Source organism: Sphaeramia orbicularis, chromosome 12, assembly GCF_902148855.1.
Source record: "Sphaeramia orbicularis chromosome 12, fSphaOr1.1, whole genome shotgun sequence".
Classification (NCBI taxonomy): Eukaryota; Metazoa; Chordata; class Actinopteri; order Kurtiformes; family Apogonidae; genus Sphaeramia; species Sphaeramia orbicularis.
The window spans coordinates 8,600,159-8,672,247 of NC_043968.1; the positions used below are offsets into that span (position 1 = coordinate 8,600,159).

Consider the following 72,089-nt stretch of genomic DNA (forward strand, 5'->3'; position numbering starts at 1 on the left):
TGGATGGATGGATGGATAGATAGATAGATAGATAGATAGATAGATAGATAGATAGATAGATAGATAGATAGATAGATAGATAGATAAGCTTTATTTCAGACTCATGATCCACATTAAAAAGCAGACAGATGAATACAAACACAATAAAAAACAAATAAAAAAAAAACACACTAAAAACCTCTATACTTTCAAGAGGCAGTCTTAAAGTAACACACAAAAAGTAAAACAATAATTACTTTCCCTGGTAACTAATTACATTTATGAAGGAGTAATTCCATTACTAATTCAATTACTTTTTAGGGAAAGTAGCTAATAACTATAAGTCTAAATTTTGAAAGACTGACTTTATTGGACTTATTTTTTGTGGATTATAAAATTTCCGATGGTTCATGGAAGCGTCATGAGCTACATAGATAGATAGATAGATAGATAGATAGATAGATTTTATTTTGAACATAAGTAGGCAAACTAAATTAAAAATTTAAACAGGACATTCTGATATATGGAAATAAATCAACCTAAAAAGAAAAACAAATGTCACACAATGTATAACTAATTCATTTTTTGCTCTTTAACAACACTTTATGTCTGAAATGGAGTAGGAAGAAGCTGAGCTTATATTGTCCTACCTCAGTTTTACATGATTGGCTACTCAGCTAATGCAAACAGTCCATAAAAAAGAATAGGTCTGTCATTAAATTACAGAAAAAGAGAACAAATGATTACATCCCATCAGTAATTATTACTGTTGTACTCCTGTTCCCTGTTACTATAATAAGGTTAAAATAAGGTTTTGTTGTTCGTTTGTTTTTTCACAACAATCTTAAATTTTGTGATGTTTTCACACTGATATTTAGTTCCATTCTATTCTACAAAACCACTCACATAAAATGTGCACGAAATGTTTTAAGATTCACTCTAGAGAAATGTTGCATGTTTAGTTTCTGTCTGTAGTCTTAACTCCTCTCTATCTGTGAATAAATTCTGTATGTTAGAATTAATTTATTTCTTGCTTTGTATAATATTTGTGCTGTTTTGTAATTTCCACCATATCCTTTAATTTGAGTGTATGTCAGAGTGAAAATAGTTCTTATGCTCCAGATATCCTGTATCGTTTATTACCTGTATCGCTCTTTTTTTGAAGTGTGCATAATGGTTGCACTGTAGTATCTCATCAGTGCATAGAATTACGTTTCAGCACAGGGGTGTCACACTCATTTTCTTCCGGGGGCCACATTCAGCCCAATTTAATGTGAAGTGGGCCGGACCAGTCAAGTAATAGGCAATAAATAATGACAACTCCAAACTGTTTTAGTGCAAAAAATAATATTCAATTATGACAATATTTACATTTACAAACTATCCAAACAAAAAGGATGTGACTAACCTGAAAAATGAAAGTACAATTTTAGTGACATTATGCCTCCATTTATCATTTATACATGTGCATTACAGATCAGATCTACAAAGGCACAAAACATTTAGTAACAGGCAAAATACTGTTAAAATTGCACTTAATTTTCTATAGACATTTCAGGTTGTTCATATTTGTTGAAGTTATTCACATTTTATTGTTAAAGGATAATTTCTTAATGTAAACATTTTCATAATTGAATGTTTTTTGCACTACATCAAAGAGAAAAAAGTTGGTGTTGTCATTATTTATAGGTTATTATGATATTATTTTTGAGTTCAATGCCCTAACTTGCACTTTGCAAATTCATCCCATGGGCCGGATTTGAAACTTTGGTGGGCCAGTTTCGGCCCCTGGGCCACATGTTTGACACCTGTGTTTTAGCATTTATAATTTGTGTCAACTATATTTTAGGCAACCATCGCAGCTGCCATCACAGAAAAGTCTCCTTTCTCCACACCGATGAACAGAAAGGAGGAAGCCAACCTGGCCAAGTCTGCGATGGCACTGGCCAACTCTGACCATCTGACCATATACAACGCATATCTGGGGTAAAGACTGTTTTGAAAGCATGTTTAATCTATAGAAAAAAGATTCTATATTTGGTAAATTACTGTTAGGGCTGTGTTTTGGCAAGAATCTGGCGATACGATACAAATCACAATACTAGGATCACGATACGATATATCATGATATATCATGATACTGTTAAAAAAGGCAATTTTTTGTTTGTTTCATTTTTTAAAAATGACTAGCGGCATTGTACCCATCGTGCCATTGTACAATAGCATGAGAGGCTAAAATCACCCAGCATACCTCACAACATTTGAATACAGACATAAAATTGTACGTAGTAGATACTCAGGTAATGTTTCTATTCATTTGGTGAGTTTGGTGGCGATCGGGCCTGTGAAGGCTGAGGAAAATATGTACAAACGCCCTCCTGTGCTGCAACATCGATCAGACAGATGGACACAGAACGTGCATTATAGTAGGATTATTTCCTGGAAGAATTGAATTATACCACAGATATGCACAAATACTAAACACATTTTTATTTGATCAGAACAGGATCTAATGTTATATCACAAAATTTTCCTGTGTTAAAACTTCACTTATATTTTACAGACATTACAGTTTAAGATCCTGCTCAAATGTTCATATTCTATTAGTTCAGAACTAACATCAGAACATTATTTTAGTTCAATTCCAACAAAGGAACTATCATCTTCCTCTCAGACAGTAAAAAGTGCTTTTAGGATACTTCAAATAACCATTATTCAATAAAACAGTGTGAAATGAAAATAAATAAGATATAAACAATAAAGAAAACCAAAAACCAAAAATGAACCTCCGCCATATCTGCACTAAAAATATCGATACAGTACTTTTTAATATCGATACAGTATTGTGAAATGAAATATTGTGATATATTGCAGAACCGATATTTTCTAACACCCTTAATTACTGTGTGAAAATAATCACCATCATAATTTTAACCTAACTACTCGGTGCTGTATCACATTTCCAGTGTCTTTTACTTATTTTAACATGTCATCTGTGCTTTCATGTGTATCAGGTGGAAAAACTCCCAGGCTGACGGGCAGAGGTCAGAAATGTCCTACTGTAGAAAACACTTCCTCAATCGTACGGCTCTGATTACAATAGAGGTAACACACAATCACACGCACATTTCACTCGTTATCCTGTTTAATTATCTTTCTTCCTCATTTTAACTCATGCGACTTCTCCAGGACGTCAAACACGAGCTGATGAAAATGATGGAGCAGGCGGGGTTCTGGTCGTTTCGCTCCTCTCCTCGCTTCAAGCTTCACGCGGGCACGCTGTCCAAGCAGCAGATCTCCGTCCTGAACGCGGTTCTGACGGCCGGGCTTTACGACAGCGTGGCCCGGGTCCTGTGCACCCCCTCTGTGGATGTGCTGGAACGGGTGGCCTGCACAGTGGAGACCCCCCAAGGCAAGGCCCAGGTTCATCCCTCATCCGTTAACCGCAACCTGCAAACACACGGCTGGATGCTTTACCAGGAAAAGGTATGGATGAGACACGCATGTGTGTGTGAAGCAGCGTAACTGTTCAACTGAACCCAGAAAGGCCCAGTGCTACTTTTGTGGCACTTAACAGCACAAGGAACAAATGATGGGGGGACTGATCTGCCCTTTTTTCATTTTTTTGGTGAAAATCTGGTATTTTCCTATATTTAATTTGCTGATTATGTAGATCAGGGCTCTCAAACTCATGTTCTTTCAGGTTCCACATTCAGCCTGATTTGATCTCCAGTGGGCCGGACCAGTAAAATAATAGCATAATAACCTATAAATAATGACAACTGCAAATTTTTGTCTTTGTTTTAGTGCAAAAAAACCCCAAACCTTTAATTATGAAAATACGTACTTTTATAAACTATCCAAACAGATTCAGATTCAAGTTTATTTATTTGTCATTTCAGCATATAAAAGTACACAGAAAAGAAATATTGTACTCAGGTCCCCGACTGTCAGCAGAATTTAGTAAAAATAGTATAAGTTACTGATAAAATAATAAAAATAATAAAATACTGATATAAAAAAAAAATAGCAATAACAATAACACCCCCTCCTAAAAATTACTTATAAATAACTAAAAAAAAAGTTTTATTTATAAAGTGCACAGCAGTAAAGTGCCAATTTAAAAGTGCATTCTGGGCTCAAAGTTCAGCAGGAGTTCATCATTTTGTGAACAAAAAAGATGTGAATAACCTAAAAAAAAACTGAAATTTCTTAAGAAAAATAAGTACAGTCTTAACAGTATTCTGCCTCAACTTATCATTTCTCCATGTGCATTACGGATCAGATCTACAAAGACACTAAACACTGAGGAGCAGGCAGAAAAGAGTTCAAATTGTGCTTAATTTTCTGTAGACATTTCAGGTTATTCATATTTGTTCAGGTTATTCACATTTTATTGTTACAGGATAGTTTGTAAATGTAGATATTTTCATAATTTAATGTTATTTTTTGCACTAAAACAAAGACAAAAATTTGAAGTTGTCATTATTTATAGGCAGAATGTAGTATTATTTTTTTCAAATCAAACCGAGAAGAAAATCTGCAGTCATTCTTTTTTGTCGGTTCTTCTGCTGTTATTATTTGACTGTAGATCATATTGGTCTGTATGTGGAAGCTTTAGTAAAATGAATTGACTGTGGAAATTTTGCACTTTGTAAACTCATCCCACAGGCTGCACTGGAACCTTTGGCGGGACACATTTGGCCCCCGGGACGCATGTTTGAGACCCCTGATGGTGATGTTCATAAAGGCTCAGATTGAAGTTGATGGTTATTAAATCAGAAACAGAGAAAACTGAAAAAAGCGACTCTCTGCAAAATATCATGAACTGAACATAAACCCAGTGTGTCCATTCACTGTCACTGATCCAACTCCATGGGTTTTACTGGGGAATCAATGCTGTAGATCAGGGCTGTCAAACTCATTTCAGTTCAGTTCCACATACAGCCTAATATGATCTAAAGTGGGCCGGACCAGTAAAATAATATAAATAATAGGGTAAGAACTGATAAATAATGTCAAGTCCAAACTTTTCTCTATGTTTTTGAGTGGAAAAAAAGTAAAATTTCATGATGAAAATGTTTACACCTACAAACCGTATTTGAACATAACATGAACAAATATGAACAACTTGAAAATTCTTAAGAAAAAAAGTGCATTGTTAACAATATTATGCCTAAGCTGATCCTTTATACATGTGCATCACAACTTAAAGATTTAGTAACAGGCAGAATATTGTAAAAATACCACATAATTCTCTTAAGACATTTCAGATTGTTCATATTTGTTCAGGTTATTCATATTTTTTTGTAAAAGGATAGTCTGTAAATGTAACTTTTTTTTTCTAATTTTCCTTTTTTATACTAAAACAAAGAGGAAAAGTTGCAGTTTCCATTATTTATAGGTTATTATGATAATATTTTACTAGTCTGATCCACTTCAGACGGAATTGACCTAAAATGATCTTAACATTCTTGATTATTGATATCTTCAGTGTAATTTTTTGTATTTCACAAATTCATCCTAGGGGCCAGATTGGACCCTTTGGCGGGCCGCATGTTTAACACCTGTGTTGTAGAAGATGACAGTGTTTCCATGTTCACTACAAAACTTCTAAACATCCAAATGGGTCATATCTGATGACCATGAAAAGATGACAAACTGTATTTTACACCAATTATTTCCATGTATTGATAGGGTTAGTGGATCAACAGGTATTAAACAGTTTAGATCAGTAGATGGTTTTGGTCGTCGGTGGATGTTTGGGTCTTTATGGGTTATTGTTTATTGTTTATTGTTCATTCACATGTATACAAGACAATAAAAACACAATAATAATAACAGTAAAAGACATGCCGGGGAAGCTAAAAACCAAAGTGGTTTATCGTGGGCCTCCCCAAAGACTTGAACTAAAAAAAGTACTTACAGTGTCTAATATGATGTACAATCATAAATAAACAAAATTAATTAAAAGAAGGAAGGAAATAAGTCAAAAACAAAACAAAACTAGAAGCACTCGGAGAGCGCAGACCTCCGCCAAGGCTGATCAGTGCCCCCCCCCCCCGATCACCACCAAAATTTAATCATTTCCTCCTTATCCCATCTCCAACAAACCCTGAAAATTTCATCCAAATCTGTCCATAACTTTTTGAGTTATGTTGCACACTAACGGACAGACAAACAAACAAACCCTGGCAAAAACATAACCTCCTTGGCGGAGGTAACAAACAAAAAAAAACATCGTAAACAGTGCATGTAGAAATAAATAAGAATCGACAAAACTATGTAACGAAATTCAGAATGAAACTAATAAGTTATCTAACTAAGAAAAATGATAAATGAATCAAGAAGAGCAAACAGAGCAAACATGGCAGACGAAAAACCCAAGGAGGGGGTGAAGACAGAAAACAATGAGCACATCAACCTGAAGGTGGCAGGACAGGATGGATCAGTGGTGCAGTTCAAGATCAAAAGGCACACTCCTCTCACCAAACTCATGAAAGCTTATTGTGAACGGCAGGGCCTGTCGATGAGGCAAATAAGATTTCGATTTGATGGTCAGCCCATCAATGAAACAGATACCCCATCGCAGCTAGAAATGGAGGACAAGGACACGATTGACGTATTCCAACAGCAAACTGGAGGCTCTTCTCTTTAAAGACTGTTTCCTACAAACATCCCTACCTCCCCTCTTCACCCCTGAACATCTTTATGCTCAAGTTCAGTGTTGATACCATCCAGTGGAATACTTTACAAAATGGTTAAAAGCAGCAGCACAGTTGGTATAGATAGATTTCATTACTGTCATTTGTACATCATCATGTCAGAACTGTGCAGTGTAGACAACTTGTAAGCTGCAGTGAGTCTGATGTGCCCAAGAACCTAAACTTGTTCTTTTTTTTTTTTTTTTTTTTTTGTCCGGAAAGTTGTGGAGGGAACATTTTTTCATCCTTTTTTTTTTTTTTTTTTTTTTTTTTTAAACTTGTTTCAACAAGATTTTGTTTTATTTTGGAATTTTGTTATTGTCAAGGAAGCCTGTGTTTTAAATTCACTGACATTTGTTGTTCTGAAAATGTATTATTGGAATAAAATGAGTTTGAAAAAAAAAAAAAAAAAGAAGAGCAAACAGATCAGGTGAAAGGTTAAAGTCACACTTGTGGTAACGCTTGTTTGTCATCAGGTGAAGTATACGAAGATCTACCTGCGAGACACAACTCTGATATCTCCGTTCCCCATGCTGCTGTTTGGAGGCGACATTGACATCCAGCACAGAGAACGGCTCATCACACTGGACGGATGGATCCACTTCCAGGTCAGAGGTCACAGCTGGTCACAGCAGTCGGAGAAGTTAACTCTGACTTCTTTTCAACGTGACTCTTCTACACTCCCAGTAGCAGTAGTTGTGTCTTCACAAACACGATCCCATAATTAAACAGATTTTCCTTATTGTGAGTAGAATTTAACCTGCTTTCACTTTTAAAGGCTCCTGTGCGGATTGGTGTGATCTTCAAACACCTGAGGAAGCTGATGGACTCTTTGCTGGAAAAGAAACTGGAGAACCCCAGGATGAATCTGGAAGGTAAAACCACACAGCAACGTGGAATTCAAATGAAAAGTGTTGCCTGATATCTACTTTATTATACAGCTCAGAGCTAGGGAGTCAAACTCATGTTAATTTAGGGGCTGCATACAGTCCAACAGGATCTAAAAGGGGCCGGACCAGTAAAATAATTACTATAATGAATATGTGATAATATATGAATAATGTCAACTCCAAACTTTTCTCTATGGTTTAGAGGACAGGTGTCAAACATGCGGTCCGGGGACCAAATCCAGCCCCCCAAAGGGTCCAGTCCGGCCCTGGGGATGAATTTGTGAAATGCAAAAATTACACTCAGATGTTAACAATCCTTTTAGTTCAGGTTCCACATTCAGAACAATTCAATCTCAAGTGGGTCAGACCAGTGAAATACTATCAGAATAACATATAAATAATGACAACTGCAAATGTTTCTGTTTGTAAATGTAAATATTTTCATGTTTTTACACTAAAACAAAGTATAATTTCGCGAAAAAATGTGAATAACCTGAACAAATATGAACAATCTGAAATGTCTTAAGAGAAGTAAAGTACAATTTTAACAACATTCTGCCTGTTACTTAATGTTTTGTATGTTTGTAGATCCACTGTGATCTGTAAGTTATAATGAACATGTGTAAATGATAAACTGAGGCAGAATATTGTTAAAATTACACTTATTTTTTTCAGTTTGTTCGTGTTATTCACATCTTTTGAAAGGATAGTTTGTAGATGTGAACCTGTTCATAATGTAAATTTACTTTTTTTTGCTCTAAAACATAGAGAAAAGTTTGGAGTTGACATTATTTATATATTATTCTGTTATTATTTTACTGGTTCGGCCCACTGCAGATCAAATTTAGCTGAATGTGGAACTGAACTAAAATGAGTTTGACAGCTCTGGTTTAGAGGGACAAACATACAACTACCGTACTTTCCGGGCTATAAGGCGCACTGGAATATAAGCCACACTTGACTACAAGCCGCGGCTGACTTTAAGTCGCACATGACTATAAGCCACAGGTGTCCACAATGTGACATGAGATATTTACACAGAAAGATGGTAAACAGGAAGATGATTTAAATATTTATTTCCATACCTTCACTGCTTTTTTCCAAACAGTGCCTGTAACACGGTAGTAAAACGTCAGGAACAGGCTGGTTCAAAAACCCAGAAGAGTCATTGATCTGTGTCTTCATCTTCCTTTTGTCACTGAAACCACTGCAGTCATCTTCAGTGTTGGAGTTGAACATCCTCAGAAAGGCTCCGTCACACACCTTGTACATCTCTCCTCCATTGTTGCTCAATGGCACTTCCATGCTGCAGCTCTATTTCCTTCTTAGACAGACGCATCGATTGCTTTTAACTTAAAAGCTGCAAAATATGCATTTCTTCGTGTGTTTTCCATGATGAGGGTTTGTGCATGACATGCAAAATGACTGTTAAAAGTTAAGATTTAAACTTCTCCTCTTCATCACCTCTTCCACCTTTCTGTCTCACTTTTGCGCTTCCTGCTACAGCGCCCCCTGGTGGCCGTTAGCCTGTATAAATCTATACTCCAGCTGCATCGCTGTATAAGCCACAGGGTTCAAAACGAGAAAAAAGTAGCGGCTTATAGCCCGGAAAGTACGGTACATTATGAAAATATTTACATCTACAAATTATCCTTTAAAAAATGTGAATAACTTGAGCAACTCTGAACAAACTGAAATGTATTAAGAAAAATAAGTGCAATTTTAACAATTTTATGCATCAGTTGATCATTTCCACATGTTCATTACAACTTACAGATCCCAGTGGATCTACAATGGCACAAAACATTTGCTAACAGACAGAATATTGTTAAAATTGCACTCCTCTTAAGATATTTCAGGTTATTCACATTTTTTTGTGAAAGGATAGTTCGTAATTGTAAACATTTTGATGTAATGTTAGTTTTTTTTACACTAAAATAAAGAGAGAGAGATGTAGAGTTGTCAGTATTTATAAGTTATTATCATAGTATTTTAATGGTCTGACCCATTTGAGATCAAGTTGGGTTGACTGTGGAATCTGAACTAAAATGATTATTAATATTTTTAGTGTAATTTTTGCATTTCACAAATTTATCCCAGGGGCCAGATTGGACCCTTTGGCGGGCCAGATTTGGCCCCCAGGCCGCATGTTTGACACCTGTGTTGTAAAGCATCTTTGAGTACTTAGAAAAGCGCTATATAAAACCAATGTATTATTATTATTATTATTATTATTATTATTATTATTATTATTATTAAATCTAGTGTTAAAATGATACCTTTGCTTATTTTACCGTGAACAGACAGAAGTCATGTGAGTTCGAGGCCGGTTAATAAATTCTCATCTCTCTGCTCCAGATGAGAAGACCATCCAAGTGCTTCTGGACCTGATCAAATCTGAGCATGCTCAGTGACAGTGGACCTCCAAAGATCCCATTTGCCACTGAAGAACCTGGACATCCATTTCCTTTTTTTTTTTTTTTTTTTTTTCCCACTATCAACACCTTACTGCCTTTGAGGTCTTGTTGACAAAGTGCTTCCCATTTCATGTCTGGTATTCCAGATGAACGTCTGCAGAAATAAAGTGAACAGCACCACAGTGGACAGATGCATCCTAAAGGTGTAAAGACACAAGGAACTATTACTCACATTGAGAAGGATTGTATAATATGAAATAACAGAAGGACATCCTGACATTAAAAAAAAAAACAAAACAAAATGCAAAATAATGATGTTACCAAATGTGGTGATAATAAAGCTGGACTGTTTTATTTGGGTTGTGTATTCATCTTTAAAACACTCAAAGTCAGTTCATAATAATCAGAGGTGGGTAGTAGCACATTACATTTACTCCATTACATTTACTTAAGTAACTTTTTACATAAATTGTACTTTTAAGAGTACTTTTAATACGACATACTTTTTACTTTTACTCAAGTATATTTATTAAGAAGAAACACTACTTCTCCTCCTTTACAACAGTGCACATTCTGCTCGTTACTTTTGTTTTTGGTCATTTGTTAATGTACGAACTATTTGTTTTGCTTTGTTAAAAAGATTTCCGCCAAAAACTCACATGACTCACATGAGTTAAAGAAATTCGACAGAAAGAGGAGATATGTTTAAAGATATCTAGACTAAGGCTAATGACGTTCATTTTGTCTTCTGTTTCTGTAATTATACTATGTAATTATTAAAAAAAGAAAAGTATAATTACATCTAGGCTAACTGGTAAAAGTAAATAGAAAACCATGCACAGACTCTGCCTCCATAAGAACAGACTAGATATGAACCCTTTCATGCATGAATTATGAGAGCCTTAATCTAGATTTTTTCCCCAATTGTTTTTATTCCTCTTTGGGCATGAAAAAAAAAATACGTTTGAATTTTTTTTTTTTTTATGAACCTATTTTTCACGGAGTTGCAAAAGTGTCCACTTGGCTGGACACCATGCATTTCATTTTTGAAGCAAAGAAACATGCATTTACTGATGCACTGTGTAAAATCTATGAAATAAAAAAGATTTTAATGCAGCTAATCTAATGTTTTCTCACATTTTAATATACTCTAATACTAGTCATTACTCACTTCATGGAGATAATATGCAAAAAAACCAAACTTTTTGGTTTAAAAAAAAAACAAAAAAAACAAACTGTTAATTACAGTCTAATAACAATAACAAGGTCAAGGTTTATTTCTATAGCACACTTAAAAACAGACTCTACTGTCCCAAAGGGCTGTATATAATGTATATAATAATGAAACAGAATAGGAGTAAAAGACAATAAATAGAATAAAACAATACTGACACATAGTTCATGCATTAAAAACAAGCAACTGATTTCCACTCAAACATGTTCGTTCAGATCAGGTTCATCAAAAATAGCAAAGTTACAGTAACAGTATGAATGTCAGTGTGTGGGATGGTGCATGAGCGTCCAGTGTGTTGGCTGATATGGAACTGAAACAACAAAACACATGAATGTGTAAGAGAACAGCTGGAGAAGAACTGTCCACTGGAGTGACCACTGTGCATGAAAGGGTTAAAGTGATGGAACCAACAACGATCATTACCACGTATATTTGTAACTAGCTGTAATGTTCCCATATATATTTTCAATATTTTATTTTAACATTTCATTTATTAATTGTTGAATTTAAAAGAACAATAAATATGATGTTACTCATGAAGTACTCTGTACTTGAGTAATTTTTTTCATTAAGTACTTTTTTACTTTTACTTGAGTAATTATTTGGATGACTACTTTTTAATTTGTACTTGAGTAATATTTTTCTAAAATAACAGTACTTTTACTTAAGTCTAATTTTTGGCTACTCTGCCCACCTCTGATAATAATAGGGATGATCTTAAAGTATACATTATGTATCCAGATTACATCCACTTTCACATACTAAGAAAAATCAGGTCATGTGTTAAAATAATTTTATCTTGTCAAGCAAAAAAAAAGGAGTGGAAGAGGAAGAGAAACGTTTGTAATGAGGGAGGTCTTATAATAGAAGTGCTTTAAAGAGACACCCAAACAATGAGCTGTTTACTCTGTTACTCCTGCAGGATCAAACCAACCACAGCATTACCTACAGATCTGTTCATACCAGAAACAATGGAAATAGTTCTAGGGTCAAATATATAACTGAGGGTAACAGAGTTGACAGGTTTATTTAGACAATTTGTTAGATTTCTATATATATTTTCCTCTTTAAAATCACTTGTTAAAATGTATTTCTGTTCACTTACCTTTATGTGATTTTAGCATTCATATTAATTTTCCTTTTCAGTTTATTTTTTAAATTTTTGCTTTAGCATTTCTTATTTTATAACGGTTGTTACCTTCTATAGATTTCATTAGTTCTATTCATTTTATTTTATTTATTTTTGTCCCATTTTCCTTTTATTGTTGTAATGTGTTACCACTTTCTTCATTTTTATGTGTTGTCTGCTCATTTTCTCTAATTGCACTTTCACCAGAATTGGGAATTGATTTTTCTATTTTATTTATTTTTAAGTAAGGATGTGTATGTTTCTATTGTGTTTTCTGTGACTTTTTTTTTTTTTTTTTTTTTTTTTACAGTTTTATCTAAGGCACTTTTGCTGTTTTCAGGCCTAAAATTAACATAACCATAACACCGCATGGTATTTTTACAGAAAGATTCTTCTAAATATCATATATCCAATTGAGTAAAATTTAAACTGAAAGTTATTTATACAGATATTATATGGAAGTGTATTGCATTCACACAAACAATAAAATTTGACTCTGTTTTTCTGAATTAATGAGATAATTATCTCGAAAAAACAGAGCCAATTTTTTTTTTTTTTTTTCAGAAAACAGTATCTCATTAATTCCGAAAAAGAGCCGTTTTTTTTTTTTTTTTTTTTTTCTTGGTTGTTTTTAAATTTGGATGGTTATTTAGTTAATATTTTAGTATATCTATTCATTTATTAATAATTTATTACAAATTTATTAATAAGTGATTGTTTCTGTAATTAAAGACATGATCATAATGAACACAAAAAACATATTTTTATTTTTACGTTTGATGAAGATGTTTGCAAAATATATCCCATAGATTTCAAAAGTCCCTCAGTTATATACTGACCCCTGTAATCCTCCTTGTGTACTGAAGTAATGCATTATCACAGATGTGGAATTAAACAGAGTATAGTGAATTTTATTTTTCATGTGAAGGCAATACACTTCTGTAGATAGTGTAGTAACACTGTCAGCATAAGTGTGATAAAGAAAGGAAGTAAGTTTTATTTATAGAGCACTTTTCAGACAGGAAGTCAGAAAGTGCTTTACAGTGGAAAAGAAATCCACACTTGACTCACACACTACTTTATATTAAATAACTAAGAAAGAGGAGAAGGAACATATCTGGGAGTCTTGTCAGTGTTTTGTTCAGAAGGAAATGAGATCATGTGGAGCAGGTCATGTGATTTAGAATTAACACACTTCCTTGAGAGGTGTTTTTGTAAATGGGTAACACAGATGGAAGGGATTTCTGGAACACAGATACACTTTATGTTCCATATAAAATTTGATATTTGCCAAAAACAGAAATACCGCTCATGATGATAGATAGATAGATAGATAGATAGATAGATAGATAGATAGATAGATAGATAGATAGATAGATAGATAGATAGATAGATAGATAGATAGATAGATAGATAGATAGATAGATAGATAGATAGATAGATAGATAGATAGATAGATAGATAGATAGATAGATAGATAGATAGATAGATAGATAGATAGATAGATAGATAGATAGATAGATAGATAGATAGATAGATAGATAGATAGATAGATAGATAGATAGATAGATAGATAGATAGATAGATAGATAGATAGATAGATAGATAGATAGATAGATAGATAGATAGATAGATAGATAGATAGATAGATAGATAGATAGATAGATAGATAGATAGATAGATAGATAGATAGATAGATAGATAGATAGATAGATAGATAGATAGATAGATAGATAGATAGATAGATAGATAGATAGATAGATAGATAGATAGATAGATAGATAGATAGATAGATAGATAGATAGATAGATAGATAGATAGATAGATAGATAGATAGATAGATAGATAGATAGATAGATAGATAGATAGATAGATAGATAGATAGATAGATAGATAGATAGATAGATAGATAGATAGATAGATAGATAGATAGATAGATAGATAGATAGATAGATAGATAGATAGATAGATAGATAGATAGATAGATAGATAGATAGATAGATAGATAGATAGATAATGGATATTTCTGTTTTTGGTCATTTGTTTGTTTTTTGTCAGTTTTGCCATCTGTAAATAAAATTATGTCTGGTCATTAAAAAAATGTGTTTCAATTAAATTTACACCCAAAAGTAAAAAGTGCTGTGCAAGAATCCCAACTGAAAAAAATAGCCCAAAAATTAAAAATATCCTTAATTTTGTGTTTGTAGTGTAGCTAGCTAGCTAGTGAGATAGATTGATTGATTTACTTTATTAATCCCCAAGGGGAAATTCAAATACTTAATAAAAAGAACACAATCAAAAAAGTTTTAGAATGAGCTCATTTTATTATCATTTAGCTAATTAGAAGGTGGTTGTTATTAAATTCGGATGGTTATTTAGTTGACATTTTAGTATATCTAGTCATTTATTAATGATTTATTAATTTATTAATAAGTGATTGTGTCTGTAATTAAATAATTATGGAATTTTTAAAGACATTATCGTAATGAACATAAAAAAACATTTTTATTTTTACCCCTATAATCCTCCTTGAGTACTGAAGAAATAAGGCATAATTAAACTCTTAAAAGTGCTTGAAACATACTTGAATTAGACCTTGAAAAATGTGTACGAACCCTGAATTAAAGGAATGTAAAATCAACATTTTGACGAGAAAAAACAGTAAATTAAAGGGTTAAGTAACACAAACACTGTAAAGGAGTGTTCCTGTATCGCAGTCATGAGTCCAAGGAGGAAATGATATCAGACAGCAGACACATACACTCCTATTTATTTGATCTGTGTTTGACAAGAGCAGACACAAATAAATACAAACCTGTGGAAGTGATGCAGAATACAGAAAGAACGGATAATAAATAGACTACTCCTGAAGGTAACATCGGATTTTTAAGTTATCACAACGACTATCCTCATTTTTCACCTGATCTGAACCATATTTGCACTGTACTGTTTATAACACAGTGATGTAAAAGCACACAGCTCCATCTAAATATGTATATTTATGACGCATTGTTGCTTATTATGTAAAAGAGAACACATCTGTAAAGCAAATCACAAAGGAGGAAGTTAAACAAACGGGTCTAACGTCCATGTCGGTCTCAGAGCTGTGACATGTGTTAGTAGTGGATGACGCTGTAGCCTGCATCCTGAACTGTTGAGTAGATTGTATTATCTGTAACACAAGCAAACGTCACAAATGATACGTTTAGAATGAAGAGACACAACGATGACGATTACTGGCCTTTTTTGAAACAGTCTGTACCTCCAGTGTTTTGTGTTGGATCTGGTAAAGGTCCTCTTCTGTAAATGAACAACGAAAAAAAGAGTGAGAATTTATAAGAACAATTACACTGGGTTACAAAAAAATGTTTTTGCAAGTTGTCTAGGTTTTTTCAACTGAATTAGGACCATTTTGCACCGCTAAATCCAAAAATGACATCTGTTTTTCTCAATCAGGTCAGGTTTTTTTTGCTAATTTGATTTTGAAAAATTTGATTGTCTCACAATCTGTGTCCAAACTTTATCTTGGTCATCAAGTTTAATACCAAAATAAGACTGGTAAGCACACTTCATGAAACTTGTGACTTGATTCCTGTTAGGTACGATGGTGTATTCACCGCAGATGTAGCAGAATACGTCAGACTTACTTTTGCAAGATCTTACTTGCACCTGTAATATTAAAAAAAACATTAATCATAAATTGGCAAAAGTCAAATCTTCAGAACTCGTTTATTGCAAGAAATATGAAAGAATTTTGTATCATATGATGTGAAAATGCCCATAAATGTAAGCAAAAATGTTAAAAAGCCAATTTGTAGCATAGTTCAGAAAGTTGACCTGATTGAGCAAAACTGATGTGATTTTTGGATTCAGTACACCAAAATGATCCTAAATCAGCTCAAAAAACTTCAACAATAAATTTGTTGTTGACCAGTGTAATGGACAAAACTGGAGTAACTCATGAATAAAAAGACGTTTTCCTCGCAAATTTAAAAAAAAAAAAAAAAAAATTGTCTTTATGAATAAGAGCTCAGATTTAATACATTTTCTTTAACCCCTTCAGCCCTATCAGCCCGCCTGTGGGCCGAAAAAATTATATTAATGTTCATCTACTATAAAAATATAATAAATCAGGACAATGGATGTTTTTTTTCAACTTTTGCTCAAAGTTTAGACCCTAACGTTAATAAAAGTACATCAAAAGTGTATTTTAGTGCAAAATTTAATGTTCAAACATGATTTTTAATCTTTGTGGGGTGAAATATACACTATTAAAAATCTCCGACACGAACAATTAATTTATGCAAATCATCATCAATCCAGCCGAAAAAAAACAGGCGAGGATAAAAAATTTGAAATTCTCTTTTAGTTTGTTCCAGTTTACTCAGGCATAGTAATAGATACAATATTTTAGACAATGGGAATAGATTCTGTGAGGTCTGTAAATGTCCACAGACACCAAGAACATCCATATGAACCTTATTATTGTGAAGGAATTCTTCATTTACTTTGGGTATGTCTGTTTAGGCGTTTTTCCCCTGAAAATATGGTCAGGGTTTAACAGGTTAAACTAAAGAACATGGATAAAATTAGCACTACCTCACAAACGTTACCACATAGTACAGTTTGAAATCTGTGTGAAAACTCATTCTCTTCATTAACAGAATATTTTAACCGATCATAGTTGTGTTTGATTTCAGTTATTTTCTGTTTATAGTTCAATCCTATTGTATTTTTTAAATATTTTTTAACTATGTTCATTATTGCACTGTGGGGCCTTAGAGTTTTTGTAATTGCAGTTTTCTGTGTGTGATGTACATGTGGCATAAGAAACAAAACAATAAACCTGACTTGGACTTTAGGGCGGGACATAATTTAACCTATCACTGACTGACAGATTGAGAGACAATTGGGCCATTGGGCAATTTTTTTTTTTTTTTTTGTAACTTTACTAACTCATGTATTTATTTATTTTAGTGCAGTTTTTAATATTTTATCATATATATGGGTTGTTTTTAGTTGGTGTTTTTTTTTTTAATTCTTTGTTTTATTTCATACTTTGCAAATTGCAATTTCGTTCTGTAACAGCATCTGGGATGTTTTTATTGAATGACAATGACAATTCAAGTTGTTGATGTTATTCAGATTTTTAAGGAAACTTTGTAGATGTAAACCTGATCATAATATAATATTTTTTTCCCTGTTGTTATTTTACAGGTCCGGCCCACTGGAGATCAAACTGGGCTGAATGTGGAACTGAACTAAAATGAGTTTGACAGTCCTGGGTTACAGCTTCCTTAGGGCATCACATTTTTGGGACTTCTTTTCCGATCAAGCTCTTAATTTGACCAGTTAATCTCTTATATATTAGTAACTCCCCCCAGAAAATTTTGGCAATAAAGAAATCAGCAAAAATATGTGATTTTACCCATTTTTGAGTGTCAAATGACCTTGACCTTGTCTAAAATCATGTGACTTTGACCTGTACATGATTTGAGACCTTCATAAACAACAGTAGCATCCCCCAAAAACTCTAAAACCTCTAATATGACATCTGCATGAGCAAATGTGGCAGAACTAACTGACAAATGCAGGATTTTCCACTGAAAAATAGGACCAATGGCCCTGTATCTTACCGGCCAAATGAAAAGCTTTGGGAAATGTATCCAGATGCCATTTATTCTCCCCCAGTTCTGTGTATTTATTCTATTACAGAACTAGCCCATGTTTTGCTCATATTCCAATCAGATCTGTAAAAAATTCAAATTCCAACTAGATATCATCGATACTGATTTATTGGATCAATCCACGTCCTATCTATTATAATGGGAACATTTTTCAAAGTCGTACCAAATCCAGAATCAGATCCAGATCGGAATAATTTCAATCCCTTGTGTTGACATCATACAGAAGCTGTATACCAAGTTTGAAGTCAATCAGAACTGGAGTTTGGGAGAAAAAAGACGATTGAAATGTTTTCCCCATAAGAGCCCATGTTAAATTTTGCATCAGTTCCAGATCCAGAAGAAGACCCTGACCAGCATGTGGACATTATGTTTGGGTCATCTCCCCATCAGGGCTGGACTGGAGACATTTACACTGGATATCATTTATATTTACTGAGTTATTGCATCCATCCACTTCCTATCTCTTATAATGGGGAAATTTTTCAAAGTCGCACCAAATCCAGAATCAGATCTGGATCCAAATAATTTCTCTAACTTTTGTTGACGTCATCATAAAGAAGCTGTATACCAAGTTTGAAGTCAATCGGAATTGTAGTTTCAGAGAAGAAGACGATTGAAATTTTTGTAACGGGCGGCGGATGCCTGTTGGCCCGTAAGCTAAAAATGGGTTTTCTGCACTCGGCTGACGAGCACCCTAAAGATGGCAGGGTGTGTGTGTGTGTGTGTGTGTGTGTGTGTGTGGGGGGGGGGTCTAAAACTTTACGGATTGGGCCGAAATTTTTTTTTGGGAGTTACTAATATATAAGAGATTAACTGGTCAAATTAAGAGCTTGATCGGAAAAGAAGTCCCAAAAACGGGACACCCTCGGCCTCCTGCCGCCCCTCCCTGTGTTACCTGACGATCGGTGGAAACAGTCGAGAAGGCGCAGCTGCAGTTGGAGACCTTTGGCTGCTGTAGAAGTTCTCGTACAAAACTGGAGCTGACAGATTATAAACAGACAAGTGAAAAGGCCTTCAGATCAAAGTGCACACATGTGTATTCTGATTACTTCCTTCTAAGCATTGATTCATTTTCAACGCCTCAGTAGTTTCAGACACTATCGCTGCATTCTTTTTTTTCTTTTTCACTAGTGTTTCTTCAAGAGTGTTTTTGTTTGCAACTGAGTTATTACAACCAAGTAATTTCCCTTGTGGATCAATTAAGTTTGTCATTCATACCCAGAGGTATCAAGTAAGAAAGTACAAATACTTTGTTACCTTACTTAAGTAGAAATTTTGGTTATCTGTACTTTAGCGGAGTATTTATTTTTCAGCCGACTTTTTTCTTGTACCTACTCCTCAAGATTATCATCATTAACGAAAACGAACAAACTGACGAAAACTAGAATTGTAAAAAACATTTTCGTTAACTGAAATAAATAAAAACTATAATTAAAAGAAAAAAACGATAACTAACTGAAACTGTATTGTGTGCTTATAAAACTAACTAAAACATATAAAAATTATGGCTCAAATTCCCTTCGTTTTTGTCTTTGTCAATGTCGGATTGATATGAAAGCGATTTATTTCCCTTGAGCAATTTTCTCTGCTGGCACCATATGATATTTAACGGTCCGTCACTTGTGTTCACTTGTGGTTTCCAGTCGTCTTCTGGTCCCCACTCTACCTGGAAACATGGAGACTAAAGCCGGGAGAAAGCAGCAGAGTCCTGTCTGGGATTTATTTGAATACAACGACAGAGAAGAAGAGAAAAGATATTAAAAAGAAACTAAAACTGAACTATAACTAAGCATTTAGAAAAAAAAAAACAACAAACTAATAAAAACTAGCAAACCTGCTCTAAAAACGAATTAAAACAAACTGAATTAGAGAAAAAAAAAGTCAAAACTAAAATAAAACTAAACTATAATGAAAAATCCAAAACTATTAGAACCTTGGTCCTCCTTACATTTTAAAAATAGCCTCGTTATTCCTATTTCATTTCAGCTTGTCTTCATTCTGGCTTGTCATCTTTCACATAAAAAAAAAAAAAAACTATCCAGATAAATCGCTCCATCCGGATAGAGTGAATTTGATTGTGGTTGGATGAGAAAAAACATTCTACCATTCCAACACCCAATGGGTTTATATGTGATCCATCGCACCTGACTTTTTGCACCATTCCAACACTTCTATTCAACTAGTCATCTCATCCTCCGCTCCATGAAACACGTTAATGCCTTTAAACTGACAAAACAGAATGACTCCATATTTTCTTCTTGCTTTGATGTGAGAAAAATAATATTACACTATGCCTATAAATAACACAAACTTCAAATTTTTGTCTTTGTTTTAGTGCAAAAAACCCCCCATTATATTAGGTTTATGCATTTGGCAGATGCTTTTTTCCAAAGCGACTTACAAGGGAAAACCAATCAAATCACTCAATCAATCAAATTTTATTTATATAGCGCCAGATCACAACAAAAAAGTTATCTCATGACACTTTATATAGAGTTGGTCCAAACCAGACTCTAAGCCAATTTACAGAAACCCAACAGAATCCTCCAGGAGCAAACACTTGTGACTGGAGACAGTGGAATGATGATGAAGGCAGGAGAGAGGCAGGACCACCGCAGCAGGTCCAGAGATAATCCTGGGAAAATCTGTGATAATCCTGAGAAAAACCTTATTAAAATATTTAAAATGGAATGTCTGACAATGCTAGGTCAGGAGGTGTAGGAGGTATTATGAAAATATTTACATTTACAAACTATCCTGTAACAATAAAATGTGAATAACCTGAACAAATATGAACAACCTGGAATGTCTAAAAAAATTCAGCACAATTTGAACTCTTTTCTGCCTGTTCCTCAGTGTTTAGTGTCTTTGTAGAGCTGATCCATAATGCACATGTAGAAATGACAAGTTGAGGCAGAATATTGTTAAAAACGCACACAATTTTCTTAAGTTTTTTAAATTTCAATTTCAGTTTTTTCAGGTTATTCGCTTTTTTTTTTTTTTTGAATAGTTTATAAAAGTAAGTATTTTCATGATTTAATGGGGTTTGTTGCACTAAAACAAAAACAAAAATTTGGAGTTGTCATTATTTATAGGTTATTATGTTAATATTTTACTGGTCTGACCAACTGTAGATCAAATCAGGCTGAATGTGGAACCTGAAAGAAAATGAGTTAGAGACCCCTGTTTTAAACCCTAGTGCCTCTACTTGTATCTGAGTACTGAATGGAAATCCTTTGGACTCCTCTGTTCGTACCTGGTGGTTTGTCGCCGGTGCGTCTCAGATTCACAAAGTGTTCAATATCTTCCTGAACGTCGGTTTGTTCCAGAGACTTCCTCACTTCCTCATACAGCTGCACACATTAAACAGTCTTTTCATATCTACACTGGGTGACCACGAACAATAAAAACTACAAATCTAACAATAAATCACTGTCACGTGGTGTGTGAGCCAAACACTTTTTTTTACCTCATCACTGGTCACACACTGCTGCGACAGCTGGTTCACATGCGTCCAAACTGTGTTTCGGAGGAAGTTGATCCTCTCCATTGCCTGTTTTTCAAATATCTGTGCACCAAAAATAGACATTTAGCCCAGTCACATGATGGGAAATGCATGAACTATTTGGCTGTATGTGTTGAGTGCATCAGGATCTCACTTCACAGGCTTTAACGTGCTCCTTCTGCCATTCATCTTTGATCTTCCCCATCGCAGACACATTCTGCTGGTATAATTTATCTGACAAACAAACGCAAACATCACTAAAAACAATACACACACAGTTTACAGTCTCAGTGTCTGAGATTCAGCATCATCTATGCAAATTTGGTATTTTTTTCTCTGCTTTAGTAGTGTATTCTATTTATATTACATGTAAGTATTGATTTTATCTCTTCACACTTCTTTTTTTTTTTTTGTGTAGTTTTTTTTTTCCAAGAGTGAGGGGGAAAAAATTATTAGACCATCAAAAGTCATCAAAAACAATGGTTATGCAATCAAGTACTGACTCTTTTTAGAACAGCAAACTAATTTTTGGTGTTGCAACCCTGAATCTGTAATTTGTCCTGTTATCCCACCCTGGCCTGTAGAGGGCCAGTGGTGTATTTGTCTATATATACTGAACAACAAAAGAAACGCAAGTATGTTTCGGTATTGGTTTATATGGGAGTTTTATTATGAATATTGGTTTCATATGAGATATTTATATCCAGCTGTGAAATTTACAGTGGCTCTCTCTTGCTGTCCTTGTAGCACTGAGCTGACGGTCACGGAGACGGGCCAAGCGAATATGGCGATCCTGATTACGGGTGGTCACACGTGGTCTTCCGGATCTTGGTCTGTCCCGAGTGGTCCCCGTGTCACGGAATCGTGTCCTCAGCCTACTGATGGTGGACTGGTGCACTTGAAGATGTCTGGCAACGTTGCGAGCCGTTAAACCAGCATCAAGCATACCAATGGCGCGTTCTCTCAGATTATCGTTAAGGCGAGGCGTCGTGGTAATGCAGTAACTTTTGAATCTTACCATTTCTTTTTATAGCCCCCGGATAGACAAAGGGAATTGCCACTCCCATTTGTTGCTCCCACTACCATATCATTCAAAACGTACCGCACCTCCGATACTTGTGCTCAACACCACTCGTGGTCGTGTTTGCCTGCAAACACACGCTCCAATGGTTACAACTCACTTATTGTAATGTGTATCTCAGTTGACAACTCAACAGGACAGCTGAACTCTTGCCTAAATTAACGACCAAAACTTGCATTTCTTTTGTTCTTCAGTATATGTATGTGTGTTGAAGTCCAGGTGGCTGTATTGGATTGGTGGAACGTGCGTCCTGGGGATTGGCCAGCCTGGAGCGCACAGGCCGCTAATTGGTGGAGGAAGACGGAGTCCGCCTTTAAAACCGCCTGTCGACAACACAGCCCCCCTCCTCGTCCTCCCCTGCTCCCAACTAACGCCGCCAGTTTCGCATCATTAGAGAGAGAGAGAGTTTCCACATTTTGAATTCTGTATTTATGCACATCGTAAATAGTTTATGGACACTGCAGCACTTGTTTAGGGTGAGAAGTCAATTTTATTTTCATCACGTTTTCTCCTGTTTTTGAGCTAGGAGGCCAGGTTAGTTCTGTGTATTTTTTGTTCTTTTATTTTTATTTGGGAAGTACAGAGTGATTGAGTTGGTTTTGTTTGTTATTTTTGTCACTGCTCACCCTACATTAAATAAACTGCTGCTCAGTTTTAATCTAACATTATTTGTCACAGTCTTCCTTGGGAGTGGGAATCGAGTGGGGAGTCATTTTAGGTTATGCCTTTTTTTACCCATAGACTAGGGCGTAACATTGGTAACAAAAATGAACATTTTGACAATATCAGTGGCTGAATATAATAGAATATAAGATTAACAAAAGAATACAAGCGCAAACACACTATATATAATAAATTACAAACATAAAAAATCAGATATGGTAGAAGCTTCGGGCAATAAAACAGTAAAATGCAACAATAAACTGTAAAGTGCAAAGTAAAATGGAATTACATATATCAGATTGATAAGCTTAGACTCTTTCAAATATTCCTTGTTTTCTTACTAAGGCTGTGTATCAGCAAGAATCTGGTGATACGATACAAATCACAATACTAAGATCACGATGCAATATATCACGATATATCATGATACTGTTAAAAAGGCCATTTTTTATTGGTTTTGTTTCTTTTTTTGAAATGATTATTTCCTGGAAGAGTTGGATTACACCAGAAATCTGCACAAATACTAAACACATTTTAATTTGATTAGAACAGGATCTAATGCTATATCAGAAAAAATTTTCCTGTGTTAAAACTTAAATTCTGTTTTACTGACATTACAGTTGAAGATCCTGTTCAAATGTTCATATTCTATTAGTTCAGAACTAACCCCAGAACATTATTTTTATGCGATCCCAACAAAGGAACTACCATAAATAATAATAAGTAAGACATAAACAATAAAGAAAACTGAAAAACAAAAATGAACCTATGCCATGTCAGCATTTGAATAAATACCTAAAAATATTGATACAGTTCTTTTTAATATCGATACAGTATCATGAGATAAAATATTGCGATATATTGCAGAACCGATATTTTCTTACAGCCCTATTTCTTACACATTTCTTTACCCAAGTCCAAATGTAGGTGAGGAGGTACAGAGGAGCTGTTTTTTTTCAAGCGTACCTGCTTCTTCTGCGTTCTGTTTGGCCTGCTGTGCTTTTGCATAAAGCTGAAAGGTCAGAGGAAATGACAGATCAAATTAGTAAAGGGGATATTAGTGAACTAACAGTGCATTTACATTTCCTTTTACAGTGTGTACATAGAGCTTTCCACTGGTACAACACTGTGATCTGAAACAGGACATAAGGTGCAGGGTTTACATCTGGGTGCTTCTATGAAACTGGGTTTATTTTGGTACCTGGCACTTTTCCAGCTTTTTAGACCCAATAATAAAAGAGAAATTTAGACATATATCCCCCCAGGATGGACCTAATGATGACCTCAGATAAATGCAAAAAAACAAATTCATACTCTTGCTCTGAGCCATCCCAAAATTAATGAATTTTTAATAAAATACTGGGGCCAAAAATAGGACCAAAATTGGGACCTGAAAAGCTACTTATAGGTGTCAGTGCATTTGATCTGGACCACATGGCTGTAAATGGTCTTATAAAAAGTTATAAATAAAGACACTGTGTGAAATTCGATGATTCTAGTGTTTTTTTCTAATCCAGACATGGAGGTTTTCTCATTCCAGGTTCAGTGTGTAACCCATCGTGTCCACTTGCATTACATTGTTGATTGTTAATTGTTAATTTATTTGCACAACATAAAACAGCAATAGAAAAAACAACAACATTCAAACAAGTAACAAAATTGTGCAGGAGAGGTTAGAAGCCAAAAAAGAAGGTTTATATGAATACCTCCCCCGAAATGAACAATACACACAAAAAGAATTTAAAAATACAATATAACTAAAATAATAAACTAAAGTAAAAACAGTAAAAATGTAATCCACATTACAAATCATCAAATACAAATCGAGTGATACACAGCTTTACATTTTTTCATGAATTAAAGTCCTTTTCAGATGCTTTTTAAACAATGATAAAGTCGATGTTGATTGAAGTTCAGGTCTTAGATTATTCCACAGATTTGGTCCACGATATTTCAGAGAATACTAACAGACTGAAGTTCGGCAGTACGGAAGAGAAAATTTGCTTGAAAATCGTGTCGGAAAGTTGTGAATAACAGAAGACAACTTAAAGAAATTGTGAAAAACTTTAGGAAGAATATGAGTTAAGTGAACATATTTGTACATGAAGACACAGGTCTGGGAAACGTTCACATCAAAAACTGAGAGAAGATTGAATTTTTGGAAAAGAGGAGCAGATGAGTGGAGTCTCTGAGAAAAACTGATCATTCTTAAAAATTTCTTTTGAATTAAGAGAATCTTATTGAGATACGTGGGACAGGTTGCCGCCCAAACAGTATTGCAAGAAATAATGTAAGGATAAATTAAGCAATAATAAAAAGTCAAGAAACAAGAATGATTTATCAATGAACTTGCAGAACCTGCCCATTTAAATACATATAAATCGCGAATGATTTTGCAACAGTGGTCACTTTTGTGAAACACTCTGCCTTGCATAATTAGTTCAATTCCCAAAATGTACCTGTGAGACAATAAAGAAATATTAAAAAAAAAACAAAAAAACAGTGGCACGTAATTTTTGTGTTCTTTTGACCGTGTTACATGTGGATTTTCGTATTAAACATAATGTAAAATAATCTAAAAATGTCTTTTATATGAAAAATAGCTTCTCTTTTATCTCAGTAAGTATTTATTTTTAAAACAGACCCAAAGTGCTTCCAAACTTCATAACATTAGTCTACATCTGGTTTGAATTTTTGCCCCCCATGTCCTGTTTTTAGGACCAGTTTCATAGAAGCCCCCATCTATACCCATCCTTAAACATTAGATTTCAGGATATTTGTCCACGTAGTCAAACACTATACTGTCAGTCAGAGTGCTACATGTGACGTCTACTTTCTTCAGCACTTTTTGTATTTCCAAAACTATAAACATTAGGTAGTTATTATAATAATTATTATTATTTTTGAGCCAAAATATAATTATCCGCGGCTGAGTTTTTAAACAATGCGTCATTCTCTAACAGCTGTGTAGAGGTTTATCAAAGGAGGGGTAACATTCAATGAGAAGACTGAAAAATAATGATTTCAAAGCAGTACAACATGCCTGAAAACTTATGAAATTCCACTATATATTGAATTCTTACCTAATGCTTGGCTTGCTTGTTTGTTTTTTTCACATAAATTAAGACTTTTCCTGTTTAAACTGAGGCAGAAAAGGCATTTGCTTGATACTCAACCCCCCCAAATGAAAGTTACATCCATGCTGAGTTTGTTAGCCTCTTAGCATTATTATATTTTTGGCTGAATTGTGGTATCTGCGTAAAGTGACACAGCAGTGTCAGGAGGTTAAAAAAACAACAATGAGGCTACTGAGATACTAAATACTCACTTGCTGAGTGAACCACAGTCTAAATGTACTAAGTGTAAAAGTGAAGTAAATGCAAAGTAAATGCACTTTAGCTGGTGTAAAAATAAGGAAATGCATCCTTTCTACTGTACCTTGTCCATGTGCTTGGTGTTGTTGGTGTTTCGATTCACATTCTGGTCTGCTTCTTCTTTATCTCTGCACTTCTGCTCATAGGTTTTCTTCGACTAAAGAATTACAGAATGAAATGCTTTAATACAGATCCATACAGGGTGTCCGTAAAGTCTGTTTACAGCTGAACACATGCATTACTTCTGCCAAGGGGGGGGGCTGTTTTCAGGGGGGTTTGTCTGTCTGTCCGTGTGCAAGATACGTCAAAAAGTTATGGACAGATTTGGATGAAATTTTCAGGGAATGTTGACACTGGCTCAAGGAACAAATAATTACATTTTGGTGGTGACCGGGGTGGGGTGGGGTGGGGTGGTGGTGGTGGTGGGGGGGGGGGGGGGGGGGGGTAAGCATGAACTGATCTGCCTTCTGTGCTCTCTGAGTGCTTTTCCAGTTACAAAACCAATAAGAATAACTTATAATAATTTTATTTATATAGCACCTTTAAAAACTGAGTTTCCAAAGTGCTTTGACAGACAAAGCAAAAGTGCACAACAGCAGAATAAAAACATAGCAAACAACACATAAAAGAGATGAGTACAGCAAACATGACTAACTTTGAATGTATCACAGTGGAGAGGGCAGAAATAACAGAACATGATGCTGTCAAATGTGAAATGAAAGAGTGGAATAAAACAACATCATGTATATCAATATAAATGAATAACCAAAACAGGGTAACATTAAATATTCAACATTAAAACAAGACATCACATGAAGGCAAATCTATAAAAATGCATTTTAAGAAATGACTTAAAAGATGACACTGAAAAACAATGAAAACATTTGTTCTTTGCGCCAGTTTAACATTTCCTGAAAATTTCATCAAAATCTGTCTATAACTTTTTGAGTTATCTTGCTAAAAAACAAACAAACAAACAAACACGCAAACACACAAAGCAAAGTGATCACAACACCTCCTGGTGCAGCTAACAAGAAAAGCACTCTGAGAGCACAGACCTGCGCCAAGACAGACCGCTAGACAGATATACGTAGTTAGACAGTGACAACTTCAAATTTTAAAATTTGTTTTAGTGCAAAAAATAACATTAAATTATGAAAATATTTACATTTACAAACTTTCCTGAAACAATAAAAATGTGGATAACCTGAACAAATATGAACAACCTGAAATGTCTAAAGAAAATTAAGCACAGTTTGAACTATTTTCCACCTGTTCTTCAGTGTTTGGTGTCTTTGCAGATCTGATCTATAATGCACATGGACAAATGAGAAGTGGAGGTAGAATATTATTACCTCTGCCAGGAGGTATTGGGATCACTTTGCTTTGTGTGTTTGCATGTTTGTTTGTTTGTTAGCAAGATAACTCAAAAAGTTATGGACAGATTTTCATGACTTTTCAGGAAATGTTGATACTGGCACAAGGAAGAAATGATTAAATTTTGGTGGGGATCGGGGGGGGCAGATCTGTCTTGGCGGAGGTCTGCGCTCTCCGAGTGCTTTTCTCGTTAAAATTGCACTTACTTTTCTTAAGAAATTTCAGTTTTTTCAGGTTATTACCTCCGCCAAGGAGGTTATGTTTTTGCTGGCGTTGGTTTGTCTGTCTGTGTGTGTGGAAGGTAATTCAAAAAGTTAAGGACGGATTTGGATGAAAATTTCAGGAGATGTTGATACTGGCACAAGGAACAAATGATTAAATATTGGTGGTGGTGGGTGGGTGGGGGGTGGGGGGGGGCACTGATCTGCCTTGGCAGCGGTCTGTGCTCTCCAAGTGCTTCTAGTTCACATCTTTTTTGTTTGGATAGTTTATAAAAGTAAGTATTTTCATAATTTAGTTTTTTTTTAATAAAACAAAGACAAATTTGGAGTAGTCATTATTTCTAGGTTATTCTGTTATTATTTGACTGGTCCAGCCCACTGGAGATCAAATCAAGCTGAATGTGGAACCTGAAAGAACATGAGTTTGAGAGCCCTGGATTAAAGCTTTAAAAGCAAACATTAAAATTTTAAAATCAATGCGATAGGTACCAGTTTCATAGAAGCACCCATTTGTAAACGTATCCTCATCATCACAGAAGTTTCAAACAGCCCCACAGCTGATGAGACAGATGGTCTGTGGTCAGTCTGACTGTAAACACACACAGTTTGTTCATGTCGGTGAGCGAGCCTTTTCTTTCCGTCCGCCAACACTCTGGAACAGTCTTCCTCTGGACATAAGGCAGGCATGCTCTGTGGATGTTTTTAAAGCAAAGCTCAAGACCCACTTGTTTACTCTGTGTTATAAGTCTTGATGTGCTTTTACTGTTAATGTTTTTAGCTTTTATGTTTTATTGTGAGTGATTTTATATCTGTACAGCACTTTGATTGAAAGCGCTTTACAAATAAATTATTATTATTATTATGATTATTATTATTACAGTTTGTTCATGATTACATCCACTAATAACCAGCTCCTTCAGTGCCACAGACGAACATATTTCACAGTTAACTGCTTTGAGTGAAGTAGTTCTCCTTCTGCTAATGGGTTTAATGGTGTTGGGTGATGCCATGTGGTCTACTTCCCAGACAGAGCCGCCCCCCCCCCCCCCCCCCCCACCAAAGAGGAAGAACACAGAAGAATGATTATGACCTTCTCACCGTTTTCACAATACATGTGAAACTTTTCCGACACGGATTCCTCATCAGCTGCTTAGTGTGCACACACTTCTGTTTTTCTACAGGTGGATTCAGTCACAGGAGCACAGGTAACTGAATATACTGTGTCGTGCAAGTTACTTCCAAACTGTACTTTACGGATTACTTGTTATACTTCCTCCCACTCGTTTTTGAATATGCAAATGAAGTCATACTTTGTTTTAATGTACTGTATGTATCAAGGTCATTAACGTTAACGAAAACTAACGAAATGACGAAAACTAGAATTGTAAAAACATTTTCGTAACTGAAATTAAAAAAAACTATGATTAAAAGAAAAAACAATAACTAACTGAAACTGTATTGTGTGCTTACAAAATGAACTAAAACGTCTAAAAATTATGGATAAAATTCCCTTCGTTTTCGTCTTTGTCAATGTCGGATTGATACGAAATCGATTTATTTCCCTCAAGCAATTTTAGCCACTGGCACCATATGATATTTAACGGTCCGTCACTTGTGTTCACTTGTGGTTTCCAGTCGTCTTCTGGTCCCCACTCTACCTGGAAACATGGAGACTAAAGCAGCAGAGTCCTGCCTGGGATTTATTTGAATATGACGACAGAGAAGAAGAGAAAAGAGACAACAAAACTAAAATTAACACTAGAACTAAGCATTTAGAAAATAATGAAAACTAATAAAAACAAGAAAAGCACTTGGAGAGCGCAGACCTCCACCAAGACAGATCTGCCCCTCCCCCCAAGAATAAGTTAGATTTAAAAAAAAAAAAGTAGAATTAAAAGATAACGTGTGTGTTTTCTACCTATCACATAAAAACATAAATGCATAAAAGCATAAAACATAAAAAAAAAAAACAAACTGGTGCCACACCTGTATCTTTAGAATAGAATAGAATAGAATAGAATAGACTTTATTTGCCATTTGCACAGATACATCGCAGTATAGGTACATTGGAAATCTTGTGCATTTCCCTGAGTCACAGAGTTAGAAAAAGACATGAATTAAAAACAGAAACAAAACATAAACACTGCTAAAACATATAAAAACAGTTATTGCACAGACAAACACAAATACACATTTTTAAAATAGAGTACTGATCAGAAAAAAGTGATAATAATGATAACAAGAAAAGCACTTGGAGAGCGCAGACCTCCACCAAGACAGATCTGCCCCCCCACCCCCCTGATCACCAAAATTTAATCATTTGTTCCTTGTGCCAGTATCAACATTTCCTGAAAATGTTATGAAAATCCATTCGTAACATTTTGAGTTATCTTACTAACAAACAAACAAACACACAAATGCGCAAACACACAAAGCAAAGTGATCACAATACCACCGGGCGGAGGTAACTATCAAACCTGCTCTACAAACTAATTAAAACGAACTGAATTAGAGAAAAAAAAAGTAAAATTAAACAAAAGTAAATTATAATGAAAAATCCAAAACTATTAGAACCTTGGTATGTCTATGTTTTTTCATGTTTTCTTGTAATCTGTTTTATTTCTAAGGACTAAGTAGGATTACTTTTGTTTCTGCATATTCAAAATAAACTAAACTAAAAAAACAAACTAACTCGTTACTGTTATTTAAAAGTAATTCCTTACCTTACAATATTACTGTCTCAGAATTGTAATGTGTTACATGACTTCTGTATTACATTTGAGTTACATACAGACTCTTGTCATAATAGATAGTAGAGCCTTTGGACAAATACATTTGCATCTGAAGTACATGTGGACGGATATATGGAAGTAAATCTGTCTCATCAGATTTTGAATTATAAAAGCCATTGAATTTCTAGCACTGAATTTTTTTTGCATTGAAATTAAGCATTTGAATTTTTTGTCTCTGAATTCAACTATGTTCATAAATTTAGAAAAAAAAATTCGGATGCAAAAAATTCAGATGAAAAAAAATTCAGATGCAGAAAATTCAGATGCTAAAAAATTCAGATGCAGAAAATTCAGATGCAAAAAATTCAGATGCAAAAAATTCAGAAGCAAAAAATTCTGATCACACATCCGCGCTGACCATCTTCCTGCATCGGCGTCACCTGACCAACCTAACGTAACTCAATTGGCTGGCTGTCGGTTCAACTTGAGATAGAATTGATTGCTTTTCCTTGGTGTCCTGGATGTGTGATCTGAATTTTGTGCATCTGATTTTTTTGCTTCTGAATTTTTTGCACCTGAATTTTTGTTTTCTTCTAAATTTATGAACATAGGTAAATTGAGAGACAAAAAATTCAGATAGTAACTGACATTAACTAACATTATTTTTCTGAAATCCCAACAAAGGAACTAACATTATTTAATAAGAGTGTTAAATAACAATAAATAAAATATAAACAAATAAGAAAGACAAAAAAAAACAAAAAATGAACCTCCACAATGTCTGCATTTGATTGAAGAACTAAAAATATCGATACAGTACTTTTTAATATCGATACAGTATTGTGAAAGGAAATATCATGATATATTGCAGAACCAATATTTTGTTACACCTCTACTTAAAATGTCGCTTTTTCAGCCTAATTGTCTTGAATCATGCGGTCTTCATCGTCCTGTGGATAATCTGCTTCTCCCAGGCCAAACCCAGACCCGATCTGAGAAGTCTCCAAATATCTACAGTATAATAATACACTGTGGTTGTTGTAAGTGACGAGTATTGGCTTTGTACTCACGTCCATCGTCTTCTTAAACTGTAGCGCCTTCTGTTTGTGGAGAGCGTCCATCTGTTGTTCCACCTGTAACGACACGGTTGGAACTTCACTGCTGTTGTTCAGATGCTACAGTTATTTCAGTGACTTTTACGCTGCTGGTAAAAGTGCAAACCTTCTTTCTGGCTTCTCGTTGTTTTTCTCGAAATTCCTCCAGTTTCTTGGCCTCGTCTCTCATGTTTTGCGCCAGCTGCAGGTGAGCGAGGCTAACGTGTTCAGTCTCTGCGCAGTAAAAACAGGATTTAGACGGTTCACTACACACAAACCAGGTTCTTAAACACAACTGAATGATAGAAACTGAAGTGGGCTACTATAAAGATTAAAAAAATACTAAGCACTTACGTAACTTGAACATGTCCAGTGACCTTTTCAGCGTGCTAAAAAACAAAAATAATTTAATGTTGAATACCTGTCACACACACACACACACACACAATGTGTGTATGGCAGTGTTTATTGGCCTTTTTGTGTTTGTTTTTGTATTTTTTGTACAGCTGCACCATGAGTCAGAGCCAGAGGAAGAACTATGGGTTTACTGTTCATCTAAAACTGCTGATGTACAATGGGATTTTTAACATTTTGTCAAATCAAAATTATGTCTTGTACTGGCAAATGACTTAGACCAACTTCCATTCGTACTACAGTATACTAAGTTAAATAATTTCATAACTACTCAAGTCAAGAATAGGATTTTGAGTTTGGTTGTCTTAAAAAAAGTTGTTTAGTCAATGATAAATTAATCTGGCTGCAATTGAGAAAATTAGTCAGTGTAAGCTAAAATGCTGAGTTAAATGGTTGTATAGTGGGGTTGATTTTACAACAGATAAATACAAATACGTACGATAAGTACAAATAACTTGTCTTTTAGTGTTTTCTACTTAATAGTTTAAGTTCAATACTTTTAGCATTAAAGTTGAACCTACTTAAACCAAATGATTAGTCGATCATTACTCAAATCATTTAAGTGCAATCACTTGCCTCAGATTTTTTGAGTAAACTCTGCTTATCCGGGCTTACAGTGTAACGCCCCCTAACCAAGCTACATTGTTAAGCTATTTTGTCATAAAAACAAAAAATTCTGACTTTTTATTTGCTTGAATTTTTATGTAAGTGGTGCAGAATGAGGTCTGGTGTCATCCTGCTGAAAGAACGACAAACTTCAGGAACAGATATCACAATAAAATATCCAGTCTATGTCTTCACACTAAGGATGTAATGATACAAAAATTTCATATCACGGTTATTGTGACCAAAATTATCACGGTTATCGTTATTATCGCAGTATTGTTGAAATGTGCTCAAAATGTTCAAAAAGTACTTATACACACAATGAAATAGTATTTGAAAAAAAAAAAAAAAAAATCCAAGCAAACAAAACCAAAAAAACCCAAATAAAATAACAGCACAATGTACTCTCTGTGGCAGAAACATTCAAATATTAACATGTAAACATCAAACATACACATGTGCATTAAAGATGACGCCTTATGGACACTGTTTGACCATTTTCTATATTACACTGGTCTACAATTTTTTAGAAATGATTTGCTTCAGACATTAAATGTGCTAAATGTTACGTATTTTAATAAGATTAATTGGAAAATAAATGACAAAAGTGCCGGTTTGCTGATGTTTTCAAGGTATATGATAAAGTGTTATTCCACATATATATTGGTTTGTGTACATTTATATAATAGTTTTATAAATCTTCCACTAAATAGAACCTGTAAAGTGAATGTATTCTAATGTGCAGACAGTGTTTTGAAGTAGATCTTGTAGCTCTGAGACAAATATTCCTTTTGAGTCAAACCCATTCTCTCGTTAATTCTTGAATTTCACATTTTGACCCAAGGCTGTATCTTGGAAAGTTCAGCCAACCAGCATTTTTGACTGGATTTTTCTTTATCAGTGACTCTCATGTGGTAAAATTTCATTACTTTTATTCTGGAAGCATTTTCCTTGTAGACCAGTGTTATGTTTGTGTTGAAAGTGTGGTAATCAAACATGGTTATCATGATGATTAGAATTTAAACAGTAATACTAAATGTCGGGAATTTTACTGCGGTTTATCATTATACTGGTAACTGTTACATCCCTACTTCACATATGTGCAGGTCAGCAGTGTGGACACCGATGCAGCCCCAGACCATCACAGATGATAAGGTGACATCTGTTACTGAAAATGTTTGACGTGTAGAACCTGAAAATAAGCTGAAACATGAGCTGGATTCTATCTATCTATCTATCTATCTATCTATCTATCTATCTATCTATCTATCTATCTATCTATCTATCTATCTATCTATCTATCTATCTATCTATCTATCTATCTATCTATCGTTCTATATCCATCTATCGTTCTATCGTTCTATAGTTGTTCATAATTTAATAATAAAAATGAAGTTGCTCAGTGGAAAACAATGAAAATCTTTGCCTTTTTTGTATTTTCTCAGTTTAATAAAGATTCAAACAAATGAAAAAAATGCATATCTTAGTTTTATTATTTCTTTTTAATTGTTTTTCTTGGAAATAGGCTTTATAATGTGTGAGAATGTTCCCTGCTTCACTACTTCTTACTACTTCTTCCTTTCTCTTCCTACTTTAACACCTTAAAACCGAAACAACAGAAACAAAACCCACACTGATCATGTGACTGCTGACAGTAGAAGAACTAGACTTGCTGATACAGAAAATACATGGTTGTATTTTTGTTTATTGCTCATAAAAAAGTGAGAAGTCAAGCAAAAAAAAAAATTGCATCTGACTAATAGACTTGAAATGAAATCTAGTCAGAAGTGTCAGAGTAGGTCTTTGAAGCATATTTCAGTGGCAAACAACATCACATGATATTGTGGAGCCAATGAAAATGTCGAATAAAAAACTTCACTCCTAATTATTTTATTCAGATTATGTCTTAGTATTCTTTTCATTGTATTGTTTGTCTGGTTTCATTGTTATTTGTTCCTAAAAAAAATATGCAAATCTAAAAGTAATGGTGTTTACAAACCTGGTTAATGTTGACATCAGTGTGCCATAAATATGAAACAAAAAAAAAAACCAAAACTTCACTCCAATGTGCAAATCAGTTTTCAGTGTCAGGAACAGAACAGAAGCATTCTGACACCTTTTCTCCACACAGTCGAACCTCTCTTTAATCTGTAGTTAATGTTCCATAGTACTCTCATGTTGTTGTTTTTATACTGACAGTCAATAAAAACTTTGAGCTATAAATGTCTGCATATTTCTGCTTGTAGGGGGTTGTAATTATTCATTGTGGATTTATTGATGCCTTAGTGCTGGGGTAGTTCAGAAAATGATGAGTTGTCACGGTTCATTGCACATGGGTTGGTCTCTTTGCAGAAGTGGACCAAATACACACTGAGCAGTACTCAGTGGGTATCTGCACAATCTGAGGATTGGTTTGGAAGGCCGATATAAAGGCCCAAAAAAGGCCACCGTTGTTAGTCCAGTGAACGGCATCATGCCACGTCTATCACGTGAACAACATCTCTGGTCACTGGGTATGGGGGAGGCCGGTTTGAGCTCCAGTAGCATCAAAGGTGGTTGGGGTCCAGCTAACCCAGCCTCAGGACGTATATGACAAACGGGTCAGCGGTAAGGCCAAGCAAATTTTAAACTGCCCTGATCACCCACTTTTTGGGGAGTTTAATTTGCTCCCCTCTGGTCGCCGTTTTAGGCTTCCTCAACTGAGAACCGGACGGGCTAGGGACTCCTTTATTAGGAATCTGAATTCAAGTAGCTGATATCTAGTTTTTTGTTTTTTTTTTCTTTTTCTTCATACGTCAATTTTTAAAATCTTTTTATGTGATTATTTATTTTTGAAAGCCCATGGCCATATGGCAATTAACTTGTGTACTGCCCTACTGGACCTTTTTTAACTTGTGTTGGGAAGGGGAGTGGCTCATTGTGTGTTGTCTTGTATTGTGTAATTTTATTGGGGTGGCATCTGGGGGGGCTGTTTCTGCGTATGTGCTTATGTGTTTATGACCCCTGCTGCACACCGAATTTCCTTTTCTAAGGATAAATAAAGTTGAAAGTTGAGTCATACAGCCAGGCGTAGCCAGGCAGCAGCTGATCCAGGCACTACAGCAAGAGTGGAACAGGATTCTGCAGGACACCATCCGACGCCTAGTCCAAAACATGCGCCAACGAATCGCCGCCTGCATCAAAGTAAACGGAGGCCATACCTGGTATTGACTGTTGGGACTTCGTGTTTGGCAGGTGCCATTTTCTTTTGTTAAGTTTTTTGTTTTGAAATGATTCTTGAAACTTTTGATTTTTGTTACTGTATGCCCATATCCTAAACAAATGATTCATTTGAAAAAATTCCAGTTCAGGGTTTCAAAATAAAAATTATGTCGAAAAATATGGTCTCAAAGTTTTCATTGACTGCGAGTGTACTTTCATGTCATTTTAATCTGATAATGTACGTTGTTGTCCATTTATGTTGAAATCTTGATCATCGACGGTGCACAATGATGCATTAGAACTGATGTGTTAAAATGTAGAGAGTAAAATTTAAAAAGCTGTCAAATAAATCAAGTACAGATACCTAAAAATACTACTGAAGTACAGTAATTATACTTCACAACAGTAATGTTATGGTGGTGAGATAAGAGACTTTATTGTCAGTGTATTTCCATGCAATGAAATTTGGGTGCAGCTCCATAAAAGAGTCCATTTATACATACACATACTGTTCCTACTGTTCATACTGATAACACTGTTCATACTGTTAATACTGATAATACTGTTCATACTGATAACTGCACCTATTCATACTTTATCCAGTTTTTTATTCAATTAAGCTCTATGCTTATGTTACTTTGATAAATTGTAGATTTTTTTTTTTTTTAATTATATTTTCTTGTCTTATTTTTTTCACTGCGGGTTTTTCATGAATTTCAGTCTCATTCCAGGTTTCATGCGTAATCCATCGTGTCCACTTGTGTTACATGCAGAACCTGCCCAGTTAAACACATAAATCAAGAATAATTTTGCAACAGCGGTCATTTTTGTGAAACACTCTGCTTTTTGCATAATTAGTTCAATTCCAAAAATGTACCTGTGAGAGAATAAAAAGATATTCAAAAAAATAGTAGAGCGTAATTTTCATGTCCTTTTCACCGTGTTACATGCAGATTTTTGTATAAAAATAATATAAAAATTTAATGAATTTTTGATAAAATACTGGGTACAAAAATAGGACCAAAACTGGGACATGAAAAACTACCTATAGGTGTCAGTGCATTTGATCTGGACCACATGGCTGTAAATGGTCTTATATAGACTATAAATAAAGACACTGTTAAGTTTGAAGATCCCAGTGGTTTTTCTAATCCAAACATTTAGGTTTTTCATGAATCTCAGTTTCACTCCAGGTTTCGTGTGTAACCCATGGTGTCTACTCATGTTACATACAGAACCTGCCCATTTAAACACAAATAAATCACAAATGATTTTGCAACAGCGGTCATTTCTGTGAAACACTCTGCCTTGCATAATTATTTCAATTCCCAAAATGTACCTGTGAGAGAAGAAAGAGATATTCAAAAAAATTGTAGTACATAATTTTTGTCTCCTTTTGACCGTGTTACATGCAGATTTTTGTATAAAAATGATATAAAAATAAAATAAGAATTTAATGATTTTTTTTTTAATTAAATATTGGGGCCAAAATTGAGACATGAAAAACTATCTATAGGTGTCAGTGCATTTGATCTGGGCCACATGGCTGTAAATGGTCTTATATATATAGATAGATTAAATAGAATAGAATAGAATAGAATAGAATAGAATAGAATAGAATAGAATAGGACAGACAGACAGACAGACAGACAGACACAGAATTTGATGATCCTAGTGGTTTTTCTAATCCAGACATATGGGTTTTTCATGAATTTCAGTCTCATTCCAGGTTTCGGGTGTAACCCATCGTGTCCACTTGAGTTACATGCAGAACCTGCCCAGTTAAACACATAAATCACAAATGATTTTGCAACAGCGGTCATTTTTGTGAAACACTCTGCCTTTTGCATAATTAGTTCAATTCCCAAAATGTACCTGTGAGAGAATAAAAAGATATTCAAAAAAACAGTAGCGTGTAATTTTCGTGTCCTTTTCACCGTGTTACATGCGGATTTTTGTATTAAATATAATGTAAAATAATTTTTAAAAATGTGTTTTATCTGAAAAATAGTTTCTCTTTTATCTCAGTATTTCTTTATTTTTAAAACAGACCCAAAGTGCTTCCAAACTTGCTTCATAACATTAGTCGACATCTGGTGTGAATTTTTAGCCCCTCATAGAACCAGTTCCATAGAAGCAGTCGAATATTATTGCACATTATAATTTGGCCGTTTGGGCTTTCAGTGCAGCGTTCAGTATTGTTATGGCTCTGGTAAAGAAACTGTTCATTAGTGTTGTGTTGCAGGATATGACTGACCTGTGGTGAACACTGAGCACACCCAGTTGCACAGTACAACACACTCCACTGAAGGTGAAACACAGCATTTCCACAGAACACGCTCATCAGGAAATGTCACCTTTTTCAACCACAAAGTCTAAACCATCCTATGTTCAGTGAGCGGACTGACTGCTTCTATTTCACTTTCTGAATCAGGCACAAACACTAATACAGGGTTCTCAAACTCATTTTCTTTCAGGTTCCACATTCAGCCTGATTTGATCTACAGTGGGCCGGAGCAGTCAAATAATAACAGAATAACCTAGAAATAATGACAACTCCAAATGTTTGTCTTTTTTTAGCGTAGAAAAACAAACAAACATTAAATTATGAAAATACTTACTTTTATAAACCATCCAAACAACAATGATGTGAATGACCTGAAAAAAACCTGAAATTTCTCAAGAAAAATAAGTGCATTTTTAACACTATTCTGCCTCCACTTCTCATTTCTACATGTGCATTATGGATCAGATCTACAAAGACACTAAACACTGAGGAACAGGTGGAAAATAGTTCAAATTGTGCTGAATTTTCTTCAGACATTTCAGGCTGGTCATATTTGTTCAAGTTATTCACATTTTATTGTTACAGGATAGTTTGTAAATGTAAATATTTTCATAATTTAATGTTATTTTTTTGCACTTTGAAGTTGTCATTATTTATCGGTATAATGTAATATTTTTTTCACATCAAACCGAGAAGAAAATCTGGAGTCATTCTTTTTTGTCGGTTCTTCTGCTGTTATTATCTGACTGTAGATCATATTGGTCTGTATGTGGAACCTGAACTAAAATGAGTTCCGCAGCCTTGACTGTGAAATTTTTTGCACTTTGTAAATTCATCCCACGGGCCGGATTGGAACCTTTGGCGGGCCGCATTTGGCCCCTGGGACACATGTTTGACACCCCTGCACTATTATCTTTCATAATTTGGGGTTGACTGTAAAAAGATGCAAATGTGTTGCAATAGCATGGGTTCTCTTACTTCATTTCATTGTAGCCGCACACCTTCTTGGACAAACCAAGGAGATCTTTAGCGTATTTCTCCTCGATCGATGCTCTGAAAAAAAAAAAAAAGTCAGAACAGGAAGTATGTGCTAGAGCATTTATCTTATGATTGTAATTTTTCATTAGTTTATGTTTCATTAAAGGGGAAGTTCCCAGATTATAGATACAGTCAAATGTCAAAGTATGAATTACATAATACACAACAAGATTTATATGGAACTGAACCCATAAAGACCCAAACATCTACTGATCTAATATGTCTAATACCTGTTGATCCACTAATCCTTTCAATACATGGAAATAACTGGTGTAAAATACAGTTTGTCATCTTTTCGTGGTCATCAGATATGACCTATGAAAACACCGTCATCTTCTACAACATTGATTCACCAGTAAAACCCATGGAGTTGGATCAGTGACAGTGGATGGACAACCTCATTTTTACATTCAAATATTGATATCTTTGCTGAAGAAGTCATTTTTTCTTCAGTTTTCACTGTTTTTGATATAATAATAATAATAACTTTAATCTGAGTTTTTGATGAAAATCGACGTGGTCAGTGAGTTCAGTATGGGAAAATACATGATTTTCACTGAAAAAATGCAAAATACAGAGGATAATATTAGAATAAATGATGATAAATTACTTAAGAATGGTTAAATAGAGAGGAAAAATTCATTTGGGAACTGCAACAAAAGTTTTACAGTACGGTCAGATTTTCCAGATGATGTTATATTAACTGTAAATTAACCCATAAAGACCCAAACATCCACCAACAAACCAAATCACCAACTGATCTGAACTGTTTAATACCTGTTGATCCACTAATCCTATCAATCCATGTAAATAATTGGTGTAAAATACAGTTCGTCATCTTTTCATGGTCATCAGATACAGTATGACCTATTTGGACGTTCAGAGGCTCTGTAGTTACCATGGAAACACCGTCATCTTCTACAACACTGATTCACCAGTAAAACCCATGGAGTTGGATCAATGACAGTGGATGGACACACTGGGTTTATGTTCAGTTAATGAGAGATTTTGCTGAAAAAGTCACTTTTTCTTCAGTTTTCTCTGTTTCTGATCTAATAAACCTCAACTTTAATCTGAGCTTTTATGAACATCTACATGATCAGTGAATTAAATATAGGAAAATACCTGATTTTCACTAAACAAATGCAAAATACAGAGGAGAATATTAGAATAAATGGTGATAAATCACTTAAGAAAGGTTCAATAGTCAAATTCATTTGGGAACTAGCACAAAAGTACCACTGGGTCTGTTTGGGTTAAAATACCAAATGGGTCAAATACATGAATGCACTTACAAACTAAGTGAGACAGATTGTTCTGTACATTTTTCCCACTTTATATTTTTATGCGCAAGTTATATTCACACAATTTGAGAGTCGATGGAAAAGCGACTACTGTCTTGTAATGTCTGTGGTAATTACCAAAAATAGTCACTTGACTGATAAAGGGTTAAAAACATCATATTTGACTCATTTCTTACACTCTTTATTTACACATACTCCATCCACGCAGCACAGCAGATTGGGTTTGTCTTTATTTCTAACATGGTTCCTCTGTCTCATTAAGTGTGACGGCTGCTGCAGACTCACATATGATGTGGTTTTCAAATTACTTACAAATGCAAACACTAGGGAACTTCTAACATCGTCCTTTCATATGGCTGGGCCTGGATTTGATTTCACCAAAGTGTTCTGTCTCTTCAAAACACTTTTTTTTTTTCTACCGCTACAGCAGTTTAAGACGTCTGCAGCAGCATGTGGGAACGAAGGAAAGACAAAACCATCACAAAAACTAAAAATAGACAAAGATTAATTATTACCCCAGGAACAAAAGACTCACAATTTAAAAGTCAAACTTGATAAATGACTCTGTCATAAAATCATTATAGATTATTGGAAGTGTAAAATGCAAACCAAAGGGTTGTGAGTTAGCAACTTTTTTCTGTTCCTGATTTGAAACAAATTCGCAATAAAGTCAGATATGAAATACTTTCTCCTTTTACGTCTGAAACATTTGCACTTTATGATAATGATTTCTAAGCCCAAGGCACGTCACACTTGCAAGACGCTTGGTTAAGTTCCTCTATTTGATTATTGTAAGTGGGGCTGTGTACTGGCAACAATCTGCAAATACAATACAAATCACAATACTAGGATCACGATACAATATATCACGATATATCACAATACTGTTAACAAGGTGATTTTTTTTTTGTTTCTTTTTTTAAAAGATTATTTCCTGGGAAAAACTTATAGTGCAGGATTTGGATAAATAAAGGTTTAACACGTGGCTTTACCAGTACAAAAAACAAACAAATAAATAACTAAATAAATATAGTTTTACAGACATTACATATTTAAGATCCTGCTCAGATGTTCATATTCTCTTGTGAAAACAAAACATAGTGTTCAGTCCCTGAATCATCCAACATCAGAACATTATTTTTGTGCATTCACAATAAAAAAAACCAAACATCTGCCTCTTTCAGACAGTAAAAAGGGATTTTAGGATGCCTGAAATAACCGTTATCAGTTTCAAAAAACTACATTTATGACCTGCAACATCACAATACAACTGTTGTAGAATACAAACAACAGAACAAAATACCCATGTGAATATAGAAATAAGAGCATGATAAACAAAAAAGAAAAACAAAAAATTAAAATGAATCTCCGCCATGTCTGCATTTGAATAAATACTTTAAAATATCAATACAGTATCATGAAGTGAAATATCGCGATGTATTGCAGAACCGATATTTTCTTACACCCCTGATTGTAATTAATTATAGTTCATTTTCATATCAGTTTCCTGCTCTGACACCTGTCCTCCCTTCAGATCCACCATATTGTAGCAAAAGTGAAACCTTTACCACAGCTTTACAGATTTAGTCCACTGAGACACCAAACCAACCACTGCCATATACACATATTGTGTGTGTAATGTTGCTTTGTGTAACCTGAACCTAATGTAGAGTCATGGAAAAAATTATTAGACCATCAAAAGTCATCAAAAACAATAGTTATGCAATCCAGTCCTAACTCCTGTGTGGATCATGTGACTAAAACAGACAGAAAAGAAAACATGGAATGAATAAAAGCACTGTTTTTATCAGTACAATGACACAGATACTGATGGAAGAACTGAAGTGATTTTGTTTTTTTGTTTTTTTTATCAAGAAAACATGTTAAATGGATAGATATCAGCTCTGAAATTAAACTACTATGAGCTATTTTTGTTGTTATCATTATATTTATACAAACAGATGGACCTTTAGTTGGACCAGGCACTAAAATGAACAAGAAACTGAAGAAAACAAGGGGTGGGCTAAGAATTTTTTCCATGACTTTATGTTCATGCTATAATTTCAGTTAACTTTTTTTAAGATGATAGTTAATATGATCATCTGGAAAATCTGACTGTACTGTAAATTAAAGTAGTATTCTTACTTTAACCCATAAAGACCCAAACATCTACTGATCTAAAATGTTTAATATCTGTATCTATATCATTACATGTAAATAATTGGTGTAAAATACAGTTCTTCATCTTTTCATGGTCATCAGATATGACCCATTTGGATGATCAGAGGCTCTGTAGTTACCATGGAAACACTGTCATCTTCTACAACATTGATTCACCAGTAAAACCCATGGAGTTGGATCAATGACAGTGGATGGACACACTAATTTTTACATTCAAATATTGACATCTTTGCTGAAAAAGTCACTTTTTCTTAGATTTTTGCTGTTTTTGATATAATAATAATAATAATAATAATAATAATAATAATAATAATAATAACATTAATCTGAGTTTTTGATGAAAATCTACATGATCAGTGAATTAAATATGGGACAATACATGATTTTCACTGAAAAAAATGCAAAATACAGAGAATAATATTAGAACAAATTATGATAAATTACTTAAGAATGGTTAAATAGAGAGGAAAAATTCATTTGGGAACTGCAACAAAAGTTTTACAGTACAGTCAGATTTTCCAGATGATGTTATATTAACTGTAAATTAACCCATAAAGACCCAAACATCCACCAATGAACTGAATCACCAACTGATTTGAACTGTTTAATACCTGTTGATCCACTAATCCTATCAATACATGTAAATAATTGGTGTAAAATACTGTTGATGATGGACACACTTGTTTTTATGTTCAGTTATTGATATTTTTGCTGAAAAAGTCACTTTTTCTTCAGTTTTCACTGTTTTTGATATAATAATAATAACTTTAATCTGAGTTTTTGATGAAAATTGACATGATCAGTGAATTCAATATGGGAAAATACATGATTTTCACTGAAAAAATGCAAAATACAGAGGATAATATTAGAACAAATGATGATAAATTACTTAAGAATGGTTAAAGTTTTTATGTTCAGTTACTGATGTTTTTGCTGAAAAAGTCACTTTTCCCTTCAGTTTTCTCTGTCTCTGATGTGATAACCTACTTTAATCTGAGGGTTTATGAACATCTACATGATCAGTGAATTAAATATAGGAAAATGCGTGATTTTTACTGAAAAAATGCAAAATACAGAGGATAATATTAGAATCAGTGGTGATGCATCATTTCAGAAAGGTTAAAATAGAGAGAAAAACATGTTTGGGAACAGTCATAAAAGCAGCCCTGGGTCTTCATGGGTTACAGTCAGAGTCCTTCTGTCGTTTACAGTACGTTGTGTGTGCTGTACCTTGCTTTCATGAACTCCTCCACCTCTTTGCACGTCCTCCTGCAGTCGCTGTGATACTGGATAATGGCATCGTAACCTGCTGTGCTGGTCAGGTCCGTGTTCTGTTCATAATAAAATGGAACTAAATGACTGTTCCGTCTGTTTGAAGAGGCTGCATCATTTACTGTATTAGTTCACTTCAAAACAGAAAGGACAGACTTTTACCACAAACCACTTCTATTATTCCTGGAACCCCAGTCCTGTACTATAAAGAGGACGTGTCTAAACTTGAATGTTTCTCTAAATTCACACCATGATGTCAAAAGCATCACAGCATGCAGACACAAAATCCACATTTTAATGCTGGGAATCAACACACAGAGTGTAAATTGATGTTTTGAGCTGCACCTCTCTATCATTTGGATCAGATGAAGGCCTGTAATCATCAGTCTGTTCAAATACTGTAGGAGCTATCTGTCTGTTTAAGTTAATTTATCTTTTTGGTTTACTAGTTTAGTAGTTTTTGCTAATTGTTTATTTTGTTGTTTGTTTAATATTTAGATGATATTTTTTGATTTTCATGGTTGTTGCTTTCATTCTTTGGTATTTAGCATCTTTTTGTTTTGTGTTTTCTTATTGGTTTAGACCGTGGGCACCTGGGTATAAATAGGGAGCACCAACTTAGACCAGCATGCACCTGGGTGGGCCCAGGGTTTTATACCAGATAACCAGAAACCAGTCATTCACAGTCAGACAGGATGAGCAGGACAGACAGCACAAAAGGCCTTGTTTGTTGTTTGCCTTAAAAATCCTAAAAATAATCCACTTGAACTACATCTATGATATGGACACTGTATTTTTGACTGCGTAAACCACAAACCCATGGTGCATCTAGTGGTTATTTGAGTTCTGTTACAGTCTTGAGTTCAGTCACCTTTAAGTTTCTTTCTTTTTTTTGTCTTTTTTTTTCTATTGTTTGATTTTTTGTGTATTGTTTATCATTATAATTATAATTTTTCTATTGTTTGATTTTTTTATTTGTGTATTATTTATTATTATTTTTATTTTTGTTTCATGTTTTGTATTATGTCTGTGTCTGAAATAAACTAACCTAAAACCTAAGTTGATTTAATTTTGATGAAAAAAAGACGCTACAACTGCACTACGGACTTTACTACAGTATTAACCCTTTGATCCATGAATTATGAGAACCGTAGTCGAGATTTTCTTTTTTTTCCCTGAGTGTTTTTATTCCTCTTTAGACATGAAAAAACCAATGTGACTGAATTTTTTTAACCCTTTCATGCATAGTGGTCACTACAGTGGACAGCTGATCAAAGGTGTTTTCTTGTATATTTATGGATTTGTTGTTTTGTGCATCATCCCATACACTGCAATTCATACCATTACTGTAACTTTGCTGTTCTAGATAAACCTGATCTGCACTAACATGTTGGAGTGTAAAAAATTGCTAATTGTTACTGACTGTAATAAACAGTTTTGGGTTTTTTTTTCTAAACAAAAAGTTGTTTGTCTTTTTGCATATTATCTCCATGCAGATGTATTAAAATGTGAGAAAACATCAGATTAGCAGCATTAAAAATGTTTTTTATTTCATAGTTTTCACATAGTATATCAGTAAATGCATGTTTCTTTGCTTCTAAAATCAAACGCATGGTGTCCAGCTGAGTGAACATTTTTGTAACTCCTTGATTTAATAGAGTCATAAAAAATCCATCGCTTTTTTTTTTTCATGCCTAAAGAGGAATAAAAACACTCTGGAAAAAAATCTTGATTAAGGTTTTCATAATTCATGCATGAAAGGGTTAATGAACCTATTTTTTATGGAGTTACAAAAATGTTCACTCAGCTGGACACCATGAGTTTAATTTTTGAAGCAAAGAAACACGTCTTTAAAATGCATTAACAAAAGTGATATACTGTGTGAAAACTATGAAATAAAAACATTTTAATGCAGCTAATCTGATGTTTTCTCAGTTATTACTCACTTCATGGAGATGATATGCCAAAAAAAACCCCAACTTTTTGTTTAACCCTCCGGTACCCGAGTGTGCCTTTTAGGCACACTTTGCACTTCATGTTAAAAAACTTCATATTATTTTTCACAATTTAAATATGGTTAGAATTCAAAAGTTGTTCATTTTTGCATGATCTTTCAAATTCTGGCCACCAACTCAAATGTGCACATTGTAAACAAAAGAAAATGACCAGACTAGCATCTGTCTGCCAAGTGTGCCGAAAATGCACTATTCCTTCCATTTGATCTGTATGATTAGGGCTGAGCTGGATTTACTAAATAAAATCAAATTAGAGCAGAAAAATAAATCAATATATAATATTTAATAGTTTGATTTATAGGTATGCATTTTTGGCACACTTGGTGACAGATGCTAGTGTTTTTGAACATTTGACCTAGCGCCAAAAATAATAATGCAAATTAACCAATGTTGTTGTTAATCATTGACATATGCCAGGATGAAAAAATCAAATATAATGTGATCCACTTTTTATGTAGTATATTGAAAAAGAAAATATTTTTTGTGTTTTTTTGCATAAAAAAAAAAAACTGTTTGTTTACATTACAAACACTGCATTTAAAGGGTTAAAAAATGTGACAATTATTGAGTATTTGGTATTTTTATTTACAGCTCAAGTTGATGAAATAGAAAAAATTGTAAAAGAATTAAAAACAAACTCTATGAAAATGTTTTTGACATTCTTCCACAAGTGTTCCAAAAAGGCACACTTGGTGCTTAGTGAGGGCCCTGCTGGACGGGATACCGGAGGGTTAAGAAAACTGTGAATTACAGTCTATAACAATAAGCAAATGATTTACACTCAAACATGTTAGTGCAGATTAAGTTTATCAAGAACAGCAAAGTTACAGGAATGGTATGAATTGCAGTGTATGAGATGGTGCATTTTAGCATTCACTGTGTTGGCTGATATGCAAATAAAACAACAAAAGTCATGAATATACAAGAGAACAGCTGGAGAATAGCTGTCCACTGGAGTGACTGCTATGCATGAAAGGGTTAAAAACATAAGGACAGCTTTCAGTACTACTAGAAACTAGCAAGGAAGTGAAAAAATGTGAACAAAAATGGTGGCCATATTCCCACTAAAACTTAGATTTAAATAAAAATAATAATAATAAAAAATAAATAATAAAAAACTGAGAAATGATGAAAACCATAACTTACTGTTACACATGACATATTTTACTCATCATCTATAAACAATGAATGGACTGAATGAATCTAAACTCACCCAGAAGTAGTCTTTAAAGTGCAGGTTCTTCATAGTTGGAAGCAGGTGAACTGGTCTGTTCCCTGTCTGTCACTGGCTCTGGTCTGTGTGGGACTGAACCTGTCAACTAATACACGCTCTGTGGGAGGGGCACGCGCGGACGTGACGCAGCGGTGATGAAAAGTGAAGTTTGTCTGGTCTACCGGTTCATGGTGTTAGGATGGATGGAGTCTGCTGCTGCCATCTGCTGAACACACACAGTAGATGCATTTACAAAGCACTTATTACCCCACATTCACATTTTGGGTAATTTTTTTTTCAGCACACACAGAAATGAGGTCATAGCAACCCTGACCTTTGACCTTTGGCCACTAAAAGCTAAGATATAGATTATAGTTGTAAACATAATGGGGACACAGACGTATATTACAGGTGCCAAAAATCCGGCCCACCAAAGGGTCCAGTCCGGCCCTGGGGATGAATTTGTGAAATGCAAAAATTCCACTGAAGATATTAATCCTTTTATTCCAGGTTCCACATTCAGACCAATTCAATGTCAGTAAAATACTATCGTAATAACATATAAATAATGAAAATTTCAGATGTTTGTCTTTGTAAATGTAAATATTTTCATGTATTTACACTAAAACAAAGTATAATTTTGCAAAAAAATGTGAATAACCTGAAATGTCTTAAGAGAAGTAAGTACAATTTTAACAATATTCTGCCTGTTACTAAATGTTTTGTGTTTGTAGATCCACTGTGATCTGTAAGTTATAATGAACATGTGTGAATGATAAACGAAGGCAGAATATTATTAAAATTACCCTTATTTTTTCAGTTTGTTCATGTTATTCACATCTTTTGAAAGGATAGTTTGTAGATGTAAACCTTTTCATAATGTAAATTTACTTTTTTCGCTCTAAAACATAGAAAAAAGTTTGGAGTTGACATTTTTTATATATTATTCTGTTATTATTTTCCTGGTTCAGCCCACTGCAGATCAAATTTAGCTGAATCTGGCCTGTGAACTAAAAGGAGTTTGACACCCCTGACATACATAATAGACACACCGTCTTGTACATATGAGATGTCGATCAATATTATTATCATAAACAAAAACTAACAAACAAAACATTTTTGTTAACTGAAATAAATAAAAACTATTAAAAAAAAAAAGAACAAAAACTAACTTAATCTGTATTGTGTGTTTACAAAACTAACTAAAACGTATAAAAATTATGGATAAAATTCCCTTCGTTTTCGTCTTTGTCAGTGTCAGACTGATATTAAATTGATTTATTTCTCTCTAGTAATTTTCTGTGCTGTCACCATATGACACTTGACGGTCCGTCACTTGTGGTTTCCAGTCGTCTTCTGGTCCCACTCTACCTGGAAACATGGAGACTAAAGTTGGGAGAAAGCAGCAGAGTCCTGTCTGGGATTTATTTGAATAAGACGACAGAGAAGAAGAGAAAAGATATAAAATAAACTAAAACTAAGCATTTCAAAAAAAAAACAAAAAACGAAAACTAATAAAAACTAGCAAACCTGCTCTAAAAACGAATTAAAACTAACTGAACTAGAGAAAAAAAAAGTCAAAACTAATAAAACTAAACTATAATGAAAAATACAAAACTATTATAACCTTGATGTCGATGCATTAATAAAAAAAATAAAATAAAATAAAAAAATTAACCCTTTCATGCACAGCGGTCACTACAGTGGACAGTTATTCTACAGCTGTTGTCTTGTATATTCATGAGTTTTGTTGGTTTATTTGCATTTCAGTCAACACAGTGGACACTTATGCATCATCCCATACACTGACATTCATACCATTACTGTAACTTTGCTGTTCTTGATAAACCTGATCTGCACTAACATACATTATATATATATATATATATATATATATATACACACACACACACATTTTATATATATATATATATATATATATATATATATATATATATACACACACACACACACATTTTATATATATATATATATATATATATATATACACACACACACACATTTTATATATATATATATATATATATATATATATATATATATATATATATATATATATATATATATACACACACACACACATTTTATATATATATACATAATATATATATATACACACACACACACATTTTATATATATATATATATATATATTATATATATATATATATATATACACACACACACACATTTTATATATATATACATAATATATATATATATACACACACACACACATTTTATATATATATATATATATATATATATATATATATATATATATATATATATATATATACATAATATATATATATACACACACACACACATTTTATATATATATATATATATATATATATATATATATATTTTTTTTTTTTTTTTTTTTTTTTTTTTTTTTTTTTTTTTTACTGTAAATCAATTGCTAATTGTTATCAGGTTGTAACAGTTTCTTTTTTTTTGGCGTATTATCTCCATGAAATGAATAATAACTAGTATTAGAGTGTGTAAAATTGTGAGAAAACATCCGATTAGCTGCATTAAAAAATTTTTATTGCATAGTTGTCTATATCACTTTCTGATATTAGGTTTCAAATACATGTTTCTCTGCTTCAAAAATTAAATACGTCGAGTGGCCATTTTTCTAACTTCCTAAAAAAAAAACCCCAACTCAATTGCATTGGTTTTTTCATGCCTGAAAAGGAATAAAAACACTCAGGAAAAATATATTGGGTAAGGATATCATAATTCATGCATGAAAGGGTTGAGAATACATCAATCTGTTGTCTTTATTTTTTATTTTTTTGTTTGATTTGTTCTGTTTCTTCTACTTTTGTATATAAGAAAACAATTTAGAAAAAAAGTATGTTTCTGTTAAATAATTAAAACTATACTATATGATATTTTCATGAAAAACAACTCCATATTTATCAGTGTCCAGACCTGAGCATCACTTGGTGTCATGTGACTCATGCCTGTGTAGGCACATAAATCTAATAAACATGTGTTTTGTACTCTCTGGATGTTGCAATAAAACACCCAGTTGTTGACAATAACACTGTTGTTACCAGGAGCGCACCCTTACCTGTTGTAACCATGTGACCACTCTGCTCTGCGCCGTGAATGAACCACTGTGATTGTGAAACCAGTTTTACTCTATTTCCTGAACTCCTTTTTTTGTTGTTTTAATGAAGGGAATTCATTGGCCCGGTGTTTCCATTTTCACATTTGACAGAACATTCTGTGCAGAGAACAAGAAAAGGAAAGGAAGTAATACGCAGTGTTTTTGTTACAAAGCTGTGGAACAGAATCAGTACGATACACACAAAAACAGAGCGTTATTATTGTATCGTGGACAGTTGTGGTTAATTACTGTTATGCAAAAGTAATACGGCTTTAACCTCCTCAGACCCAGGAAATGTCAGCAAAGTACCAGCTTTTTTAGTTTTTATTAAATCAGTGCCTATATTGGAAACATCGTGATGCAACAGTTTTTTCAGATGCAGTTTTTAACATTTTTATGGAATGTCCTTTGTGGTGGACACTTTTCTTTGATTATGACCTTCTCACTGTTTTCACTTTACATGTGAAACTTTTCTGACACGGATCCGTCATCGACTGCTTTGTGTGCACACACTTTGGTTTTCTACAGGTGGATTAAGTCACAGCAGCACAGGTAACTGAATATACAGTGTCGTGGAAGTTACTTCCAAACTGTACTTTACAGATTACTTGTTATACTTCCCACTCCTTTCTGAATGTGCAAATAATAATAATAATAGATTGGATTTATATAGCGCCTTTCTAGACACCCAAAGCGCTTTACATTATTGACCCATTATTCATTCGCTCTCACATTCTCCCTCTGGTGGTGGTAAACTACATCTGTACCACAGCTGTCCTGGGGCAGACTGACAGAAGCATGGCTGCCATTTTGCACCTACAGCCCCTCTGACCACCACCAAACATTCATACACCAGTGTGAGTGGCACTGGAGGCAAGGACGGTGAAGTCCAAGGACACAACAGACTGACTAGGACAGAGCGGGATTTGAACTGCCAACCCTTCGGTTATTGGACAACCCACTCTACCAACTGAGCCACAGCCACCCCAAATAAAGTCATACTTTGTTTTAATGCTGTTACCCCCCCCCCCCCATATAAAGGTGTCCAGGAGAGGGAGGGGTGTCACACCTCTTCAGTCCCCAAAAGCATACAACGAAAAAGGTTTCTCACTAAAGCCAGTTTATTCAAGGCTGCTTTCTTTAAACAAGGTGTTTACAAAAAAATGAAATAAAGTAATCTGGGTGAGTACAGTTGGACAAAGGTGGTACCAAAATAAATAAAAAAACTCAGCAAATCAAAACCAAACTAACTGGTGACCCCTGCACTAGCAAAAGAAACTGCTGGGACAAAAAAAACCCAAAAAAACATCTACCTCCTTGCTAGTCCCAAAAAAAAAAAAAAAAGTACAGAGGGTGGTACCAACCAACTAATCTAGTGTGTATAACCTAAAACAGTCTTCAGTGCAGTGCATAGGGTACCCCGTCTGAACTAAACCCAACTCGACTCACCACAGAAGAACAAAGGTAGGACACAAAAGAGCAAAATGGCTCTGACAACGCATGGACAGAAACAAGAGCAGCCCAGACAGAGGCAGGGCTGGATTTATAGTGTCTGTGGCCGGTCAGGATCGGACTGCTCCGCCTTCCTTCACCTGAGCCGGCCCCTTCAGGTGCAGCCCCGGAGGAAGTCCCAGAACCAGGCCCACACCCCGACGACCAGGCCACCCCCGACCTAGTGAACAGAAGGGGAGGAGAAACACACACACATACATACCCATGCCCTCAGGCGTGTAACAAATGCACTGTATGTAGATGTTTTTTCATCTTTTCTTGTAATCTGTTTTATTTCTAAGGACTAAGTAGGATTACTTTGTTGTTGCATATTCGAAATAAACTTCACTAGAAGAACAAAATAAACTTGTTACTGTCATTTAACCTCCTGAGACCCAGGAAATGTCAGCAAAGTACCAGCTTTTTTTGTTTTTTATTAAATCAGTGTCTATATTGGAAACATCATGATGCAACAGTTTTTTCAGATGCAGTTTTTAACATTTTTATGGAATGTTCTTTGTTGTGGACAGTTTTCTTTTCTTTTTTTTGTGTAAAGTTGTGAAATTCTTGTCCACAAATATGGACAGAAAACCCATAGCTGGGTCTGAGGAGGATAAGGTGGAATTATGTTAAAAAAAAAAAACAACAACATGTAAAATGCAGCTCATGGGCAATAAACAGCAAAATATCGACTGTATGTGGTGGAAACAATTCCCATTTCCATTCACTGTAGCTTTTACTTTAGAATAGAATAGAATAGAATAGAATAGAATAGAATAGAATAGAATAGAATAGAATAGAATAGAATAAATAGCCTTTATTGTCACTGTGGGTACACTAGAATTAGGAGAACTTCCTGTGTAAAATAGTCACATGACCTCTGATCCTAAATATGAATATATGATGATCAGAGGTCATTCATATATAACATGACTAGAATTATATACATGTATTTAATCATCCTTTTCAGTCCCATGCCATAGTTTTACATATTATTTTATTTGGTGCAGTTGAATATTTTCCTGTTCATCCCATCTGTCACACTACAAGAACAAAACAACAGTACGAGCACATGTTGTATTTTACAGTGTTACATTTCACATAACGGCGTAAAACTATTATAAAGATTAGATTAAATAAGAGTTGGTGGACCCGGACTTTTGACGGATTCCTCACACATTAAATATTGTTGATGCTATCGTGAATAATATTTAAGCTTGTCCTCCTACAACAGTTCAGACCCGTTCATTCAGATCTGTCAGACAATGAAACATAAACATGATACAAATACACAAGTGGGTTTGAAGTTCTACTGTTCTGTCATCCTCTGGGTACCGCAGGCACATTAGTGAAGATAAACCCCAACAAAGAATGTGTTTAAGAAGTCCAAAAAATATGCAAAACCTCATGTAAGGTTAGGGCAAAAAACTGTATTTTAATTATGGAAAATTACCTTTTTTTTTTTAATGAGATGGTTATTTTCCGTTATTTAACAGTATTTTTTCGGCACCCCTGCAGCCGGAATAATACAATTTTTTGGGGTTTTTTTTATTTTATTTTATTTTATTTTTTTACAGTGCACACACACACACATGCTTTTCCCTATCCACTTTCATATCTTTTAAGTCACTTCTTAAAATGCATTTTTATAGACTTGCCTTCATGTGATGTTGTCTCTTTTTAATGTTTTTAATGTTGAATATTTAATTGTACCCTGTTTTGGTTATTCATTTATACTGACATACACAATGTTGTTTTATTCCACTCCTTCATTTGGCATTTGACGTTATTTCTGTCCTCTCCACTGTGATACATTCAAAGTTAGTCATGATTTCCTGTTTGCTGTACTCATCTCTTTTATTGTGTTGTTTTTTATGATTTTATTCTGCTGTTATGCACTTTTGCTTTGGCTGTCAAAGCACGTTGTAAACTCAGTTTTTAAAGGCGCTATATAAATAAAGTTATTATTATTATTCATTCATTCATTCATTCATTCATTCTTTTTCTGAACCCGCTTTATCGTCACTAGGGTCACGGGGGTCGCTTGGAGCCTTTCCCAGCTACATAGGGGCGAAGGCGGGGTACACCCTGGACAAGTCGCCAGTTCATCACAGGGCTATTATTATTATTATTATTATTATTATTATTATTATTATTATTATTATTATTATTATTATTATAATAGTGTAAGAAACAAAAGTGTATTCACTCAGATTCAAAGACATTTATTGGAGGAACATTTCATATACACAAGGCTACATTTCTTATTAAAACCCCTTATTTATTCTTTAATAGAATGTTATTGTTCATTATTAACCTCCTCAGACCCAGCTGTGGGTTTTCGGTCCACATTTTTGGACAAGAGTTCCACAACTTTAAACAAAAAAAAGAAAACTGTCCACCACAAAGGACATTCCATAAAAATGTAAAAACTGCATCTGCAAAAACTGTTGCATCATAATGCTTCCAACATAGGCATTGATTTAATAAAAAACAATAAAGCTGGTACTTTGCTGACATTTCCTGGGTCTTAGGAGGTTAAGCCACTCAACAATAAAAAAAAAAAAAAAAAAAAAAGCATGATACTGGCTTAAATACATAAACCGTCAGTGTTTGTCCTTTTCATTTTGTTGCTTTGACCCATTCTGTTAAATTATCTAAAGTTTTGAAAAAACATGACCCGGATATTCTCCTAGACATTTGTTGATGAACAGAACTGAGCAGCTCTTATGACTCAACACTGTTTAAGGACGTAAACCTGATAAGCGTGTTTAGTCTGATCTGCAGTGAAAACACCCTCTTTTTTGTATCTTCAGAATGTGGCAATAAAACAGCAGCTGAAAGAACAAAGTGTTTATCAGGAGCGAGGACCATGAACTCACAATCCTGGGATCCTTTTGTACAGTGGAGTGGACCGGGGGTCTCAAACATGCGGCCCGGGGGGTCAAATGTGAACCGCCAAAGGTTCCAATCTGAATTTACAAAGTGTCAAAATTCCACAGTTCAGGCTGTGGAACTCATTTTAGTTGCGGTTCCACACACAGACCAGTATGATCTACAGTCAAATAATAACAGCAGAAGAACCGACAAAAAAGAACGACTCCAGATTTTCTTCTCTGTTTGATGTGAAAAAAATAATATGACATTATGCCTATAGTTAGATAATGACAACTTCAAATTTTTGTCTTTGTTTTAGTGCAAAAAATAACATTAAATTATGAAAATATTACATTTACAAACTATCCTGTAACAATAAAATGTGAATAACCTGAACAAATATGAACAACCTGAAATGTCTAAAGAAAATAAAGCACAATTTTAACTCTTTCTTCTGTTCCTCAGTGTTTAGTGTCTTTGTAGATCTGATCCAGAATGCACATGGACAAATGAGAAGTGGAGGAAGAATATTGTTAAAATTGCACTGATTTTTCTAAAGAAATTTCAGTTTTTTCAGGTTATTCACATCTTTTTTTTTGTTTGGATAGTTTATAAAAGTAAGTGTTTTCATAATTTAATGGGGGGGGGGGGGGGGTTGAGTTGGAGTATTTGGAGTTGTCATTATTTATAGGTTATTAGCTGTTATTTTCCTGCTCCGGCCCACTGGAGGCTGAATGTGGAACCTGAACTAAATGAGTTTGAGAGCCTGTAGTAGATGAACTCAGTTCCTTCTGAAACTAATCTTATAATGTTTCCTACAGGTTTTAATGACTCGTATGTATTTCTGTTTTATCTGTTCATCAAAATATCATATAATCACAACTTTTTCAACCCTGCAGCATTCCAATGACATACAAGGAAATATGTAAACATGCGCACTACCAGTCCAAGTCTGAACCCCCTTCTCATTTAAATGACATGAGATGGACCACAGATGGACCAACCAGTGCTCAGCTTCACTGGGAACTGCTTCCAGAATGTTGGAAAACATTTCAGGTGAAGCTCATCCAGAGAATGCCAAGAATGTGCAAAGCAGTAATAAAAGCAAAGGGTGGCTGTTTTTGAAGAATCTATACTCAGTGCCAATGAAAACGCAACACTTGAATGTGTTTTATTGTTCCTGAGCTGCATCAATATGTTTCAGTTTCACCTGTATAAAATAATCCCAGACAACTTCTTAACAACCTGAGACGGGTTGAGCTATTGTCACACTTGAATGAACTTGTCTGCATTCATAAGACTGGTTTTTCTCATTGCTCAGCAATGAACTGCTCAACTTAAGGAACTGTGGTCAGTTCAGGAGTGGTCATGTTCTGTATATAAAGGCAAACTGAAAAGCACCAAAATCATTTGCAATAACTCAGCGATGCCCAGACTGACACGTGACCACAGATGCCATGCTATGGGGCTCCTGGAGGCCGGAATCTCTGCTCGGCAGGTGGCGCGCCGTTTTGGATGCAATGTGTCCACCATAGTCAGGATGCAACAGAGGCAGGAAGAGACTGGCTCAACTGCAGACAGACCTGGACCTGGACCAGCACATGTGACCACGCCACAGCAGGACCGCTACACTGAGCTGCAGCACCTCCAGGACCGCTTTGTGACTTTTGGTTTGGGGGTCCTTGAGTTTCTTTCTTTGTCCTTATTTTTTGTCAACAAATTTGGATGTGATTTTTTATTTTTACTGTATAGAAATGGCCTATGATTAATTCCAAAGAGCTTATGGAATAAAAATCCTCATCGATTTAAAAAAAATAGAAGAATCTTCAAGTGTTGCGTTTTCATTGGCACTGAGTACAAAATAGAAAATATGCTTTGAATTATGTCACACTTTTTTTAACCACATGACTCCATATGTGTTCGTTCATAGTTTTGATGCCTTCAGTGACAATCTACAATGGAAATAGTCATGAAAATAAAGAAGAACCAGGTGAATCAAAACTTTTAACTGGTAGTGTACATTGAAGTGAACTGTCTCAGGTCATGTGACCCAGCATGGCTTTGGATCACGTGACCTCAGATAAGTGTAATTTCCACGGTACTTCCCTTTCTACACAGAAGTAGGACAAGCCTCAACTTGCTTGTGCAGCCTGTCCTGTGCATATGAGGAGACTCCATGCAGTATTATATATCTGTTTATCTTATTTCAAGGCTGAATCTAATCTGATGGAACTTGTGCACGATCGTCCAGTCGCTCATGGTGAATTTAGGCCTCCTCCCTGGTGCATGAAATTTAATCACGGGTGGGGAACGCTGACTGAATGCTCTTTGTTGCTGAGTGAATGCACTCACTGAATGTTGTTGGCATTTAATTGTTGGCATTCTTCTTATGTATTGGTGTATATTAAATATTATAAGTTATATAGAACCCATACAGACCCAGTGCTACTTTAGTGGCAGTTCCTGAATACATTTTTCTCTGTATTTCACCTTTCATAGTCTCCTGGGACCCAGGAAAGTAAAAGTTAGACTTTTTTTTTTTACATTAACCTTTCATGCATAGTGGTCACTCCAGTGGACAGTTCTTCTCCAGCTGTTCTCTTGTATATTCATGGGTTTGTTGTTTTAGTTCCATATCAGCCAACACAGTGGACGCTTACGCATCATCCAAAACACTGACATTCAGACCATTACTGTAACTTTGCTGCTCTTGATGAACCTGATCTGCAGTAACATGTTTTAGTGCAAATCAGTTGCTAATTGTTATTAGACTGTAATTAACAGTTTTCTGTAAAAAAAAAAAAAAAAAAAAAAAAAAAAAAAAAAAAAAAAGTTTCTTTTTCTTTTTTTTTTTGAATATCCTCCTGAAACCCAGCAATGCATTTTGTCCTCTGTAGGGGACAAAAGTTTGACAGTTTCACTTTAAAAATGTTGTGCATTGCAAAGGACATTCCATTAAAAAAAAAATCAATCAATAAATAAAAATAATTTAAAAATGTATCTGAAAAAACTGTTGCATTATGCAGTTTCCAATCAAGACACTTTTTTAATGTAAAAAAGTGTCAGTTTCCTGGTCTCGGGAGGATTTTGTCTCCCTAAAATGAGGTAATAACTAATATTAGAGTATGATCAAATGTGAGAAAACAGTAGCAATTTAGCAATTAGCGGCATTAAAAATGTTTTTATGTCATACTTTTCACACAGTATATCACTTTCTGATGATGATTTTTTAAAATAAATGTGTCTGTTGCGTTCAAAAACTTAAATGCTTGGGGTCCAGCTGACTGGACATTTTTGTAACTCTACAAAAAATAGGTTCATTAAAAAAAAAGTAAATTGCATTGTTTTTTTCATGCCTAAAGAGGAATAAAAACACTCAAGAAAAAAATATTGACTAAGGTTCTCATAATTCATGCATGAAAGGGTTAAATACTTGTCTTAAATGGGAACAGCATGATGCGACACTTTTTCCAGATACATTTTTTATTTTTTTCTATGCAATGTCCTTTGCAGTGGACAGCATTTTTTAAGTAAAGCTGTGAAAGTCTCGTCCCCCACTGAGGACAAAAGCGCATTACTGTGTCTCAGGAGGTTAAGTGATTTTTCACCGTTTATTATAATATTATCTAGAGCTGCAACCGATTAATCGATTAGGTGCTTGAAGTCAATGCAAAAATTCACAATTCGATTAATCGACTCAAACTGATTTAAGGGAAATATTCTACTGCAGTTTCCCTGAACTGAAGCTTCTTTGTGCGTCACAGTAAGCGTCTGTGTGAAACAACAGTGGGACCAATGTTTAACAGCAGAGAAATGAAGGAAACAAAGCTTTGATTCAATTGAATTGTGGTTGAATGTTTTTTTTGGATCACTTTGAGTCAATTAATTGTTGCAACTCTAATACTATCCTCTATATTTGCATTTTTCAGTGCAAATTATCTATTTTTCTCAATATTTAATTTACTGATCAGGTAGATGTTCAAAACTCTCAGAAAATTCAAAGCTTATCATATCAAAACAGAAAAATTAGGAAAAAGTGATTTTTTTTTTTGACAAAATGTATCATTAACTGAACATAAACAGTGTCTCCATCCACTGTCATTGATCCAACTCCATGGGTTTTACTGGTGAATCAATGTTGTAGAAGATGACAGTGTTTCCATGGTAACTATGGAGCCTCTGAACCTCCAAATGGGTCATATTTGATGACCAGGAAAAGAGACGAACTGTTTTACACCAGTTATTTACATGGATTGATAGGATTAATGGATCAACAGATATTAAATAATTTAGATCAGTAGGTGATTTTGTTTGTTTATTTGTTGGTGGATGTTTGGGTCTTTATGGGTTAATTTACAGTTAATATAATGTCATCTGGAAAATCTGACTGTACTGTAAAACTTTTGTTGGAGTTCCCAAATGAATTTTTCCTCTCTATTTAACCATTCTTAAGTGATTTATCATCAGTTACTATCATATCCTCTGTATTTTGCATTTTTTCAGTGAAATCATGTATTTTCCTCCATAAAAAATAAAACTCCATGGGTTTACTGGTGAATCAATGTTGTAGAAGATGATGGTGTTTCCACGGTAACTACAGAGCCTCTGAACGTCCAATGGGTCATATCTGATGACTATAAAAAGATGAAAAATTGTGTTTCACAGCATTTTTTTTTTTACATGTATTGGTAGGATTAGTGGATCAACAGGTATTAGTTTATCTCAGTACATGGTTTTGGTCATCGGTGGCTGTTTGGGTCTTTATGGGTTAAAGGTATAATGTGAAAGCTTTAGAGGAAGTCACAGAAATAGAAAATAATAATCACAATAATGGCTATTGAGTCATTGTGTTGTCATTATCTAAGAATGAGCTGTTTATATCTACAGAGGGAGTGGGGCGCTGTTCATCCCATACCCTGCACCTCCAGATTTAGCAGCACGTTTTATCCAAGTGCACTGTGGGTACTGAACACACTGCAATGACAATACCTCAAGTAAGGACATATTTAACATATATCCTCAGTGTCCAGCCAGGGTCAAAGTGCAATATATATTTATCTCTACTGTTTCTTGGTTGGCTACATGGCTTGTTTTTATTCTGTATATATATTTACACTTTCCTTTTCTTTCTTCTTTTAAACTGTTTTGCACTACGCACCACTAGACAGTTTCATTGTACATATGTATAATGACAATAAAGCCATTCTATTTATTCTTGACTAAAAATTGGAATCTTCGCTACTAGATGTCACTTAATAATGAATGCATGCATGTGGGTCAATGTGACACATGGTAAAGTGCTCACTAACAAGGAAGAAAGCTCTTTAGAAATTCACGTTCATTTGACACTCTGTGCAGAACAGAACACAATGACCTTTGTTGAGAGGCAGAGAAAACCAAGAGGTGAGCCAAAGACATACGGGAGAAATATCCCATAAGAGAACACTGGAAACTTAATGTCAATCATTCCAAAGCACATTATTATGACTAACTTATTCAAAACCATTTATAATATTGTGTTACTGAACAGCTTTATAATTGTACAAGACTGGGTGACTAAAGTCCCATGTCCAAAGGGTGCTGAGGGGGGCTACGCTTGAACACTTGTGTAATGAGTGAAAAAAGTGCAGTTGAAGTTTCTATGACAACATGTCAGTACTTTGACTGCCACTGGATGATTGATGAGCTCACAACACACAGGGTGATAAAAGCACGACCCCCCCCCCCCCCAGCAACGTTCAGCGTCTGACCCGTCACCCACAAATTGACTCTGCTGTTCTCTGCTTTAATCGTCTGCTCCAGATAGAACGACAAACCTACGGTGGCCCAGAGGTGACACAGCCCCAAAAATTATCCACTATAAGAAAAAAAAAAAAAAAGACAACAGCCCAAAAAGTTATCCACTATAAGAAAAAAGAACAGCCCAAAAAATTATCCATTATAAGAAAAAAACAGAACAACCAAAAAAATTATCCACTATAAGAAAAAAAAAAAAAAAAGAGAACAGCCTGTTGGCCGGTAAGCTAAGAACAAACCTTTTTGATTAAGAAAACTGTTAATTAGAGTCTAATAATAATTACCTCCGCCAAGGAGGTTATGTTTTTGCCAGGGTTTGTTTGTCTGTCTGTTTGTTTGTCTGTCCGTTAGTGTGCAACATAACTCAAAAGTTATGGACAGATTTGGATGAAATTTTCAGGGTTTGTTGGAAATGGGATAAGGAAGAAATGATTAAATTTTGGTGGTGATCGGGGGTGGGGGGCCCACGGGGGGGCACTGATCAGCCTTGGCGGAGGTCTGCGCTCTCCGAGTGCTTCTAGTTAGTAAATGATTTACACTAAAACATGTCACTGCAGATCAGGTTTATCAAGAACAGCAAAGTTACAGTAATGGTCTGAATGTCAGTGTGTGAGATGATGCATAATCGTCCACTGTGTTGGCTGATATGGAACTAAAACAACAAAACCCATAATTATACAAGAGAACAGCTGGAGAAGAACTGTCCACTGGAGTGAACAGTATGCATGAAAGGGTTAAACCAGGGGTCAGCAACCGTGGTCCTACAGAGCCACTATCCTGCATGTTTTAGAGGTGTCCCTCTTCCAGCACACCTGATGGTCATTGTCAGTCTTCTGCAGAGCGCGATGATAGGCTTATCATTTGAATCAGCTGTGTTGGAAGAGGGACACATCTAAAACATGCAGGATAGTGGCTCTCAAGGACCAGGGTTGCTGACCCCTGGGTTAAACCAACTAAAATTCAAAATCATATATTGTACAATTAATGCAAAGACAAACAAATTCACAGTTCAAATGCCCCCCCCCCCCAACTCCAAACTCAAAAAATCCACCAACCAAGCAAAATCAAACTAAATTTCCACTTCAGGTTTTGTATCAGTCTTTTAGAAGAAAAAGGAAAAAACACTTCAGTTCGTTTTAAGAAAAAAATTCCGCTCCAGGTTTTCCACAGTTTCTCAGAATTAAAAAAAAAAACAAAAAACGATTCATTTCATCCACAAAACATATATATATAAAAAACACAAGTGCACAGTTCCACTCCAGGGCTTTAGAGAAAACACAACAAAACAAAACAAAACAAAAAAAAGATTTTACTCACACCCTGTCTTCACTGTTCTGTCAGTCCAGTCCAGTCCAGTCCGGTCCGTTTAAAATAGGGTCCAGGTTTTGGCTTCTGCTGCAGTGAATGAATGGATGAGATGAACCAGTGGAAGAACAGAACAGACATGAATGCGATCTGGAAGTGATAATGAGGGTAAGTGTAGGGCATAGGTAGGGAATCATAATAATCTACAAACACAGACAAAAGAAACCAAAATACATCAATCTTACCTAACAAAAAACTTTAAGAAAAAGATTTCCTCCTTCTATAGCTGATTTCACAAAGTTCTAACAAAAATTACAACAGGCTGGTCTGAAAAAAGAGGGGGGTGGGGGGTGGAATGAGAGGAGTCTCCTGGGAGGAAGGAAGATCTGGCTTTAAATTTCCCAGTTCATCTGTGAAGCACCAATCAGAAGCAGCCGGCACACCAACACCACTCCTGCAGCTCATCCTCAATCAACTGCTACCTGTTTGGAAGGAAAGAGAACACACCCACACACAGAAGAGAACAGAAAAAACTACCAAAATACAACAGAATCACAAATGGCACGGCACACGACAGAATCAACAAAACACTAACCCTTAACACCTCCCACCCCAGGAATTTAACACCTGGCTTTTCTGCCTCCATCCATATATATACATTATATCGACTAAATGTCCTCTAAAATTAACGTTTATTTGCAACATAGTATAGCAAACTATTACATGATCAAAAACAAATGAATTTTAGCACAAAAAAAAAAAAAAATCTCTGTTTTGAATGATTTGTGATGTTAAAATGGGGTCACTGTCAAGGTACGGGACAACAGAAAGACAGACATGATGTGTAGCCAATCAGTGAGCAGAGTCAGACAGGACAAGGAAGAAGAAGGTTTTACGAACACACGCTGTTAAGAATGTTCACCCACGTGTCAACAATAAAGCGTTTGTACAAAATACGCTGAATTGGCCACAGTTTATTTTGACAGTCACCAAAATGAGTATATGAGTGCAATGTACGGTACAGTCTGAAAGCACACACTGTGTCTAATTATCTTATCGTTATCAGCTCGTTAGGACACCAAACTTGGCCACTGATGCTCACTGATGATGAGTGTTGTTGTTAGTTAAAACCTTCCTCTGAAAAAGCCATAAATGTTTACGGTGACATTATATTTATTTTATTTTATTTATTTATTTATTTAATAGGGACAGTGCATATTAATGAACATCTACAACAACTGCAGCTGTAAATATGCCAGACTGTAGCAGCGGTGCTCATTTCCATCTGTAGTCCCTAAGCAGGTGACAGGAAAGACAGTTGACAAAAAGGCAAAATATTGTAAAAGACATCAAAAAGATAGTAGACAGAAACGCAAAACATCCTAAAAACACGCAGAACAACACAGTGAGGATGATCTACTGGTGGTCACAGGCTTGGTTTTCCTTCATCCAATGTTTAAGTTGTGATTTGAAGGAGGCGTATGACTGTGACTTCTTGAAAAGCAGCCTATAGGAACTGGGTAGCATGTTCTGTGTGTGCAGTGGAAATCCTGTTCAGTGTGACTCACTGCAACTGCTGGTTTTACTTTCTGTATGGAATGGAGTCACATGACTGATGATCACAAACAAAACAACAGAAATACGAGTACGAAAACACGCTTAATAAAGCTGTTCCTGTGTTCCTTTACTGCAGGGCTGTCAAACTCATTTTAGTTCAGTTCCACATTCAGCTAAATTTGATCTGCAGTGGGCCGAACCAGTCAAATAATAACAGAATAATATAGAAATAATGTCAAGTCCAAACTTTTTTCTATGTTTTAGAGTGAAAAAAGTACATTTACATTATGAAAAGGTTTATATCTACAAACTATCCTTTCACAAGATGTGAATAACATGAACAAACTGAAACAATAAGTGTAATTTTAACAATATTCTGCCTCAGTTTATCATTTACACATGTACGTTATAACTTACAGATCACAGTGGATCTACAAACACAAAACATTTAATAACAGACAATATTGTTAAAACTGAAAAAAAAAACCCAAAAAACTCTTAAGACATTTCAGGTTGTTCATATTTGTTCAGGTTTTTCACATTTTTGGCTAAATTATACTTTGTTTTAGAGTAAATACATTAAAATATTTACATTTACAAAGAGAAAAATGTGGAGTTGTCTTTATTTATATGTTATTATGATCGTATTTTAGTGAATCCTGCCCACTTGAGATTGAATTGGTCTGAATGTGGAACCTAAAATAAAAGGATTGTTAATTTTGGAAACATTTTTGTGAAATGTAACTTTTTTGCACTAAAACCAAGAGAAAAATTAGCAGTTTTCATTTTTTATAGGCTATTCTGATAGTATTTTACTGCTCTGATCCACTTTAGATTGAATTGACCAAAATGATTCGAACATCTTTGATCGTTAATATCTTCAGTGTAATTTTTGCATTTCACAAATTCAGCCCAAGGCCGGACTGGACCCTTTGGTGGGCCGGATTTGGTCCCCAGGCCGCATGTTTGACACCTGTGCTTTACTGATATAGTAAATAGGAAATATTTTCCAGAGAATGTAATATTCATGTATACCAAATCCATATGAAGAAAATAGAATATCATAATTATTGATTTGAAAAGTGAAATCTATAGAAAGTGAAAGAAAAAAATCCTTCACAAGCAGCTGTTTCATGTCCAGACCTGTTTTTGGTTATGTAGGGAAAAAAAATAAATCTTTTTTTTGGATTAGTGACAAATAATCTTGAATTCCAATGAAGCCATGCTTAAGCAGAGGGCTAAATGCTTTCTTTCAGAAATTTCCATTGGTTTAGCTCATTTGATTAATGAGTAATTTAAAAAAAACATGTTTTTTGAGAAAAGTGAAATTCCCTACATAACCGGCACCGTCTGATATTAAAATGCTTAAAAAAGCAATTCACACCAATTTTTCAGACAAAATGATTTCTATAATGATAAAAGGGTGTGTAAAAGGTCATAAAACTATATTGAAAACAGAAATATATGATTGAGATTTCAAATTACAGCAGTGATAAGTTCTGTTATTATTCATTCTTAGAGAACTTTCTGAGGGACTGAATTTAGTTTGTATAAAAAGTTCCGTAATTTTCTTGAAAATCCTTTTTTTGGCAAAAATTTTAATGGATTTAGAAACTTAATATGTTATACTATTGAACTGCGAAAAGTTTGAAATCATTATCTCAATTCTAATTTTTTGATTCAAAGTCAACAGGCGCGTGACTTGACCCACTGGTGTATCATTTATAGTTTCTATCGTACATTTGAGGGTTTATGTGTGAGGAACACTAATAGGTGTTATCAGTTGTTGTCCATATCAGCATGTGCATGTTGATTTACACTAAGAGAACAAAACAGCAGTGCAGGTATGGGCTGTACTTTACACAGTGGAAACAGACAAACATTTTACATAATACTGTTGATTAAAGGCGTCCATAAAGCCGTGGTAAACAGTGGACTACCTACCAGGAGGAGGAACTTGGCTCTGAACAGGGGATTCCTCCAACACGTCATTGCGTCACACACCAGCATTTAAGCTTTCTCAGCTAACAATAGTTCAGACCTGTTCCTTCTCGTCAGACCGGAGCTACTGAGCTACAAAAGCATAAAAGGAAAAGACAAACTCAACACTCCGATCCTTTCTCACACAGAAGACACAGGATTTATTACGAGCACCATGGAAATGAGTGGCCACGGTGAGTATCTGATCCAGTGTTTTTCAACCTTGGGGTCGGGACCCCACGTGGGGTCGCCTGGAATTCAAATGGGGTCACCTGAAATTTATAGTAATTGATAAAAAAAAAGAAAAAAAACAAACAAAAACAATTTACTGATAAAAAAATATATGGTGAGCTGAGAGAGACAATCACAAAACATAACAGACATGACAAACTGTGAGTGTGAAACTGCAGCGCTGTGGTTCTGTTTATCTGTCACATGTTTATTGCGGTTGGTTTACGATGCTACAGCTCTTTCATAATTCATAGTTTGAGTTACTAGTCACTTTTCCATTGGACATCTGCGCAAAACTTTACTGATATTTACTTAATGTTGAAAAAACAGAAGTCTATAATGTTGGTTTTTCCATTAAATCACAAATGTGATGATTTGTTTATTTATTATTGCGAGATGACACGAGAAGTCATTCCATAAACATGGTGACGAACGTAAATGTGGTGTTGATTTACAGATATATTAATTATTATTATATATTACCTCTCTATCTCATACTAAATTAAAAAATGATTGGGTTGCCTGGTGTGTCCACACATACCGCCACATGTTTCTTCTTCTTCTTTGCTCGTTGTAACGTCCGTCAACATCTGTTTTTTAATTTGCCTGACTCTAGTTGTGGAAAAAGGTCTGTCCATTACAGTTTTGTGTGATATACCATTTGTGCTACGCCCGAAAAACCACCTCTTGCTGGCGCAAAAACTTTTGATCGAAAACTGAGACTTTAGGCAAAATTGTCGTTTTTCCATTAGGTCAGTTTTTATGCGCAAGTTATATTTGTGCAGTTTGAGGATCAATGGAAAAATGAGTATTGTTTGTTCAGTATTAATTGTCAGCCTTGTAAATCACAGCTGGACTGACTGTACATATCCTGACCAAGGAAAATAAAATTCTCCCTTTGTGCAGTAATTAAAGTGCTTTTATTGGTTTTAAAACTCTTAAAGGTCTTAGTCCTATTTATTTATCTGATTTGCTTTTAACATATGAGCCCTCTCGGACCTCAGGTCCTCAGGTAGTCATCTCTTAACTGTTCCTAGAGTCCACACTAAAACTCACGGTGAGGCCTCATTCAGCTTTTATGGCCCCAAACTATGGAACAGCCGACCTGAGGACCTGAGGTCCGCTGCCAGTGTTCAGATTTTTAAAAGTAAACTTAAACTTATCTTTTTAGACTAGCTTTTAATTAAACCCTTACTGTAAACTTTACTTTGTTGCTTGTATTTTTATTTGCAACCGCGGGACAGTGGGGGGTTTTGTTGTGAAGCACTTTGTGCTACATGTACCATGTATGAAAAGTGCTGTAGAAATAAAGTTTGATTGATTAATAATCTACACCTGGATCTACTGCCTCCGTCCATGGTAATATACATAAAATAGACTAAATGTCCTCTAAAATTAACATTTATTTGCAACATATAGCAAACAAATTAATTTTAGCAAAACAAATGTCTCCATTTTGAATGTCTGGGGTCGCCAGAAATTTGTGATGTTAAAATGGGGTTACGAGCCTAAAAAGGTTGGAACCACTGGTCTAATCCGACTGGAACTCAGTGTGTTTTCATTGACCTGTTTATGTTTGTACTCTATGAACTAACGGGTTTTAACTGAACCTGTCCTTCGTCTTCAGATAACGCTGACACCATCGTGCCATGTGCATATATGCTTCGTCAAGTCGGAGACAGACTTGACTCCAGGTACAGCTGCTGCTGGAAACTACTGGAACTACTGTTCTACTACAGCACCGTGACGGACATTAAATGAAACACGGCGGCGAGACGCATGAAGAATATGGGATGTTTCCACGTTGAATGACATTCAGACCCAAAGGAGAAGGGTGCTGAGGACGGACGGACTCATCACTGGTGCTGGAGGGTTGGTTCTCAAACGGGAGCTTCTGGACACACGATGATGGGGACGCCAGTGGAAGACCAGGGTCTGTTGGACGACATCTGACCAGACAGGAAATGAAACCACAGGCGGATGTCAACAGATTCCACACACTTCCGCCGCATGAATATTCATATCTGCTAATGCTTACTTCTGCTGGATGCCAGATGAATATTCATATATGCTAACTGCTTGAGAATGATCTGCAAATAATCTAAGAATTCAACTCACTCAAGAGTAGAAATGTTGAAGAATTCTGTTGATTAAAGCTCAGTGTGGTTTGTTGGAGTTTGCTACACAGAACTTGTGTTCGAGACACAAGTGGACAATGGACTTTTCTAGACCTATCACGCTCTTGCACAGGTGATAAGCTTTTTGTGTTCAATAAATACTGAAGAAGTTTTGGTACTCTGACCTCCAGTGTGACTTTGTCTTCATCTCCTACAGCAAGGGTCTCAAACATGTGTCCCACCAAAGGTTCCAATCTGAATTTACAAAGTGCAAAAATTCCACAGTCCAGGCTGTGGAACTCATTTTAGTTCAGGTTCCACATACAGACCAATATGATCTACAGTCAAATAATAACAGCAGAAGAACCGACAAAAAATAATGACTGCAGATTTTCTTCTCAGTTTGATGTGAAAAAAATATTACACTACCTATGCTACATATTACACTATATACACTATGATAATTTTTTGGGCTGTTCTTTATTTTTCTTATAGTGGATATTTTTTTGGGCTATTCTCTTTTTTTCTTATAGTGGATATTTTTTTGGGCTGTTCTTGTTTTTTCTTATAGTGGATATTTTTTTTGGGCTGTTCTCTTATTTTTCTTATAGCGGATAATTGTTTGGGCTGTTGCACCTCTGGGCCACCGTACAATTGGCCTATTATTGCTGGATTTATGTCCAGAAAACTGATTTTCAACTAAAGTGCCCCCATTTGGATGACTTATAATACTCAGAGAAGTTGAAATTGATAAGGAACTCCTAGTGGAAGAACCCTATGTTGGTTAGCAAGGGAGAAGAAATCCAACAAAATCTGTTGTAATTATCGCATTTAGACGAAGTATATCCGGCATCTGTCAGGGTAAAACCATTATATCCCCAAAATGGAGTTTTGGGGGTATAACTAGCATTGTGTTGGTTTATTAAACATTCTTTCATTAGATATTTTGATAAACTCAAATATGACCTGCATGATGCATGTAATTCTATGTGCACCAGTTATTAGTCTGCTCCTGAAATCAACTCAGAAACCAGTTAGATATCAGAAATAAATGTGTAAATATTCAAATACATATGAGCTATGAAATAAACCCAGACCAAAACAGTGCTAAATTCAGGCACTTAAAGGATCCTTACTTTATTTTGTGTGGTAATATAAAAGCATACAGAATTATAGAGGATAGGAGAGAAGATCCCTTTCATTGAATTCCATTAGATCGTACACATACAATGACTAATCATTACATACAAGCCTTTTTCTCTGTAGCTACGTCCTCAATACCCCAGCCCTCCACCTATAGCATGCATGGTCTCTTTGCTGTAAACAGATCTCAACAGTTCTTCATACCTAGACAGTACTTTGTAGGTAGAAAACATACAGAACTAAAGTATGGCATGAAAACAACAGGTGATGTAACGTCATACATAGATCACACCAATCAGATCAGAAAAAGTGCTTCAAATCCGAATATACACTGAATTAGACGTTTTTCCGGACCTGCACTAAAGCACAGTTGAAGATCTTTTTTTCTTTTTTTCTCCTTGTAGTTGTTCGAATGGACTGCACATCGACGAACATCTTCAGTCTTTGACGAGGCTTCGTCTGGGGCCAAAGTAACCCTCCTAATGTTTGCATGTACGTGTCGGACAATATGACACACACCTGCGCATGAGTCTTTTAGAAATAACATTTAACTATGACGCAACGTACAGACAGATACACTATACTGCAGGAGAGGAAACTTAAAGGGGTCAGTTCACTTCAGTCACTAATACACTTCACATTCTCCCCTAATGGTATCTAGACCACATGGTTTAGTGTTTTCAGTACAGGATCTGTCTATTACCGCTGCTCAGCGTCTTAAAAGCCAATTAAGTATGAGATTTTCTTCCATGACAGATACCTTTAAAATCAGACTAAAATCACACTATGAACTATATACCTGGCTAGATACCACTAGTGGCAATGGAATAATATGTCATTACTTAGAGATTATGTTTCCTTACCATGTATTTGTTTATTGGGGGGGTAGGGCACAAACCACGGAGGAACTTTTTAAATTCTGGTGCAGATCCAGAAAAATGGGATGTACTTTTTTTTTCTAAATGGGGTTAGGTTGCGTTATGCCGCGTTTCCACTATGTGGAACCGGCTCGACTCGACTCTGGTACCAGGTCCTATTCCTGGAGACCGTTTCCATTACAGGATACTACCGACTTTACAGTACGTGGTCATCATAGCGATGCGGCGCATTACTTCCGTGTCGTCTGCTCAGAGAGTCACTGATAAACTCGCTCGTTGCGTGTTGTCTCGTCAAACTCATGCTGAATTTCTACGTCAGCCACCAAAACTGAATCTCGACAAACCATGGTGTAGTTTTTTGGGCTGTCGTCATGTGGATCAACCTACCGCTACATTTACTGTAAACTTCCACATCTGTTTTTTGTAAAATGGCGGGTCACAGAGACGACTCTCTGACCAATCAGTGGTCTGCAGTGTTTACACGTCACCTTTTAGTATCTGGTCCCCAGTCCTGGAACCTCGACGGAGGTGATACCAAAAAACTAGTACGGGGTACCAGATTCCAGGTCCTTTTTTGTAATGGAAACGCAAAAAGGCCGAGTCGAGTCGAACCGGTACCATGTAACTGAAATGCGACATTAGCGATTATGTTTCGTAACCATGTATTTGTTTATCGGGAGTGGGGGTGGGGGGGGCACAGACCACGGAGGAACCCTTTAAATTCTGGTGCAGATCCAGAAAAATGGGATGCAATTTTTTTTTTTTCTAAATGGGGTTAGGTTGCGTTAGTGGACTGTGGGGCCCTTCCAGCTTTTGGAATTTGGCTTACACCTCTCTGTACTGAAATTAGTCAGTTACTGATTAAAATTTCCAGGCTGTAGCAGCTGTAAAAGGAATAACTGAAAATCAAAGTGTTGATGTCTGCGCGCCATTTTGAAACCAACATGCCTACAGTTCGACCACTGCCTCTTTTCCCTGCGTCTTAATATCTCTAGTCTGCTTGTGTGCAGATATTTTTTTTTTACGTCCAGAGGAATGATTTACAAGTAACTGTATCATTCAAGGTCAATAGCTGTAGACAAAATATGTGAGATTATTCATACCGAGGATCATAATTATTAATCTCGTCTTTACACATGGGATACTCAACCCATGAAAATCCCTATAAATATATTATTATCCTACCTACAGGGCTATTGACTGTGCAAATACTTGATAAACGGCAGGCTACTGCAAGTACTGATTAGCAAACATAACTAGAAATGGAAGACTAGTCACATCCCGTGACCACTGAATGGACCCTAGCTAAAGCAGCGAACTTAAAAAAAAAAAAAAAAGGTAAAATTTTGAGAGACTCCAGGTTAATTCTTCATGTAGGTCAGAGTCTTAGGAGGGCCAAATCACCCGGCTCACCTTTCACAATGCAGGAACTGAACTAAAGTGTCGCTTAGGTTCTCTCCATCTGCCTCCAAGAGGAAATGAGGAAGAAAAGAGAACCTTCAGAAACATTCAGGAAGTCTATACTACAGATGGGCGGTCAGGCAGTACTATTTGGTAATTAGTGGGAAGTAGCCGACAATTATGTGAATGTTCAACTGGTTTTTTCAGGATTTTCATCATTGCTCAGAAGTGGTCGCTGGTTGGCGTAGAGCAGGGGTGTCAAACTCATTTTAATTCAGGGGCCACATACAGCCTAATATTTTATAAAGTGGGCCACACCAATAAAATAATATAAATAAATAACAGGATAACAACTTATAAATAATGTCAACTCCAAAGTTTGCTCTATGTTTTGAGTGAAAAAAAAGTCAAATTCTGTAATGAAAATGTTTACATCTATGAACAGTACTTGAACATAACATGAACAAATATGTATACTCGAAAATTCTTTTAAAAACTAAGCGCAATTTTAACAATATTAAGCCTTAGTTTATAATTTATACATGTACAT

At 35.0% G+C, this 72,089-nt stretch overlaps 2 protein-coding genes and 1 pseudogene across 3 annotated transcripts in view; 2 read left to right on the forward strand and 1 right to left on the reverse strand.

The window, feature by feature from the left end:
* Positions 1-10,348, forward strand: part of LOC115430163 (ATP-dependent RNA helicase DHX29-like) — a 27,891-nt gene extending 17,543 nt beyond the window's left edge. Inside the window, exons 23-28 of the mRNA XM_030150057.1 lie at positions 1,829-1,965; positions 2,994-3,084; positions 3,169-3,465; positions 7,160-7,291; positions 7,462-7,558; positions 9,932-10,348. Of these exons, the coding sequence (XP_030005917.1) occupies positions 1,829-1,965; positions 2,994-3,084; positions 3,169-3,465; positions 7,160-7,291; positions 7,462-7,558; positions 9,932-9,987 (810 nt within the window). The 3' untranslated portion in view covers positions 9,988-10,348. The remainder of the gene's footprint in view (positions 1-1,828; positions 1,966-2,993; positions 3,085-3,168; positions 3,466-7,159; positions 7,292-7,461; positions 7,559-9,931) is intronic.
* Positions 6,342-7,069, forward strand: LOC115430164 (small ubiquitin-related modifier 2 pseudogene; annotated as a pseudogene).
* A 4,595-nt stretch (positions 10,349-14,943) lies between the features above and the next one.
* Positions 14,944-47,717, reverse strand: LOC115429241 (proline-serine-threonine phosphatase-interacting protein 2-like). Of its 2 annotated transcripts, XM_030148519.1 has the most exons (14): positions 47,619-47,717; positions 44,349-44,449; positions 39,574-39,648; positions 32,442-32,476; positions 32,215-32,321; positions 32,064-32,126; positions 26,728-26,820; positions 24,256-24,301; positions 21,700-21,779; positions 21,510-21,608; positions 21,297-21,393; positions 18,936-19,020; positions 15,616-15,653; positions 14,945-15,525 (listed from the first exon to the last, which is right to left on the reverse strand). In XM_030148519.1, the coding sequence occupies exons 1-14, from the start codon at positions 47,649-47,651 to the stop codon at positions 15,470-15,472; spliced, it is 1,008 nt and encodes a 335-aa protein (XP_030004379.1). In that variant the 5' UTR covers positions 47,652-47,717; the 3' UTR covers positions 14,945-15,469. The 2 variants fall into 2 exon arrangements, with proteins under 2 accessions (XP_030004380.1, XP_030004379.1); XM_030148520.1 differs by lacking the exon at positions 39,574-39,648 and having other exon boundaries at positions 14,944-15,525.
* Positions 47,718-72,089: the final 24,372 nt, after the last annotated feature.

Excerpts from the sequence above, each read along its gene's own strand:
- LOC115429241 (XM_030148519.1), bottom strand. The coding sequence starts at position 47,651 with ATGAAGAACCTGCACTTTAAAGACTACTTCTGG. Across the intron at positions 44,450-47,618 it reads ACTTTAAAGACTACTTCTGG|AACACGGACCTGACCAGCAC; the intron begins GTGAGTTTAGAT and ends TATTATGAACAG. Across the intron at positions 32,477-39,573 it reads TGCGGCTACAATGAAATGAA|CACGCTGAAAAGGTCACTGG; the intron begins GTAAGAGAACCC and ends TTTGTTTTTTAG.